At 45.6% G+C, this 60,948-nt stretch overlaps 1 protein-coding gene across 6 annotated transcripts; it reads left to right on the forward strand.

The window, feature by feature from the left end:
• Positions 1 to 14,239: 14,239 nt before the first annotated feature.
• TNFAIP2 (TNF alpha induced protein 2) lies at positions 14,240 to 60,547 on the forward strand. 6 transcript variants are annotated; one of them, XM_037901004.2, is made up of 13 exons: positions 28,229 to 28,560; positions 29,438 to 29,572; positions 39,344 to 39,740; positions 41,653 to 42,292; positions 46,752 to 46,866; positions 48,305 to 48,427; positions 49,705 to 49,805; positions 49,909 to 50,007; positions 51,723 to 51,849; positions 53,147 to 53,269; positions 55,007 to 55,162; positions 56,314 to 56,435; positions 57,513 to 60,547. In XM_037901004.2, exons 3-13 carry the CDS (start codon positions 39,356 to 39,358, stop codon positions 57,652 to 57,654), a joined length of 2,133 nt encoding a protein of 710 aa, XP_037756932.1. In that variant the 5' UTR covers positions 28,229 to 28,560; positions 29,438 to 29,572; positions 39,344 to 39,355; the 3' UTR covers positions 57,655 to 60,547. The 6 variants fall into 6 exon arrangements, with proteins under 6 accessions (XP_043404825.1, XP_027681126.1, XP_037756931.1 ...); XM_037901005.2 differs by having other exon boundaries at positions 28,343 to 28,560; positions 39,385 to 39,740; XM_043548890.1 differs by lacking the exons at positions 28,229 to 28,560; positions 29,438 to 29,572 and adding an exon at positions 14,240 to 14,415 and having other exon boundaries at positions 39,385 to 39,740.
• The last annotated feature ends 401 nt before the right edge of the window (positions 60,548 to 60,948 follow it).

The raw sequence follows: 60,948 nt of genomic DNA on the forward strand, positions 1-60,948 counted from the left end.
TTTGACAAAGTACAGACTGAGCCCTAAGAGGCTATTAACTGCCAATAGATGCATGCTTTGATTATGGAAAAGGACAAACTAAACTCCTGGAATTAGACGAAGGGTAGAGATAAAGTTTAGCAATCTAGTCAAATCAAGCCGCTCCCTGTTTCTATTCATGTTCCACAGCAAGACTAGATCATTCTCTGTGTTTTTCAGATGTTTAGTTTGGCAGCACTGATGTTTCAAGTAATGAGCTTGATTCTCACCAACAGACTGTCAATTATGCCCCAAGGACATGACTGGAATGACATTCATTTATCAAGACAGATGAAATGGTCTTGTTACAATGGTGCACAAAATCAGGGAAATGCAGTGAAAAGATTATGGCCTGCAGGCCCTTTGAGAGAAAGTTAGGGACCCCATACATCATGTTTGCTGGGGGTCCCATACCTTCCCCTTTCACTTTATTTACACTGATATTAGAAGATTTGGGGGACCGCTGAGCTCACCTCTCCCCTCCCCCACCCCCTCATCAGCACTGGTGACCGGTTTCTGTATTCTAGATTGTAGTCTGGCTTTACTAAAATTCCATACTAAGTTATTTAGAATAATAGCAGCAGCAGCCATTCTTTATACTTTATCATGCAGAGCCTTTCCTTGAAGAAGCATCCCAAATCACTGCAAATATTAAGCTTCCCAACTCCATTTGTGAGGTAGGTAAACAACATATTATACCCATTTTACAGATGGGAATGGATATAAAGAAAAAGCTAGTGATTTGTACAATACCACACAGCAAGCAGGTAGCTGTGCAAGCAGGTAGAGTTGGGATTAAACAATCTAATAACTGCATATTATGGAGGTGGATACACAGCTGAGTTTTAAATTTATACAGAGGTGCTATATGCTGGGATTTAGGGGATATATAGTCCATACATGCTGCTGACATCATGACCACACCACATTCTAGGGTAAGCACTTTAATATTAATCAGAACCCCATGGTGTTAATATATTTTTTATTTGATGGGTCAGATGATTTAAAGAAAAAATAAAGTCATGTTAAAAAAAACCAAAACAAACAGTATAGCAAATCATTTTTTTTTTTTTAAATGCTCTCTAGCCTGCATTAACTGAAAAGCAGAATCTTGAAGTCACATATGTTGGCCAGGTTTCAGAGTAGCAGCCGTGTTAGTCTGTATTCACAAAAAGAAAAGGAGTATTTGTGGCACCTTGGAGACTAACATATTTATTTGAGCATAAGCTTTCGTGAGCTACAGCTCACTTCATCGGATGCATTCAGTGGAAAATACAGTGGGGAGATTTATATACACAGAGAACATGAAACCATGGGTGTTACCATACACACTGCAACGAGAGTGATCCTGTATTCAGTTTCATGGAGTAAATAAAATGTATACACACAATTCTTCTATGTCCATCTTTTTGCCAGTTCTGTAATGTTTTACATAATAGAAACAATAACCACCAATAGTTAACACTTGTATTGGTCACCCTTTAACTTTGCCTCAGAAAAGTAAGATTATTACCTCAGCATTTACTAGATTTGAAGTATTTCCCCTAATAACTATAAGGAAGTACAGGGAATATAGCAAATGCTGAGGTAATCTTACTTGTCTAAAACAAAGTTAAGAAGTTTTGAAAGGGTGACCACCGGAAGGGCTAAGTATTATTACACTATACAAGGTTATAGGACTATGGGGGGAAAGGGACACTTACTGTGCTTTCCATCTACCAGAGACTATATAAATATTAACCAACCCCCAGCATACCTGTGTGAGTCAAGTAATTCCTTCTTAACAGATGAGGAAATAGGTAAATTAAGTGGCTTGTTTGTGGGGGATGTAGAGGAAGCCAATGAATGAACCAAAATCATTTACAAGTTCCTGCCCTCACCCAATTCCAGTTAATATTTGAAACAAGTACACCAGGGCTAGACACAGAAGTGTTTCTGGCACCATTACTAACTCATTAGACCCTGATTGTACAACTGGATCTGTGCAGGTGGGCTGCCACTGACTGCATTAGAGGTCCATTGTCTCAGGTTGAAGGGGACAATTAGATCATATAGTCTGACATATAGTCCCCCCCACCCCCCACTGTTCCTCAGATGTTCTTGTCAACTGCTGGAAATGGCCCACCTTGATTATCACTACAAAAGGTTTCCCCCGCGCGCACCCCCCCCAACCCCCCGCTTAATAGCTCACCTTAAGTGATCACTCTCGTTACAGTGTGTATGGTAACACCCATTGTTTCATGTTCTCTGTGTATATAAATCTCCCCACTGTATTTTCCACTGAATGCATCCGATGAAGTGAGCTGTAGCTCAGGAAAGCTTATGCTCAAATAAATTTGTTAATCTCTAAGGTGCCACAAGTCCTCCTTTTCTTTTTGCGAATACAGACTAACACGGCTGCTACTCTGAAATCTGACAGGCATATTACAAGTCATTAAATGTCACCCAAACATCCCTATTGCAAACCCAATGACCTCAGTTAAACTGAAGTATTTTTAATCTTCACCCTAAGCTGTTGTGTGCCATAGGCAGCAAACAGTGGGACTGAGGTGCCACCAATGTGGAGGCCCTGCAATGACGGGGAATTGATTAGGGGAGATGAGTCCAGATCCTTACAGGTGATCTGTGCCGCTTGTTGTTGTCGAGGACTCAAACCCCAGACGGCACGGTTCGTTGTCTGACCGGAGAGAGACAGGCAACACCAGCAAGGTCCAAACACAAGCTCTTTATTGAAGAGTGCACACAACAATGGAGAGCAGCCCGTCTCCAAAGAGAACCAGCAGCCTCTAAGTAAAACTAATAGGTTTTTATAGACAATCCCGTCGCGTCACAGATTTATTCATGAAGCAGCCCCCCCTCCATGTTAGTTAAAATCCTCTTTCTCTATTATGCACGCACTTCTACCCCCTTATTGTAGATAACTTTTAGCAAATCGTAATGCTTCCCTAACTTTCTTATCAGTATGGGTGTCAACCAGGAGATGAGGAGTTAAAAACAGACATAACACAAGAACAGGGAGTGGAAAACAGTACCTCCTATCTCAACAAACTGTTCCCAGCACATTTGGTACAAAAAGGCAGGCCTCCCCTTTTTTCTTACTCTTTGCAACTTAAACAAGTATTCTGTTATTCTATTTATCTCGTTCAGGGACTTTCCCAGCAACCTTTTTTGGCCTGACTTTGGCTCGGTTGGCATAACTGTTTCATATTTAATTTTTCTCACCTAACATTGTGGAGTGTGAGGTGGTGTATCAATGCAACAGCACCCCCATTAGCCAGTGAGTTCCTCTTGCCTGGGGTTTTCCCCTTGTGCTAGGCAGGATCAGCTGGTCTTGGGGCTCTGAAAATCCCCTCACTTCTTAAGTCTCTCAAGGGACTGAGAGGGAAACCCAGACCCACTGGGCTCCAGATCAGGGCCCTTAAGCAAGACAGGCAGATTTGGGCCTCATCAGCTCCTGCTGTGCCCTGAGCTCCTTCCTACCTCCCCTGGTTGCTGTAGGCTTTTCTAGCTGGTAGGTCCAATAAGTCCCTTCTCAGGGTGTTGTCCCTGCAAGGCTTCTCAGCAGCTTGCTGGCCAGAAGTTTCCTTCTCTAGTCAGCTTGCTCCTCTGGCAGACACCATACCCCTCTGTATCCCAGCTCTTTTATTCTCCCAGCTCCTGTGAGGCTGCCACTCAGCACTGGCCAGCACTACCTGCTTTAACCCCTTGGTTGCTGGGCCAGCATGGGGTATATACACCCCATGACACAGAGGAAGGTGGGGGAGGGGGAAACAAATCAAGGTTCCTACCCATATGATCTGGAGGAAAATTCCCAGCCCCAAGTTTGGTGATCAGTTTGACCCTGTACATGTGAGCAAGACACACCAGCCAAGCATCTAAAACAGAGGATTTTCTGTATCACCATAGAGCATCTGTGCGCCCCAGCTGGTATCCTATTTCTAGCTGTAACCAATCTCTCATGCTCCAGAGCAGGGGTGGCCAACCGGTGGTTCCAGAGCCACATGCGGCTCCTCAGAAGTGAATATGTGGCTCCTTGCATAGGCACCAACTCCAGGGCTGGAGCTACAGGTGCCAACTTTCCAATGTGCTCAACCCCTGGCTCTGCCACAGGCCCTGCCCCCACTCCACCCCTTCCCGCCCCCTCCCCTGAGCCTGCCGTGCCCTCGCTCCTTCCCCCTCTCCTCTGGAGCCTCCTGCACGCCACAAAACAGCTGATCCAGAGGTGTGGGGAGGGCTGCTGGTGGGTGGGGGTGGGGGGAGAGCTGATGTGGGGCTGCTGATGTATTACTGTGGCTCTTGGATTTAAAAAATAGATATCTCGAGCAACTGAACATGACATTCGGTATGGCTGATTGGGTGTATTAAGAGAGTCTTACATCTTGGAATCTCTTTGCCTTTCAATGTGAGGAGGCTGTGCTATAAGCATAACATTATGCCATTTGTTGGGCATTCAGTGGATAATGTGTGATTATGGGATTATCCTTCAGGGGTTCATTAGGATTTGGAAGGCCAAAAATGTCAGTGGATAAGTGCCTTTGCCACAAAGAATGTGGAACTTTCACACATGAATATCCCAGCAATCTGCTCATTTTAGAACACATGGATTGCTCCGCAACAATGCAATACACAGGCTTTCCTCATGAGACTCCCTATAACTGAATGGATCCTAAGAATTTTTTTACCTGTTGGCATCTCAAGTCTATCTCCAGATTGTGTTTTCTCACTGAACACCTGGTTAGTAGTTCCGACATAAAGCCACTCCAGAGGACCGACACATGTAATGTATTAACAGAGTTGCATGAACAGGAATGAATATTTCAGAAAGAATGTGCTGGATTTATAAACAATCTAGAGTTACTCCTCTCCATGACTTCCCATAGGAGTCATTATTTGCAAAGTTATCACTTTGTGACTCATGTAACCCAGCAGAAAGATGTTGAGAAACACCAAATTGATGAGGGTGATTTTTCTTTGACCTTTGATGACTGTGAAGTGAGCAGAATGGTTGTGCACTGTGGGGTGAGGTGCAGAGAGCATTGCAGGTGGAAGGGGAGGCATTCAGGGCTGCTATTTGTGTTGCTTAATCCATGCTCCTCCGATTACTGATGTAGCCAATGGCCCAACCCTTCACTTGCCTCTGCCCACACTGAGGCCTGGTCTACACTATGAAATTAGGTCGAATTTATAGAAGTCGGTTTTGTAGAAAGCGTTTTTATACAGTGAATTGTGTGTCTCCCCACACAAATGCTCTAAGTGCATGTAGTCAACCGTCGATTTCCGGAGTGTTGCACTGTGGGTGGCTATCCCACAGTTCCCGCAGTCTCCGCCGCCCATTTGAATTCTGGGTAGAAATCTCAGTACCTGATGGGGCTAAAACATTGTCGCGGGTGGTTCTGGGTACATATCGTCAGGCCCCCGTTCCCTCCCTCTCTCTGTGAAAGCAAGGGCAGACAATTGTTTTGCGCCTTTTTTCTTGAGTTACCTGTGCAGACAGACGCCATACCACGGCGAGCATGGAGCCCGGTCAGCTAACTGTCACCGTCTGTCTCCTGGGTGCTGGCAGACGCAGTACTGCATTGCTACACAGGGGGCGGCTTTGTGAGAAACAGAATGGCCCCCTCAAGGATAGAACCCAAAACCTCTGTACTCTGCTATTGTGTCTCTCCGCACAGCTCTGTCAGTGCCGGACGACTGCATGAGTTCAGAGAACATTTCATCGCGCGTGCGTTTTTTTCGCTGCCTTATCTGAGATAGCCTCTAGGACAGAGGAGGGAGGCTTGAAACATTTGCAGCTGCTGGAGCGAAAAAAGGGAGTGAAGTATTTAAAAAGATACATTTTACAGAACAATGGCTATACTCTTTCATGGTGAACAACACTCTTCACATTACATAGCACATGTGATTTTGGTACAAGGTCGCATTTTGCATCTTATATTGAGTGTCTGCGGCTTTGGTGTTAGAGATCACACCCGCAGGGCTGGGCAACAGAATTCGGCTTGCAGGCGGCCAGGGTAAGCCATACTCTTTCGGCTTCTGCAACCTTCATAACAGCAGCCCCCTCCTTTCCCATACCAAGCAAAGCCCGTTGAGTTGGCCATTTACTGCTGGAGTTTTCCTGTTAATGTGCAGCAGCAGAAACCAAACTAACCCCCCTACCCCCATCCAGTTCTCTGGGATGATCGCTTTTCCCCTCCCCCCACTGCCTGGCTGGTATCAGGGAAGATCCCTGCTAGCCAAATGCAAACAGCTCAGTGCCAATGGCCCCCACTCCCACCGCATGGCTAACTGCAGGGAGGATTTCTTTTCAGCCACAGGCAAAGAGCCCAGTAGGAACTGCTACCTCTGAATGTCCCCTTAATCAAATTCCCCTATTTCAACCAGGTTACCATGAACGATATTACTCTCCTGAGGATAAAACAGAGAGATAAAGAACAGATGTTGCTTGAATGCCAGCAAACACCGGGACCATACGCTGCCAGGCTTTGTCATGCAATGATACCAGATTACTTGCTACTAACATGGTGTGGTAAAGTGTCCCACCATGGAGGACGGAATAAGGCTGCTCTCCCCAGAAATCTTCTGCAAAGGCTTTTAGAGTACCTCCAGGAGAGCTTCATGGAGATGTTCCTGGAGGATTTCAGCTCCATCCCCAGACACGTTAACAGACTTTTCCAGTAGCAGTACTGGCCACGAATGCATCCCAAGTCCTCAGGGCTACTTAATCATTAAAAAACGCTTGCTTTTATAACATATATTATATTTAAAAAGGTACACTCACCAGAGGTCCCTTCTCCGGCTTCGTTGGGTTAGGAGGGTATTTCAGTCAGGGTGATAAAAAGATCCTGGCTGTCGGGAGAACGGTGTGCTGTGTGCTCTCCCCAAGCTTGTCCTCCTCCTCCTCATCTTCCCCATCGGCAAAATTCTCAGTCATGGCAGAGAGTATCCCATCCTCGGAGTCCAAGGACAGGAGTGGGGTAGTGGTGGCGGCCCCCCCCTAGAATTGCATGCAGCTCAGTGTAGAAGCGGCATGTCTGCGGCACTGTCCCAGAGCGTCCATTTGATTCTTTGGTTTTCTGGTACGCTTGTCTGAGCTCATTAAGTTTCACGTGGCACTATGTTGCGTCCCTGATGTAGCCTCTGTCCTTCATGGCCTCGGAGATTTTTTTGAAATGTTTTGGCATTTCGTCTTTTGGAACGTAGTTCTGATAGCATGGATTCCTCTCCCCATACAGCGATCAGATCCAGTACCTCACGTTCGGTCCACGCTGGAGCTCTTTTTCGATTCTGGGACTGCATGGTCACCTGTGCTGATGAGCTCGCCTGGCCAAACAGGAAATGAGATTCAAAAGTTCCCGGGGCTTTTCCTGTACACCTGGCCAGTGCATCCGAGTTCAGAGTGCTGTCCAGAGCGGTCACAATGGATCACTGTGGGATAGCTCCCGGCGGCCAATACCTTCGAATTGCGTCCACACTAACCCTAATTCAAAACGGTGATGTCGATTTCAGTGCTAATCCCCTTGTTGGGGAGGAGATCAGAAATCGGTTTTAAGAGCCCTTTATGTCGAAAAAATGGCTTCGTTGTGTGGACTGGTGCAGGGTTAATTCGGATTTAACGCTGCTAAATCCGACATAAACTCTAGTGTAGACCAGGCCTGAGAAACCCCATGCAGAGCAATGTCATTCTGAACACTAGTTCTAGGAACCTAGGATTTCAGTAGATCCCCTGAATCTTGTGCCTGGCACCGCTTGAATTTTCAGCCTTTGCAGCATTGTGCATGAAGCTTTTTTCCATGAAGTGCATGGTTTCAAGTGCCATTATTCCTTTGGTTACTTTCAGATGAATTCATTCTTCTGTTCTGCACAGCAAGATCCGTGGAGCCAACTTCAGCCCTGGAAGAAGCAGGCACAATTCCATTGACTTTAGTGTAAGTGCACTGCTTACACACAGGCTGGTTGGGCCCAAAGAGCCTCAATCGCTTTAAAGCTTGTCAAAAGGCAAATTGCTCTTTAAACACAACTGGATTCTCAACTATTAGTCTGTATCTCTGCTCTACTGAGACAGCCCCCCAGGCCCTCAGCTGGAGCACTGTTTGATGGTGCCAGAGGCGATGTGTAATTGTCGATAGTGTGGGGGCACAATTTAAAGGTTCTGGGGGCATGTGACTGCCCCATGCTTCGCCTCTGGATCTACTACAGGGTTTTCAAACAGTGGGATGTGTCCCCTTGTGGGGGATGGAGAGGAAAGTTTGGGGAGGAGGGTGAGCAGTGGCACCAGGCGGCTTGGGGAGGGAGTGCCACCTCCACCCCTGATTCGCCTCAGCAGGCCACTCAGCCTGTCTGGGATGTGTGTGTGTGTGGGGGGGGGGGGGGTGGGGTGGAGGCGCAACCAAAAATTATAACTCAAAGCGTGTGCAGGGGGATCAGCTCAAAAGTTGGAAAACCACCCTTTTGGTTGCACCCCCCCCCCCCAATCCAGTCAGGTTGGGTGCCCCCTTCCTGAACTCTGCCACGCAGGGCTGGCCTGAGCTGCCTGGCACTGCTGTTTCCCCCCACCCAAAAGTTCCTCCATGCCCCCGTAGGGAGGTGCGACCTACAGTTTGAAAACCTCTTATAAAGCTGTTGCTAAATGGAAGGCAGAAATCTGGGGTGGGCGAGGGGACACATGATGAGAGATGAGCAACCAGCGAGGAGAGTCTAAGTCAGAGACTGCTACCTAGACCCCTGTGCAATTTGAATCTGTGATCCCTGCAGTCCAAGACCACTTTTCTAACCCCCTGAGCAACAGAGCTGGGCCCCAGGTCTGTAACAGAGGAAGCCTGACCACTACACTGAGACCCGGTAAATAATGGCAGTTTAATCATGTCTGGAGCAGTCTCATTTGAAGTTATGCAATACACCAAAGTCACCCCCACATGTCGCCTCTGGATGGTGCAGATAACAGATCGCACCAGTCAGATGTGGTAGATGTAGGGATCCCACTCTGCTATTGACTGGATCATAACAGCACACAGCATATGATGTTTTGAATCCATGGTGCAGAGCTCTGTCCCCCAGGACGCAGAGATGAGCTGGCAGTTCGTCTGTTGCCTGCTTCCCCATTCAGAGCAGAAATGGAGCATTTCCATTGCACTTGGACCCGGCCATGCATTCAGCCTGAGCAGTATTTACTATGTCCTCTGACAGTCTCTCTTGTCAACCGTTTCCTATTTAAACAAGCCCAGAGTTGCACATTTCTTTTACTGGATTACCATTAAGAAGCCCCTTCTGCTTGTAGGAGTACTGCCTAGGTAAATTTTGAGCAGGTTTTGCTTGATTAAGCAACCACCACTGAGACAACTCCGCAGCTAACGAAACAGCTGGCTGCTGGCTATGAGCAAAACCAGCTGTAGCATGTTACAATTTCATAGAGTTATTCCCATGCAGCTACAAACGACAACTACTATTTTTTGCCCTTCCTGTTTCAGAAGTTAATCGCAGTGCTTGGTAGGTAGGTTTATATTCATTGTTGCAGTTTGTAAATTCCTCCCCTAGCCTCATAGCCCCCAGCTAGGCTCATTTATTTAATGCAAGTTTGTGAATGGGAATTGCAGGAGCCAAACATAGCCTGGGAGTTTCCCAACACGCTTCCCAGCTGCAGGACTAAAGGAAATTGAGTAAGTGTTTTGAGAGACGTTAGTGCTACAAGCCTTACAAACAAAGCCTATTCCAGCAAGCCCTTCCTTACACAAGTAGTTACGAATGTATGCAAGTCCAGTGGTCACCTTCACAACTGTTCGCATTTTGCCTGTGATGACTAGTTAATGCTACAATATTGGCACTGTATTGCCCATGCTTATGATAGGGAAGGCTACCAATACTGTGGTAATCCTATTGCAGGCAGAGATGATTTAAGAATGCTCTCTGTACTCCTTTGGAGTTACTGGAACAATTTGCATGAGTGCTGGCATGGGTCCATGTATGTGAATCACCTCACCCATCACTGCAATTTGACTGCCTCTGGGATGGAACGTAGCAACACTACACAAGAGGGCAGGGCAGGAAAGGAAGAAAATTTTAACAAACTGACTGATCAGTGAGAGTTTTAGGGAGGTCATCTAGTCCAACCCCCTGCTCAAAGCAGGGCCAATCCCCAACTAAATCATCCCAGCCAGGGCTTTGTCAAGCCGGACCTTAAAACCTCAAATGAAGGAGATTCCACCACCTCCCTAGGTAACCCATTCCAGTGCTTCACCATCCTCCTAGTGAAAAGTTTTTCCTAATATCCAACCTAAACCTCCCCCACTGCAACTTGACACCATTACTCCTTGTTCTGTCATCTGGTACGATTGAGAACAGTCTGGCTCCATCCTCTTTGGAACCCCCTTTCAGGTAGTTGAAAGCAGCTATCAAATCCCCCCCCCCCCCCATTCTTCTCTTCTGCAGACTAAACAATCCCAGGTCCCTCAGCCTCTCCTCATACGTCATGTGTTCCAGCCCCCTAATCATTTTTGTTGCCCTCAGCTGGACTGTTTCCAATTTTTCCACATCCTTCTTATAGTGTGGGGCCCAAAACTGGACACAGTACTCCAGATGAGGCCTCACCAATGCCGAATAGAGGGGAATGATCATGTCCCTCGATCTGCTGGCAATGCCCCTACTTATACAATTCATTCAATTTTTATAACCTCGAAATCTCAACAACCTAATTTAACTGACACAAACAAACTGGATTTATTTCCTCTATAAGTGTATTCATGTAATGGACATCACAGCTTTGTGCTGGTGCTTGCACATCCACCTGCCATTACTGCCGCCCTCTCTCAGTGCACATTGAGACAACTGTACTTCTTAAAGCCAGCAATCCATTTCAGAAGATTCCTGGATTGCAGGGGGTAGTGTGAGGGGCATCGTCCCCTTACACATTCAATGAAGAGAAGTTATTAATCTTGCAGCAGAACTCTTGCTAAGAGCTCAGAGAAGGTCCCTGATTCTGTCACCAATCAGATACGTCACAACAGTGGTGAAATGCAGCATGGAAAGCACCACCAGCCATGGCAGGAGGATTCAAGTGAAAAGCTACTCTGATCACTCATAGTAGGTCTAAATATTACATTGTAGGTTATCACTGTATCCACATACTTAAGTCTCACAGTTGCTTCATTTCCAGAAGGTAGGCAGGACACAGGACTGAAAGTAACCTCCTGGATCATCACGTCCAGTCCCCTGCTATTACAGGCAACCCCGTCATATAATCCCAGGATTATTCAAATTAGCTGTTGACAACACCCGGCTCAGTTTTTCTCTTGGGGATTCCACATACCACATAAGATATTACAGAGCACACCAAGAATTCACAGTACACTTAACTAGTGACACTGATTCAGCCTCATGAGTAGTTATTCCCTGAGCTACTGCCTTCTTGTTGTTTGGAATATCTCTTTCATTATGAGTGGAGTGTTTGCAATTATTTGTATTGAAACGTATTGTAAGCGTCCAGCTCCAAAAGATTGTCTTTTGCCGCTTACTAAAGTAACAATAATGTAGAGTAATCATCCCAGAGTGCCTCCTCATGGCAAGACCCAGCATTGCAGCCCCTCTGTCTGACCCTCCTCCTGCGGACTTTGGTGGTCTGTCCAGTGACTTAGCCCTCCAGTCACATCTCTCTATATGTAAGTCTAAATTGGTGTGCATGCCCCTGACGAGGATTGTGTCCATGCGGTCACAAGCCAGGCAAACCCACCCCAAGAGTCCACATTTGCTGTGCTGGTCATGCATAGAACCCTGTGTCCTGCATCCACACTGCTGCTCCAAATATGCAGTTTTGAGGCTATGGTTTCAGGGGGAATATCCCAGAGTTCTTTGTGTCAGATGGAACCTCCCTAGGAACTGGTCTGTGGTGTGTTGTTGGTAGCACATTCCTGTCCTTTCTGGACCCCTGTGCAGAAGAGAGACTTCCCCCACCTTCACGTTGGCCAGTGACTCTTCCAGATCAGGTCTCCCCTCACTTCTGTCTGTTCAAAACTGGGTCACAGCCATGGATCCATTGAATGAGCTGATCCTGCTCTTTCTTGCAGGTGAAATGTTTGTGTAGTGGAGTATGAGCGTGGCAAGATGCTGGATTGTATTTCAGGAGCATTTTCTGAGATATTGAAGGCAGCAGGACCTGGGGGATGAGGACCATTAATTCATGGAAGACTGGACAGACACGATGAATACTGCTGTTGCCATGGGATACCCTTGGGTTTACTATCACTGCTGGTGCGGGTGAACTAGCACAGTGTGGTGGGATCACATTGTTCTGCAGACTTAGGATGATCAGTAGGGGCTCCAGAACTTCTGCATGAGGAAACAGACCTTCATGGATCTTCATGAGGAGCTTGCCCCAAGCCTCGGCTGCTAGAAAACTCAACTGAGGAATGCATTAGCGGTACAGAAGCAGGTTTCTATTTCCCTCTGGGGGTTGGCTACTCCAGACAGCTACAGGCTCATAGCTGACAGGGACCATGGTGCTTGAACCCTGCTCTAGAGGACTCTTTAGAGCTAGTAAGTTCCAACCTGCCACCCAATGACCTGCTAACAGTTGTCAGAATAGTTCTGAACTCTGACAGAGGACCCCAGTCCTGGTAGTTGATTGGCAGAACACTGGCAGTCCTGATTGGTTCACAGCTTCTATTTAAATCAAGCACAAAAACAGGAAATTGTCCTGTTCTCCCTGCTTAGGATTGCTTTCCCTGCAATAGCTGCTCTTACTGCCGATCTTCTGGAAACCTGACCCTGCCTGACACACAGCTCTCCGATTTCTCCCTGGCCTGCTGCAAACTCTGACCTCCTGTTATCTAACCTGGCCTGAGTCCCGAGCCCTGCTCTGACCACTAGATCAGACCACTCATGTCCCGGTCATGACAGTAGCACACCACTTTGGTGCTGGCAAGTCCACTGTTGGGGTCATGGTAGTGAAGGTTTGTGAGGCAATTAACCCTGTGATTTACACACAGATGGTTGACATAAGAAATGTGCCTGAAATATTCCCTGGCTTTCAAAGGATGGGGTTCCCAAACTGCACTGCGGTCATAGTTTGCCAGTCAGAATGGGCACGTGAGTTTGTGAACCACAATGGATATCATCACATCATTCTTCAGGGCATGGCTGACCACAGAGGCAGGTTCCTAAACACAGAAATGGAAAGCACAGGAAAAGTTCATGATGCAAAGGTTCTGAGGAGATTTGCCATGTACCTGAAGTGGGAAGCGGGGACTTTATTTCCCAACAAATGATCTTCTGCTGAAGATCTGCTACCATCTTCTCTGAGACAGGAGGAGCAGTGCCTCCAGTTCTGAAAGATGCACGTGAACCCCATTCAGCTGAATTTCCTGGGTGCAAAGAGGTAAAAATATGGTAAATCTTAAGGTGGTCTGAGTTACTGCCACAGGACAGCTGTACAAGGGAGGTTTCCTAACTGGGACAGAGACAGTCTCTGCTTGTTTGCTTTAAAAGAAAGTGAATGTACCATATGGGCAGCAATACTCCTTCCCTTTACGGATTAAGGTCCCATTGGGATTATGGCATGGTTAGAATTAAGCACATGCTTAAGTGCTGTGTTGACTCAGAGCCCAGGATGGATAGTTTATAATGTTTGACATTGTGTGTAGTCCTTGTGAGGCTCCCTGGAGCCTTCCTCCCATTGCTAAGAACACTCCAATCTCTGCCCAGCATCTCTCGCTACTTTTAGAAACCCTCCCTTCCCCCCTGCCCCTTTGCAAAAGATTTTGGGATCACAGTTAACAGGACATACTCCCATATATGCCAGGAACCTGCTACCATCAGACAGGCCTCCCCTATTGTAAACTGTAGCCCAGACAGGGTTTGGTAAGGTCGGATGACTTTTTGAATCAGCACTTCATTCCTTCTGATCTAAAATTAGGCTCCTTATCTACAATATAGAAGCTACACTATGATACTTACATAATGACCTGCGTTTGAGAGACTGTTTCAGGGAGGTCAAAGACAAATATGAACGAAAGGAATCTGAAAGAAATCCCCAGATATACTGATTTTTAAGGATATAAACATTTCTACCTACATAGAGGAGATTAGCTATATAAATGGACCCATTTCCACTGAGAAACTGACAGTTCCAAAACTGTTTTCATGAATGGATGTCAAAGGGTTTCAGGTAACAGCTGTTCTGCCTGCTGGTAGCCAGTGTGAGGCAGGGTAAACTTGTTTTGTCAGAAAGCTGTTGAAAACTACTTGACTTGCAAGCTGCCAGAAGCCATTTTAAATGTCCATTCTCGGAAACTGTTTCAGAAGGTGAGCACTTGAGTCGAAGCACTCGCCTACCTGCACTCGCATTAGGGCACTAACCAGCAGGTACCTGGAGTCGAAAGAGGAAAGATACGTCTGAAATACTGAGAAATGGTGAGTAACAAGCAGTTTTGCTGAGCAATATTTGGAAACCTGGGATTCTCTGGATAGCACCAGTAGCTTAAGTATTTGAGGAAAATATTCAGCTTGCACATCCCCACCTCATTTGGTGTTGTACAGGATTAACTGCTGCATGTTTATGTTAATACCACAACAGGTGTGTGCCTTCAGAAGTTGTTAACAATGGCAAATTTATATGAACAAGGAGCATGAAAGGCAGACGATAGCGTCATAAGACAAATATAGTACGGTGTTTTCATATAGCTTTCTATTCCAGAATCTCAAAGTACTTAATGCATAATTATGCCTCACAGCCTTCCTGTGATATAGGTAATTATGGCTGCCAACACCCCAGTACAGATAGGGAAAATGAAGCACAGATGTTAAGTAAATTGCTCAAGATCACACAGCCAGTGGAACGGCCAAGGATAGAATTCAACTCTCCTGACTGTCTTCTGCTCTAATCACTAATCAATGCTCCCTCCCTATTGAAAAGGCAGCACTGAGAATAGAAAGTGCTAGAACACATTTACATTTTAATTCAGGTGTGCCACAGCTTGATTAACCCCATTTCCGCTCCCTGAAAGCCTGTCAGCACCAGCAAAGAGGAGAAAACTAACCTTTCTCTTGGCAAATCTCCAGGCGCAGATTTCTCAAGCCCAAAGCAGTTCCTGGCAAAAGATGTCTAAGCCAAAGACCTTGTTTAGATGGGAAGTGAGAATATTTCCTGTGCTGACTAACACCATTCACATCATTGTCTCCATTGACTCTGCCACAATGATAGCCATAAGAAGTGTAGAAATAAACAAGAATACCTCTATTGTTGGACTTTTTGCCCAAAGGGTCACCATAGAATCAGAGTGTTCTCAGACATTATTCCTTAATATTCCCTGTTAGAGGGCTTATTCCTTCACCCACTTACTTCCCTGGTCCTTCTCGCATGAACAGAGAGCAACAATACCAGAAGTCCAAAGGTGCAAACAATTCGATGTTTATTGGGGTGAACTTCCAGCAAGCATGATTCCAGTTTCCTTCCTTAGTGTCCCCCTTTCCAGCTCTGACACCACAGAGCCTTACCTGTGTCCCTGTTCCCATTCCACCCCCCTTAGCAAAACATGATTCCAATTTCCCCACCCCCATTCCCTGTTCCCATTTCCTCCCCTTACTTCCTGATTGATGGCAGACTATATAGTGACAGGTTTCAGAGTAGCAGCCGTGTTAGTCTGTATTCGCAAAAAGAAAAGGAGTACTTGTGGCACCTTAGAGACTAACCAATTTATTTAAGCATAAGCTTTCATGAGCTACAGATGCAACACTTCATTGTGTTGCATCCGAAGAAGTGAGCTGTACCTCACGAAAGCTTATGCTCAAATAAATTGGTTAGACTATATAGTAAAACTTGCTATACGTTAACCCATCATTTTCCTGAAATTTAACTAACCAATCCTAACATATTGTAACATGATTAGCCAACCAATTATATCCCACCACCTTAATTAGTTTACACCCAGCAAAATTAATTATACAGCAGACAGAAACAATCACAGAACCAGACAGAGACCATGCAAATAAACAATAGCAAAGTGGGAACTATAATGACAAAACAATACAGAAGTGAGGATTTCACAACTACATCTATAAAGACATAAGGTTTCAGAGTAACAGCCGTGTTAGTCTGTATTCGCAAAAAGAAAAGGAGGACTTGTGGCACCTTAGAGACTAATCAATTTATTTGAGCATAAGCTTTCGTGAGCTGTAGCTGTAGCTCACGAAAGCTTATGCTCAAATAAATTGGAAAGACATAAGGGTTTCCCAGCTGTGTCTATTGATAAGTGAGTTCTTACCGAACAGAAAACTATCAAACTAAACTTCCTTTTATGTCCTCTAGGCTCTTCCCTTTCTCTGGAGGCGATAGGCATTATCAGGACAGGATTGTACTCCTACCAGCCCAATAGCACCTTATTTCAGTGTGACTTGTTTGGAATGTGAGGATGTGACCGTTCACTTCCCAGCTTATGGCTGCCTCTGCTGCTTAGCCAAAGGCCTTGGCCTAAGAAGAGGGCCTCAGGCTGTCACAGTAAGAGAAGGCCCTTACACTAGCAGACAGTGATTTTGCGTCTTTCTTTTATACCTCTATAACTAGCTAAGTGATAAGAATACACCTAAATTAGATTATAGGCCTTTACAGACAGGCCTAAATATCTATATCCTAACATTCACCATTAAATATATCTAACAATAATGTTTCTGAGACCGCACACAGCACTTGACAAAAGTAAAGTATCACAATCCCCATTCTATAGACGGGAAACTGAGGCAGAAAGTGCCTTTGCCTAAGGTCAAAAAGCAGTTCAGTGGCAGACCCAGGACTGGCACACAAGTCCCCTGACTGCTGGGCAGTGTCCTAGCCTCTAGACCATACTGCCAACATTACTAGCTCCTGTACATTTAAAACATACCAGTGACAGCTGGGTCCAAACCAAAACCTCAAATATGGACTTTCCTCCAACAAGTCCGGGTGAGGATGTCAGACCAGCCACAAAAATGAACCCCTCCTCCAACCTACATTTCAGAGTGCTGCTGTCAGATTTGAATTCCTGGTCCCAAACCCACCTATTGGTTGTGATTTTGGGTTGGGTCAAAACCAGATGGGCCCTTCATTGACACTTCAGTAGGAATGTGGCTCAAGATGGCACAAATATCTTGAACAGCTGATTGTGAGAGATTTATATCATTTGAAGCCAAGATCTCAAAGGAACTGCTCAAGATCTTGGAACCATCAAGCCACCATCCTGGCTCAGGTTAGTCCTCTAACCCAAACCTAAAGTTTGGCAGCTGGTGCTCACAAGGCACTCTTTACAGCACATCTACACTATAAACTTAAGTTGATCTATGTTAGGTCGACTTACAGGCACCGCAGCAATTACTGCGGTGGTTCATGTCCACGCTGTCCTCCCTTCTGTTGGTGGTGTGCGTCCTCACCAGGGGTGCTTCCATTGACTTAAAAGGGGCAGTGGGGGACTGAGAGCCAGGGCTCTCAGCTCCATGCACAGATCCCCACCGGGAGCTGAGCTACCCCCCACCCTCAGCTCCCCACTGGGAACAGGGCATCCACACTGGGCTTCTCGGCTCCCCTCTGGGAACGGGGCAGCCAAATGGACACCAGGCGCAGATTTCCCTGCTGGAAGCCTGGTTCTGCCTGCCCCAGCTCTCAGCTCCTTGCTTCCCGCCGGGAGCATGGCAGCCAACTGGAATCTGGGCGCAGAGCTACCTGATGGACTCAGCCATGCTCCTAGTGGGGAGCAGGGATCCGAGAGCCTGGGGAGGTAGCCGGGCTCCCGGTGGGGAGATCCATGCAGAGTGTCTGGTCAGCTGCCCTGTTCATGGAGGGGAGCAGGAAGCTGAGAAGCCTGGTGCGGCTGTCCCATTCCTGGTGGGGACCAGGGAGCAGAGAGCTCAAGGGGGCAGCTGGGCTCTTCATGGGAAAATCCTCACCCAGAGTCCAGTCAGCTGCCATGCTCCCAGCGGGTAGTGGGGAGCCAAGGGCCTGGGTGGCAGCCCGGCTGGGAGTGGGGAGCCAGGACTCCAGGGGGGCATCAGGGCTCCTCTCGGGGAGTGGGGAGTCTCGGCAGCAGCCTGAGTCGGGAGCCTGGGTTGCAGCTTGGCTTGGAGTGGAGACTGGGCAGCAGCCCAGCTGGGGAGCCGGGAGCCGGCTTTCTTGTCAATTTCTCCAGCAGAATTACAAGAATGACAGCCAATAGATGTAAGTAGCGCAGTATCTATCGGGACACTGTGTTGCCCTAACTACACCGACATAAGCCCTATGCCTCTTGTGGAGGTGGAGTTATAATGTCAGTGAAGTAGGGCACTTACTCTTGCCGGTAGCAAGGCTGTAGTGTAGACGCTGACATAATTAGGTTGACATAAGTTGCTTGTGCAGTGATGGGAGGCGGGGCACAGACACATTCCATTACTGAGGGTGCGGAGTGTGGGCTGACTGAAAAAGTATGATGAGCACTACTGGGTTAGAGGGAAAGAAACCCTGACTGCAGGTCAATATTTAGGTACTGCGTTGCCGAAGGAATATTGATAGCTCTGTGCGCTGACTCATTTTGGATAAAATGCAAAGCAGTTTCAAGAACTGGTTCCATCGCCTACTCCTCTTAAAGCGAGAGATCACATTCCCTCATTCACCCATCTCACAAAGATCCCTTTGAGCTACCAGCTGCTTTCTTTCAGACTCTTGACACTGCCACTTCCTTTTGGCTCGAACTTCCCAGTCTCATCCTGCAGGCACTACCACTCCCTCCTGAACAAAGTACTCCCTTTTCACGCAGGTGCTACTGGCTGATTGGCTGTTTCTCCTCACAGTCTGGGTTCCATCAATCAGACTTACTGAAACTGAAAAACCATCAGATAGCATGGCATTATCAGGACAATACCCCATACACACCTATACTTCTGGCCCAAAGACACAAATATATGACCACAGGGTCTCTTGGCACACCTACCTCAATAAATTCACCAGGGCCCTCCATATTCTGTTGCCCTTGTCTGCTCCCACTCCACCCTAGCCAATATGCTCCATTTCTCTTAGGATCTCTGAAGCAATGACCAGTTCAGCATCTGTGAACAATGCAGGGCACACTACATATTGGCCAAGCGTCCCACGTCAATGTATCCAGCTCAGGCATTCCCATTAACAGATTTTTTTGGGAGGTGGGGGAAATGGAGGTGTTTGGAAGGGGATACAACAATTGACCTCTCCTGTTGCATATGGTTGGCTGTAGGATTCCATTGTTAAATCTGATTTTATGGTGTCCAGGAAGTTGATGCTGGTGGAGGAGTGTTCCAGAGAGAGTTTAATGGATGGGTGATGGTTGTTGAAGTTGTGGTAGGAATCTATGAAGGAGTTTAAGCCATCTGTCCAGAGAATAAAAATATCATGGATGTATCTCAGGTATATCATTGGTTTTGTGATGCATTTGTCCAGAAACTCTTCTTCAAGGCAGCTGTGGGGGGGCTCCCTGGACCCCGCACATCCAGTCCCACTGTCTGTTGTTTACCCTCTCTTCTCCCCAGGTTGGCAGTGCTTGAGGGAGCTTTGTCAGGGAAGCCATCCATGGGCAGAGGGTAGCTCCTCCTCATCTCTTCCCCTTGCAAGAGGGGAGGATCTGGCCGGCACAAAGACCAGTCTCCCAGGCAGCCCCTAGAGATTCAACTCTAAGGGCTCAGTCTCTCAGAGTCCATTGCCCTTAGCTGGGTTTACCTTCTACCCCTCTTCCTGGGACATATTGCTTTGTTGTCAGTAAGGACGGCTTCAGGAGTGGTGTATCTAGCAGCTGTCTCCTCCTCAGCTGGACGACCTCTGTTACCAGCAGTCTCTGGGTGGAGCAGCCTTCTTCCTGTTCACCACTCTTTCCCTCTTTTAAGCTCCTCCCTCTCCAGGCTGAACAAATCTTGCAAGTGCATCTCATTAGCATGGAGCAGGCCCAAAGGAGCCCATGGAAGAGACCCAGAGGAGCCCTTCACAATGGCCCATGAAGAGGATGGCATATTGGGGAGCCATCCTAGTACCCAGGGCTGTTCCCATTGGTTTGGACAAAGAGTTTGTTGTTGAACGTAAAAGTGTTATGGGAGGATGAAACGGATGAGTTTGGTGATGTGTTTGGGGTGAATAGCAGAGGGTTGTCCATTGTCTTGTAAGTATTTGAGGCAGGCAGTGATGCTGTCATTGTGATGGATGTTGGTGGATAGGGAGGTGACATCCATGGTGACAAGAATGGTGTTCTGAGGGAGGTTGTTGATAATGTTGCGGGGTTTGTGGAGGAAGTCAGTTGTGTCCTAAAGGAAGCTGGCCCTTTGTGTGGTGAGTGGTTTGAGAGTGGTTTCTATCAGTCCCGATGTTCCTTCAGTGCCATGGCCAGCAGGGCCGGCTCTACCCTTTTTGCCACCCCAAGCAGTGGGCCCAATTGCCGCCACTGCGAGTGGCTGAAGAAATAGAAGCTGCCGCCGAATTGCCGCGAGCGGCTGAAGAGATAGAAGCTGCTGCCGAGGATTGCCGCCGCTGCAAGAGGCTCAGGATAGAAGCTGCAGCCGAGGGCGGCTGAAGAGAGAGGCTGCTGCAGAATTGACGCCGCCGCGGAAACGCCCTAACGGCACACGGACCGCCGCTCCCCTTGCAGACTGCCGCCCCGAGCACCTGCTTGGAACGCTGGTGCCTGGAGCCGGCCCTGGTGGCCAGCTATGATGGGTCTGCCTGGGTTCCCTTGTTTGTGTATCTTGGGAAGCATGTGGAAGGTCCCTGGGGTGGGTCCGGGAAGTTTGTAGAATTTATCTTGGAGTTGTTAGGGGAAGGAATTGATGATATCCTTAAGTTCCTGGGTAAATTGTGGTGAAGGGTCTTCTTTGAGTTCTTTATAGTTGGTGGCGTCAGAGGGTTGGCGGTTAGCCTTGGTAATGGAGTCGTCACAGTGGAGGACTACAATGGTGCCCCCTTCGTCTGCTGCTTTGATCTCTATCTGGTAGTTAGATTTCAGGAACTGTATGGCTATCCTCTCGGCAGTGGAGAGATTATGGTGGATGTGAGTGGACATTCAAAATCTTGTAAGGAAATGGGTGTCTTGCTGAGTTTCTGTGAACCCACCAAGTGACCGAGTTACCCTCTTCTGAACAGAATAGAGCAACTGTTCGATGGGTTTGGTCATGTGGGCAAATTCCCCTGTGGACTAAATTGATTCCAGACTTTTTTCTGTTTGTGACATATGATAAGATCAATCCATGTATCCAGAGGAAAAAGGCTAGTGCATTAACTCAGCTCCCTATACCCTCTATGGAAAAGCTGGTTTAGTGTACAGTAGTTTTTCCAGTTCGACCTGCTTTTGGAACTATTCCATAGATTCAACTACAGGGCTGCACTTATGTTGTTTTTATGCAGTTAAACCCCTCCAGTTATTTAAGACTCAGAAAGCGAGTGTGTTTCCAAATCAGATTCTAAGATCTGTGAAACAGGGACCACGGCTAGCTATGTGTTAGCATGTGACTCTAGTCTGCAATCAAAAAACAACCTGACTGTACATGTATTGGCATCCTAGAATTTGTTCATGGGCAGCTGGATTCATACAGGACTTAAATTAGCTCAGCTCTTGGAAAACCCCAGTGGGGAAATAAAATGATCTATCACTGGTAATCCAGCTAATTAAACATGCTTAACCAGAAATCTTAGACACATCCCAATGAATAAGTGTATTGAAATAAGAGAGCATTTATTCTTTTATAATTAGCTTATTGACTCTGGAATGTCATAAGAGGAACTTCATAACAAACCTGATCATAGTCACACAGCAATGGTACCAGTTTCTTGCCTACACCATAATGGGTATAAAAAAATATGTTTGGTTATACAGATACAGATGGTTGGTTATCTTGCATCTCCCATATTTTTGAAGGGGAAGTGATTCATTCTCTTGCAGAAAATGCAAAAATCAGTCAATCATGCTTGCATTCACTACAAGACATATCACATTTGTAGGATCTTGGCCATTAGAATGTAGATATCAGGACTGGCTCTGTGTGTGTAGAAGTGATCAGTGAACCTCAAAGTTTGCCGTTCAGATTTGGGTAAGGATCCAAAAGCTTATCCAAAGCTTATAAGATGGTTTATCCTCTGAACCCACTTGAGCTTGCAAAATGAGGCAGGAAATCTCATCGGAAGAAGCTCTCTTTCAGATTTCCAGAATCTCTCTCTCAGACAAATCCACAGCTGGTGTAAATAGGTGCCACTCCACTGAAATCAATTGAACTACATTGATTTTACAGACTAACAAACAGATCCCATAAGCTAAGATAATTTAGATCCTTTCATTCATTTGCTCATGAAACAGTGAAGGGTACCACTGAATGTACGCCTATGCCTATTTGCACCAACTGAGGATCAGGCCCTCCCTCTCTTCAGTTCTTCTGCAGCATCTATCATTTTAGCATCTAGAACCTTTGCTTTTGGCCAGGAACAGAAAAACTGCGGCAGTTGCTGCCCTGTCTCCTGGTCCTGTGATGCTGGTGGAGGAGATGAGAACTGTCTCTGAATACAACAAAGCTTTACAAAAGGTTCAGTGCAAGTTTGGGTCTGGAATGACTCGAGAGGCTACTTCACATTCCTGAGCCAGTGCTTTCAACCCATTATCTGCATTAGTCCCACGTGGAGATCCACCTCTAAACTTGTGTGTATGCCCCTGTATACTGCATGGAAAGCATTATCCAGGAGGTAGGCACTTGGCACTGGAAAGTTGCAGGTGGCAAACTGGCAGAAATGGCATATTTGAGTGCTCACTCCACATCCAAGTTCATCAATTGTAAGTAGCGGCCTCTCTGCAATTTAACTCGCAGAACTGGACCTTTAATGTCTACACTGCAACACCCATGGCTGGCCCTGGTCAGCTGACATGGGCTTGTGGGACTCAGCCTGCAAAGCTATAAATTGCAATGGAGATGTTCAGTCTCAGAGCCCAGACTCTGAGACCTTGTGAGGCCGGAGAGTCCAGGCTCCAGCCTAGGTTGGAATATCTTGTATGGCCCACAGCCCAAGCTCTTGAGCCCAAGTCAGCTGACCTGAACCAGCCACAGCTGTGCCGTGAGTCTTTTACTGCAGTGTAGACATACCCAAAATTGCATACAGGTGCAGCTGCCTAATGACACTCAAATGAGTGCAGCAGCTGGGCAGAGAACAGTGAACAGGACACAGATTGGTAGAAGAAGGGGAAAACACCCAGGCTTTTCTTCACTTCTTCCACAAACCCTGTGTATCAGAGTTAGACTAAGCTTTTGGGGGCTGGGAAACAGTCATCTGCAAAGTTACACATTCGGCAAAGCTCCAGGTGCTATATGAATAATAAATGTGCTAAAATCTGACTTGAACTGAATCTTAAATGAATCCACATGTTTCAAAGAATCTCTATGGATAGTAATTCCATGCTCTAACAAGAATATAACAGGAGGGATCTATTATCGACCAACTGACCAGGACAGTGATAGTGACGATGAAATGCTAAGGGAGATTAGCTATCAAAATAAAGGCTATCAAAATAAAGAACTCAATAATAGTGGGGGATTTCAATTATCCCCATATTGACAGGGTACATGTCACCTCAGGAAGAAATGCAGAGACAAAATTTCTTGATACTTTAACTGACTGCTTCTTGGAGCAGCTGGTACAGGAACCCACAAGGGGAGAAGCAATTCTTAATCTAGTCCTGAGTGGAGCACAGGATCTGGTCCAAGAGGTAACTATAACAGGACTGCTTGGAAATAGTGACCATAATATATCAACATTTAACATTCCTGTGGTGGGAAGAACATCTCAACGGTCCAACACCGTGGCATTTAATTTCAGAAAGGGGAACTATGCAAAAATGAGGAGGTCAGTTAAACAGAAATTAAAAGGTACAGTGACTAGAGTGAAATCCCTGCAAGCTGCATGGACATTTTTCAAAGACACCATAATAGAGGCCCAACTTAAATCTTTACCCCAAATTAAAAAACACAGTAAAAGAACTAAAAAAGAGCCACTGTGGCTTAACAACCATGTAAAAGAAGCAGTGAGAGATAAAAAAGCATCTTCTAAAAAGTAGAAGTCAAATCCTAGTGAGGTAAATAGAAAGGAGCATAAACACTGCCAAATTAAGTGTAAAAATGTAATAAGAAAAGCCAAAAAGGAGTTTGAAGAACAGCTAGCCAAAAACTCCAAAGGTAATAACAAAATGTTTTTTAAGTACATCAGAAGCAGGAAGCCTGCTAAACAACCAGTGGGGCCCCTGAACGATCGAGATACAAAAGGAGCACTTAAAGACGATAAAGTCATTGCAGAGAAACTAAATGAATTCTTTGCTTCAGTCTTCATGGCTGAGGGTGTTAGGGAAATTCCCAAACCTGAGCCGGCTTTTGTAGGTGACAAATCTGAGGAATTGTCACAGATTGAAGTGTCACTAGAGGAGGTTTTGGAATTAATTGAGAAACTTAACAGTAACAAGTCACCCAAGAGTTCTGAAAGAACTCAAATGTGAAATTGCGGAACTATTAACTATGGTTTGTAATCTGTTCTTTAAATCAGTTTCTGTACCTAATGACTGGAGGATAGCTAATGTAACGCCAATATTTAAAAAGGGCTCTAGAGGTGATCCCGGCAATTACAGACCGGAAAGTCTAACGTCAGTACCGGGCAAATTAGTTGAAACAATAGTAAAGAATAAAATTGTCAGACACATAGAAGAACATAAATTGTTGGGCAAAAGTCGACATGGCTTCTGTAAAGGGAAATCATGTCTTACTAATCTTTTAGAGTTCTTTGAAGGGGTCAACAAACAGGTGGACAAGGGGGATCCAGTGAATATAGTATACTTAGATTTTCAGAAAGCCTTTGACAAGGTCCCTCACAAAAGGCTCTTGTGTAAATTAAGTTGTCATGGGATAAGAGGGAAGTTACTTTCATAGATTGAGAACTGGTTAAAAAACAGGGAACAAATGGTAAATTTTCAGAATGGAGAGGGGTAACTAGTGGTGTTCCCAAGGGTCAGTCCTAGGACCAATCCTATTCAACTTATTCATAAATGATCTGGAGAAAGGGGTAAACATTGAGGTGGCAAAGTTTGCAGATGATACTAAACTGCTCAAGATAGTTAAGACCAAAGCAGACTGTGAAGAACTTCAAAAAGATCTCACAAAACTAAGTGATTGGGCAGCAAAATGGCAAATGAAATTTAACGTGGATAAATGTAAAGTAATGCACATTGGAAAAAATATCCCCAACTATACATACAAGGGATAGAGAATAAGATGGAGAATATCTTATTGCCTTTATATAAATCCATGGTACGCCCACATCTTGAATACTGCATACAGATGTGGTCCCCTCAGCTCAAAAAAGATATACTGGTATTAGAAAAGGTTCAGAAAAGGCAACTTTAAAATGATTAGGGGTTTGGAACGGGTCCCAAGAGATTAAAGAGGCTAGGACTTTTCAGATTGGAAAAGAGGAGACTAAGGGGGGATATGATAGAGGTATACAAAATCATGAGTGGTGTGGAGAAAGTGAATAAGGAAAAGTTATTTACTTGTTTCCATGATATAAGAACTAGGCGCCACCAAATGAAATTAATGGGTAGCAGGTTTAAAACAAATAAAAGGAAGTTCTTCTTCACACAGTGCACAATCAATCTGTGGAACTCCTTGCCTGAGGAGGTTGGGAAGGCTAGGACTATAACAGGTTTTAAAAGAGAACTGGATAAATTCATGGAGGTTAAGTCCATTAATGGCTATTAGCCAGGATGGATAAGGAATGGTGATCCTAGCCTCTGTTTGTCAGAGGGTGGAGATGGATGGCAGGAGAGAGATCACTTGATCATTACCTCAAGTATCAGAGGGGTAGCTGTGTTAGTCTGGATCTGTAAAAGTGGCAAAGAATCCTGTTGCACTTTATAGACTAACAGATGTATTGGAGCATAAGCTTTCATGGGTGAATACCCACTTTGTCAGATGATCATTACCTGTTAGGTTCACTCCCTCTGGGGCACCTGGCATTGGCCACTGTTGGTAGACATGATACTGGGCTGGATGGACCTTTGGTCTGACCCAGTGTGGCCATTCTTATCATAGAATCATAGAATATCAGGGTTGGAAGGGACCTCAGGAGGTCATCTAGTCCAACCCCCTGCTCAAAGCAGGACCAATCCCCAATTTTTGCCCCAGATCCCTAAATGGCCCCCTCAAGGATTGAAATCACAACCCTGGGTTTCGCAGGCCAATGCTCAAACCACTGAGCTATATCCCCCCCAAGCACATTAGTCCTTTCTGGTGGCCTGCCATGGTACTCAGACCAAAAGCATTGTTGTCTGCTCCCAGCCCCTCACGGCTCCCTCTAAGCAAAGTGGGATGAAGGGAGGGGGCACAAAACTGGCAACAATAACTGTCATAGCCCATTCCTCCTCCATGCATTTCCTACTGCTTGCATGTAGAACAGGACAGACAGAGGTGTGAAACAGCAGGAGACCCCATCTGGCAGGGCCAGAGTATCAAGTCAGGCCAAAGGACAGAGCATGGGGACTCCAGGTCTTCCCCACTTCAAGAAGTCCCCAATTGGGTTGGTGCTTAGGAAAGCGGAAAAGCAACAAATGGATGTTATTAATCCCCTTGAGCACCCATCTGCCTTTCCCCCCTTGTTGCTCCTATGGGGCTTAATATACCTTCAGCCACCTCTCAGCTGTACCTCCTTTAGTCCTAAAGTTACCTACATTCCACACAAGGATCGCGTCTACCTACATTTGGAGGATAGATCCATGAATGACTATTAGCCAAGGTGGTCAGGGATGCAACTCCGTGCTCTGGGTGTCCCTAGCCTCTGATTGCCAGAAACTGGGACTAGACAATAGGGGATGGATCTCTCGATAACTGCCCTGTTTGGTTCCCTCTGGAGCATCTGGCATTGGTCACTTTTGGGTGACAGGATAGTGGGCTAGATGGACCATTGGTCTGACTCTTTCTTATCTTCTTCTGTACAAATTTGGTGCCACCTATTTAAGTTTATTTATCCCAACAATGTAGAATCCTGAGGCTGAGGTGGAGAGTGGAGAGTCATTTACACTGGGGATGGGGTGGGGATGACCCCAAATCGTAAGTTTCCTCCATAGATGGTATTGTTACATGTAAGGGGTTACCAGCTCGATATGAAGTTCTCCTGGAATTATCTTCTCTATCAGCTGAGTGCCTTTGGCGCTCGCTGGGCCCTTCTCTGCTCCGGGGCCCTGAAGACCCGCACAACACTGTGAGAAAGTTGGGGGCCTGTTTTCCCAGCATGGGGCCCTGGACTGAGGAGGGGAGAAACTAACCAAACTATCTTTCCAGTCTGGACTCCCGCTCGCTGGGGAACGGCGTGTGATGGGGCCCCATCGCCGCCCAAAGGTGCAGGGGGCGTGCGGGGCCAGCCACCCCCTGGGGAGCGGCAGAGGGGCCCCGCGGGGCGGCTGCCCCCTGTTCTCTGCGGACAGGGTTATTTTTAGACTAGTGCAGCACTGGGATTTTCATCCCAAGGAAGATTTCTTATTTCTGAAACCTTTAATGTGATATTTTACATGGAACAGGATGAACAAAAAAATGCCATTGAATGTTTTGAAAATTGTCCACTGGCTACCTTGGTAGCAATAAGAAAAGGAGGACTTGTGGCACCTTAGAGACTAACCAATTTATTTGAGCATAAGCTTTCTGTGAGCTACAGCTCACTTCATCGGATGCATACTGTGGAAACTGCAGAAGACATTATATACACAGAGACCAACCAATGGCAGGCAGGTGGGGGCACCGGGAAACCACTTACCCAGCAACTGTGAACGCTGGTGGTTGAGCGGAATCAGCATGTCCCAAGAGAAAGCACAGAAGGGCATGAAACCTGTGGACCATGTATTTCCTCTTGCGGGAGAGGGGGTTCGTTTGTTTTTGTTTTAAGTTACTATGTAACTCTTTGGGGAGGGAGCCATGGAGAAAGGGAGGCCGATGCTGGAAGGAGACGGACATCGTTCCACAGGGATATCGCCGATACAGGACCCTAGCACGGCAGGGAGGAAGGCGCTTTGGCTGTGTCTTGAGTGGGGATTTACACCGAGCGATGACAGCCTTGCGGCTATGATATCACAATCCACTGCCCAGCGGATCAATCAGAATTCCGCTTTGGACAATCCGCGGCTATGACCTCACGGGGATTATTGACCAATCAGTTTTGCCAGGTCCCCCCCCCCCGTGTGGTACGCTCGGGTGCCCCCAAGTGAGGATGAGAGTTTCGGGCAGCCGCCGGAGCCCAGCCCTGCTCCTGTCATGGGGGCAGCTGCTGTGCCGGAGCCCCACCTCCTGGCCCCTGCCCCGCGAGCCCCCCCGCTCCCCAGCGCGCGGAAATTCCGGGCTCCCCCTTCCCGCACCCTTCTTCTCTGGCCCAACCGCGGGCGGAGTTCCCCAGCCAGTGGCCCGGTCCGCCCCCGCCCCCCATGCGCTGCTCGCTATATAGCCGCAGCACCGAGCTCCTTCAGCAGCGGTGGAGCAGAGTCACCCGCGGCAGGAGCGAGCGCCAGAGCCCGGCGAGCCAGACTGGGACTGCAGGACAGAGTAAGTCACCCCAGCGCGCCTTGTGCCTTCCAGCTGATCTAGCCCCCACTAGTGGGGTCGGGGTCTTCTCCGGGGTGCCCGGGCTCCAGCAATATTCAGGGCCCGGGGCCCGGCTCCACCAATGTTTGGGGCTGGGTCTCTCCGCCTGCCGCCGCTCCCCCGGATGTCCCCTGGCCCCCCACTTGCTGCCCCCGCTCACCTCCCCTGGCCCCGGCGCCTGCAGCTCACGCTGACTCTGCTCTGCCGGCTCCCCGCATCAACTGCTACCGTAGGGTCCTAGTGCCGCCCTTCACTAATGGCAGGGCAGGCTGCCCTTCAGCTGCCCTTCTGCCCTAGCCCTGAGCCTCTCCAACGCCCCAAACCCCTCATCCCCAGCCAGAGCCCTCATCCCCCCACACCCTAATCCTCTGTCGCAGCCCTGAGCCCCTCCCAAACCCCTCATCCCCAGCCCCACAGCCCTCACCCCTGCACCTCCTCCTGCCCCCAAACTCTCTCCCAGAGTCTGCACCCCTCACCCCCTCCTGCACCCCTACCCCAGCACAGAGCCTGCACCCAAACTCCCGCCCAGAGCCTGCACCCTGCACCCCTCCTGCACCCTAATCCCCAGGGATCCAACATGGGGCTCCAGCTGGATTTTAGCAGTTTTGGTCCCAACTCTCAAATCATGCTAGGGAGAAAACAGTTCCTTCTACTTCACTGCAAAAATCCAGACTGGTCCTGCCCTGCCGCATCGCAGCCCAATAACACTGGAAAGACATCCAGTGCCTGGATTCTGCCAGTTTTTATCCACAAGGGCCAGTTACGGTATTGCTGTATACTTCTGGACATACGCCAACACCTTGAACCTACCCCCTGATGTTTTAACCCCCTTTTGAAGGTGCAAAGGTAACTCCCATCCTGGAATTGCTCTACTTGGAGAGCCCATCTCACCCCAGAACATCTCCTATCTTGTGGAATCCCACCATATACCTAGGAAGTGATCCCTTCATCCCCTGCAATGGCTATCGGAGCAGTTAAGTGGATGATGTTTTCAACTCCAGAGTTAACTATCTTCTTAATGTTTGTAGAGAGGGCGTCTCCTTGATGCTGTTTAATGATCCTTTGATTAAAGCATATGACTGAAAGTCACATCTGGTTCTGTTTCATCGTGCCCATGGAGAAATGGGGCACACATTTTATGGTCCGATGTTAAGAAATACTCATCACCCAGCAGCTCCTCTGGGATTCTCAATTAAGAACTCAGCTCTTTTGAAAGTCTGGTCCCTTCATGTAAGGGTATGTCTTCACTACCCACTGGATCGGCGGGCAGCGATTGATCCAGCGGGGATAGATTTATCGCGTCTAGTCTAGATCGATTCCCCCCCCCCCCCCCCAAGTGTAGACCAGGGCTAACTGACCAACTGGGAGTAGAGCTCTTTTGAAAATCTGTCCCTTAGCCCTGGTCTACACTGGGGGGATCGATCTAAGTTACGCAGCTTCAGCTACGCGATCTGGCGGGTAGTAAAGACATACCCTTAATTTCTGTGCTTCACTTTCCTTGTCGGTAAAACAGAGATAATAGCTGCTTCCAAGAGCTAAATTTTTTTGCAACAGGGTGAGCAATCCAGGCAAGGAAGATGCTGTGTAAGAACAAAGTATTGTTAGAACTCCATGTCTACATTAGAAGTTACCTGTATCCTTCTCCCATTCTCTTTGTTTATTTCTTTTAATAAAAAGAAAAGGAGTACTTGTGGCACCTTAGAGACTAACAAATTTATTTGAGCATAAGCTTTGAGCTACAGCTCAGAATAAGTTTAGACAATGTTTCTAACTACATACTGAAGGAATGTCATGCAGATACACTAAGGAAGCTGTGTAGAAAAATAAAATGAATAATAATTTACCTTCTGCACACAAACTGGTATTATTTATATATAGTACTGAGTTTTGGCAGGAGCCCAAAGTAAATCCATTACAGAAACCAGTTTTTAAACAGCTAGCCAGTTGGCTAATATCCTGGGTCCAGATTGTGCTCACCGATATACATGTGCCTCTCCCATTAATGTCCATGGATTTGTGTTCAGCTCTGAGAGCACAATAATAGACTAGACACAATAAATCGATCCCCACCTGCCGAGCCAGACAGAAATCAATCCCCGCTGGATCGATCGCTGCCCGCTGATCCAGGCAGAAAGGGAGGTAGAAGAAATTTCAGCTACTACACTTTCCTGAGTCCCCTGGTACGTTTTATGATTTTTTTAAAAAAATTTTCTCCCCAATGCTTTCTGAAAACTCCTCATTAACAAGAGAAAGTGATTTAGATGCCTTAGTCACATAGGGAAACAATTTCAAAAGCACTTAAGTTCTATTTTCAGAGGTGATTTAGGAGCCCAAATCATTGGGACTTGCTCTCCTAAGTGCCTATGTTGCTTTTGAAAATAGGACTTAAACACTTTGAGAACTTTACCCACAAGCTCCAATTCTGCAGTGAGATGTGGGTATGTGACACCTGCCATTTTGGTCGACATCGAGAAATGATCTGGGGATTTCCAGAGCTCAAGATGCCTAACTGGAACTGAGCAGATAAGTGATTTTTGGCTCGGTTGTGGAACCAAAAAATCCTGGGGGAAAAAAAATTAGGTTCATTTCATATCAAAACCAGATGTTTCAGTTTTTCTGTTTCTGAGCAGATGGTCATTCCCAAATGTCACTTCAGTGAGAAAGTGTTGAAATGAACCATTTCAACTTTTCTTCTCCCCGCCAACTGAGTTTTTAATTTTGTTGAAACTATTTGCTGAGTTTGATCTGAATTTGCAAATAGTTTGGGTTGCCTCAAAACTGCATTTTTTTCAGTAAATATATTAATTACTGGAAAAGAATGTCACCCAGTTGTACTCACATCCTCTGTGGATCAGCGGATTTGGGGACGTGTAACACACACTCTCCCGGGGGTTGCACAGAGGTAGACAGACCCCTGTCCCTCTATGGAGCCCCATTGGAAGTTGACAGGAATACTTGCATGCTAAAACTTACATGTGTAAGTGTTTGTGAGATCGGGATCTGTCTACACTGCAGCAGTCAGCGAGCCTCCCAGCACAGGTAGACAGATGCACGCTAGCAGGACTTAAGCTAGCATGCTAAAAATAGTTGTATGGCTATTGCGGTTTAGGCAGCAGCACGGGCTTTCAAGCCCACCCGAGCCCCTGGCTCTGAGTGTGGGTGGCTAGCGTGAGTCTGTGCCAGAACCACAACATGTACACTTCTGTTTTGAGTGTGCTAGTGTAACCCACACACCTTCTGGGTGTGGTGTTGTGTCCCATCTAGTGGCACTGAGACCACTGAGAGAGAGAGTTAAATGAGTCTGCTCTACAGCCTTAGATAAGGGCCAGCTGGCTTTTAGCTCATACACTAAGTTCCAGATGTCTCCGGTTCAATACTGCCTGCCGCCAACTGGGATCTGTTGGTGTTACACTAGCTCAAACCACACTAGTGCCCATCTGTCTACTGGGGCTGGGAGGCTCACTCCCAGCTGCAGTGTAGGTAATGAGCTAAGTGGTTATATTATAGGGGGGAAAGTGAAACTGACTATACACAAAGTGCTGTTATATGCACAAAGGAAGCGGACAAATTGGATGGGATTTTCAAAAATGCTCAGCATTACTTTGACTCTGCTCCCACTAGAATTCATGGTAAAACTGATTTTGAGTTCAGTGGAAGCAGAGTCAGGCCAATGTTGAGTCTTTTTTTTTTTTTTTTTTAATCCAACCTTCCTTGCAATGGAACAGAAAGTTGGTAGACAGCTTTTCAAAAGAGCTCAGCACCCAGCATGCTGAATTCTTCTGACAGTGACATGTGGCACTTGTATGTAAAACATGTCAGAGGTGTCTGCAGTGTTGTTGGTCCCAGGATATGAGAGACAACGTAAGTGAGGTAATAAATCTTGTTGGTCCAATGAAAGATATTACCTTACCTACCTTATCTCAGGCACATTTCAGACAGAAGGATACTAAGGCTGATGATGTCTCCTTTAAAGCCCAGAGTGTAGCAATATGGATTTGATAAATATGGTAGAGGTTAGAGGCACTGGGAAATTAATGCCCAGGCCAGCTCACAAGAGAGAGGTCTTCAAACAAAAGCCTAACAAGATCCAATGGCTGGAAGATGTAGCTAGACAATTTCAGACTGGAAATAAGGAGCTAAGTTTTCACAGTGAGGGTAATTAACCATTGGAACAACTTACCCAGGATTGTGGTGGATTCTCCATCACTGAAAATTTCTTAATGAAGATTGGTGGGTATTTTTCTAAAAGATGCTTTAGTTCAAGCAAGAATTAATTCAAGGAAGTTCTATGGCCTATGCTATGCAGGAGGTCAGACTAGATCAGTGGTTCTCAACCAGAAGTACGCATACCCCTGGGGATACGCAGAGATCTTCCAGAGGGTACATCACTCATCTAGATATTTGCTTAGTTTTACAACAGGCTACTTAAAAAGTATGAGCAAAGTCCGTAAAAACTAAAATTTCATACAGACAATGACTTGTTTATGCTGCTCTATATCCTATACACTGAAATGTAAGTATGATATTTAATATTTGATTTAATGAGAAAGTAAGCTGTTTTTCAGTATTAGTGTACTCTGACACTTTTGTATTTTTATGTCTGATTTTGTAAGCAAGTAATTTTTAAATGAAGTCAAACTTGGGAGTACACAAGACAAATCAGACTCCTGGAAAGGTTGAGAGTCACTGGACTAGATGGTCACAATGGTCCCTTCTGGCCTTAGACTCTATGAATCATTGGTGGTGGCTTCTAACGAAGCCGTGAAATCAGGTCTGAAGCTGTAGAGCTGGTCAACACTCAGGTTTGGCACCAATTTAACTAAAATCAATAGAAAAAGCAGTTCAGATGAAGGCTCGTTTACATGAGACTGGTTTCAGAGTAACAGCCGTGTTAGTCGGTATTCGCAAAAAGAAAAGGAGTACTTGTGGCATCTTAGAGACTAACCAATTTATTTGAGCATAAGCTTTCGTGAGCTACAGCTCACTTCATAGGATGCATACTGTGGAAAGTGTAGAAGATCTTTTTATATACACAAAGCATGAAAAAATGGGTGTTTACCACTACAAAAGGTTTTCTCTCCCCCCACCCCACTCTCCTGCTGGTAATAGCTTATCTAAAATGATCACTCTCCTTACAATGTGTATGATAATCAAGGTGGGCCATTTCCTGCACAAATCCAGGGTTTAACAAGAACGTCTGGGGGGGGAGGGGGTAGGAAAAAACAAGGGGAAATAGGTTACCTTGCATAATGACTTAGCCACTCCCAGTCTCTATTCAAGCCTAAGTTAATTGTATCCAATTTGCAAATGAATTCCAATTCAACAGTCTCTCGCTGGAGTCTGGTTTTGAAGTTTTTTTGTTGTAATATCGCAACTTTCATGTCTGTAATCGCGTGACCGAGGTCACGCGATTACAGACATGAAAGTTGCGATATTACAACAAAAAAACTTCAAAACCAGACTCCAGCGAGAGACTGTTGAATTGGAATTCATTTGCAAATTGGATACAATTAACTTAGCCACTCCCAGTCTCTATTCAAGCCTAAGTCATTATGCAAGGTAACCTATTTCCCCTTGTTTTTTCCTACTGATTTAGTTACATTGGTCAATATTCAGTTTTTGCACCAGCCCTTGACATGAATTCCTTAAAGTCAGGACTGTAAAGGAAAATGTAGATAGTCAGCAGAGTTTACTGTTGTAACTTATCTTGGGTTTCTGAACTCCTGTAGAATAGAGGTAAATGGATTTCTTTAAACAACAGAGATGCCATAAATCTCATCAAGCCTGTATCATCAATAGTTTACTGGAAGTAAACATGAAAATAAGACAAATTTGTGACAATACTTGCAGGCACCAATGAGGGAGGGGGGAAATAAGAAGGGGAGAGAGCCAACAAAGAATCTTATAAGAAAACAAATCTAGCAGGCCTATTTTCCTGCTTACTAAGCCCTTTCTCTGGTTTGCCAGGGCTCATCCTAAATAAATGTGCTATAATATCCATATGGCAGGAGTCAGATTACCAGTTTTCTGAAGGTTCTGTGTTTGTTTGGGTTGTTTTTTGGCAAGATAAAAGTGGTAAGAGCCCTTTCCATGTGGTGTCCAGATCTTCAGACTTTGTCCTCCGAGATCTATTTCAAGCATTTCCCCTGCCCTCCACTCACAACACACCACACCTCTTCCACTCCCCAAAACCTCAGTGTTGCTACTTTTCAGGAGCTGAGAAGTCTGAGGAACACAAAGCTATTTGCACAATCCAGAGAATCCAAACACTTTGTGTGATGATCATTTGACTGTGTTCCTCAGCCACTGACACCAGTCAATAGCAATATTGATCCTAACCTTATTGTTACTTAATATGGAACGGCAGAGGGTTCCATTTATGCTCCCGACTGTGATTCTGGCTATGATGGACCAAGTCAGAAATAATTATGCCCATGGATGTTTCCACGCATCACTGGGGCACCTTTTGAAATGGTGCCACTTGGAGATCTCTGTTACTAATGAAGTGGAGTCTATCTAGATTGCATGCTTCTAAGGGAAGTGGCATCAATTGCTGATTCCTGGGGTGGGAGAGGAGTTTGCTCCATTTCAGGGAAATGATTCAGTATTTCAGAACTTCTGTAGGTCGCTGGCTTTAGCCAGGAGGAGCTTTAATACCACCAAATGCCACCTCGCTGTTATACAATGCTTTTCAGCAGTGGACCTCTAACTGCTTTGCTAAAGAGGGAAACTGAGACACAGAGAGGAGAACTGACTTGCCCCAAGTTACCCCCAAACCAGTGGCAGAGCCAGGAACAGAACCCAAGTCTCCTAATGCCTAGTCTAGTGATATAGCCATTAATTTACACAGCTTCCCTTTGGGAAAGTGCAGTCAGGTGAAGTGTAACTGTGGTGCTGTATTTACTGAGCAGGGAAAACCAAACTACAGCGGAGAAGCAGGTGACCGTGTTCAGAGGCTCTTGGCTTGTCTGTTTAGCCTGGAGTAGGGGAGAGTGGAGTGGCCTGCATTCCAAGTTTGCACAGGTGGCTGAGATGCCTTGGGGATTCCGGCAGCATAAATGAATGCAAAATCACTAAGAGCTACGCATTTTGATAATGACTGGGACTAGCAAAAGAGTCAAACATAACTGACTGTGCCCCCTAGCACTAAGCAGTATTTACAGGTTTAGGGTAAACCTAGTTCTTGATATTTAATTACTTTTGTAATAATCATTTAGCTTTTTACAATCTTGAAAATCCCTGTATTTATATGGTTTATTTTGTATCACCCACTGCGGAAATGCAGCCCTCTGGGATAGAAGGCTGGAGCCGTAGGACTTTCCATTGGTTTGGTTTTTAACTTGGGCTTCTGCCCTTTTATGTTTGTTTATTATTTGTTGATCAGGTTTTTAAATTTTGCTTTTTTTTAACCTTAGAAATATCAGGAACATCAAGTCTGGTTCTCTCTGGAGGACTTGTTTATTGTCAGAACATTCTGCATGTTAGACCAAGCCCTTTAATTGAAGGACTGGAGAACTGCTAAATGTTTTCACAAGCCCATCCTTTATCCAAAATGCTGATTTGTCATTGAAGTTAAATATGTTATACAAACAAAGCTTTAGTCATTCTGACTACAAACTGTTCTCACATTTCCCTCTCTAGCCTTGTAGTGTCATTTTGCTAGTTCTCCAGCCCTCCGAGACAAAAGCAAGGTTTATTGTTGTCAAAACAAGTAAAATTCTCTTCAAAACCTACCTTTCAAGTCTTCATCAAAACAATAAAAGCATAAGTCCCATTTTTTAATTTGCATGTCACCTTTGAGGGCAGCAAATGGAGAAATGTCTTTATCCATTTAGAACAAGAGGACAGCTTGCTTGGAATGCCAGATGGGAGTGAAGTTACTCCTAACTAATTCTGCAGTTGACCAAACAGAAAAATACATGTGTGTGTGTACACCATATTTGTTCCTGATCTCATAGGAGGTATTAATTTGGCCCAGCAGATCTAGATACAAAGAAGTCTTTGTTCTGGAAAACAGAGAATAGGATAATAGCCTTCTGATAATATAACCACTGGGCATCTGTCTAGATTCTCTATTACAATGGCATCCTTTGAAATAAATGACAAATGAAAGGGGAAGATGTCTTACACCATAAGAACCATAAAATTGGAGTTGATGCACCTTATTGAGTCTAGCTATAGTGAATTGCAATGGTTATTTACCAAAAAATAAAAATTAAAAAAAATCCCCATGTTACTTTTGATTCCAGAAGAGGAAATTGTATCCATTGTTTAAAGTCATAATTAGTATTATGTTAGCGATAATGACAACATCCTTAAGAGCCTGAGCATCAGACTTCCCATTTTCTCTTCCTGTGTGAGTGATGCCACAACTGTCATGAAGACTGATTTGAAAGAACTCCTGTTCCAGCCCTCTGTTTCTGGCCATTGTGATGACATTCCTGCTGGCAGAAGAATCAGCACATCTGCCCCTAGGATTTCCTAGAGTCATTCACTTATTCCTATTCATTTGGAATGCTACTCACCCGGCTTTAACTTTTAGCAAACCTTTGTGGTCACTTGCAAATGAATGAACCTGTTAAACAAGGTGTGCCTGGTAATCTTCATAAGCCAATTATCTTGGGTTGATTTCTGCATGTGTAGACTGGCAGTGGCACTGAATGTAGCCAACGGGTTTTTTCATTAATAAAATTATCATGTTTCTCGCATTCTCTAAAAGCAACCTGCATTATTTCTTCCAAATCCTGAATCTCGCCCCAGAGGTCAAAGCAGAGAAGGAATACTCCTCCGTAAAACCGAATGCTGTAAAGCTGCCCTTTCCCAAGTGCCTGTGAGTCATAAGCTTGTGTCATACAGTCACAGCAATCAATTTGACGTTCTAGAGTAGTTATTTTTGGATGATGACAATGTCAGTTATCAGAATCAAAACAAAGCCATATTCTTCCAACTGACGTCCCTACACGTCAGTGCTTGTATCAATAGAAGCTGCATGTAGGGGGGTGATTACGCATATATCCAAGTACGTGGCCCTAAATCTTACAGCATAAACTGAAGAAGAGCATTGGGAGGGCTTGATATTATACGTTCATTTGTTAAGGGTGTGGTCACAGGCAAATTCTTCCCCCACTTCTAACCATGCAGCTGCCCATTGTTCTGATGCTACAGTTTCACAGCATCACAGATGAAAAGTGGCCAGTCTGCCTATAGCAATGCATTAGCCATGACCTGCGTGAGAGCCAAAGAGTGGTGTTGGTGGCAAGGGCTAGAAACTTAGCATTGGTTTGGGTTGCTGGTTTTTTTAACTAATTATTTGTATTGCAGTAGGGTCTAGGAGCCCCAGTCAGAGACAAGGACCTTATTGTGCTAGGTGCTGTACAAAAAGCTGATGGCTTTGGTCCCTCATTCACCAGAGAATGCTTCCTACTCACTGGTGGGGAGTGGATTTTTCAAATACTGGATATTTTACAGTACCAGACATTGCAGTGCTGATTCCAGTACCACTGGAAATTCCTATATGGTTAGGGGCCTGCCTATCTCAAGAAACTCCCCCTTTTCCCTGCCATAGGAGGATGCTCTCACTGTAGAAAATCCGAGTTGAATTTGCTTCCCATGCTATTTCAAGCTAGTGCCTGGAGGTCAGCATTTGTGCTGTGTAAGGCCCATCTCTTCTGAGGGGGTGGGAGCTAGAGATTTGGTTTATTTGTGTGGGAATTTGACAACAGCCAAGCTGTATCTTTTTAGAGATTGTCGCTGCACCAAGAGGCTTGCTGGAATGGAGGTCTTTTACATTCCAGAATACACTGAAAAGGGACCAAAATAGTCTATAGTGCATCAGTCATTGCAGGGATGGATCCTGCTCTGTTTGGACAGCATAGAGTATGAAGGGACCCTGACTCTGAGCGGGGTCTTTGGTGTTTAAGGGAGACTAGTAATAAATATTATCCTAATGCAGGAGAATTCATGCCCTGCATGCAGACATTAATATTACTTGATAAGATTTTTTTCCCAGTACGTGCCTGAGTCTCCTATACATTATAAATGGGATTTTCAAAAAGCTCTCAACATTGGCTGAAGTCGGAGAGTTTTACTATTGACTTAACTGGGAGCAAAGTTGAACCTATCCCCGACTTCCCCCAACAAATGCATTTGCACGCCTAGCTTGTCTGATTTTTATGATTGTGCTTACAAATCAGGTAACTGCATGTGCAAGCTGCCAGTGGCAACTGGTGTGTACCATCAAGGACTGATGTGCATGCATTTCTTTCTTCATAGAGATTAGAAGCAGGCCCAGATTAGGTGCAGGACTGGGCCCCAGGTGTCCCTATATTACAGACTGTGTGTACTAACCTCGCTGAGTTCCTTGTTTCCACCACACTCTGGTGGAAAGACATGTACTTATGTATTTATACAGACTCCTGAAGATTTCCAATAAAGACAGCTCTGAATCATTGCTTTCAGGTTCCACAGAAGTAAATCCACCCACTTCGGTGTTGTTAATGTCAACAAAGGTGTTGTCTTGGGCCCTATCTAATGTTCTGCAGATTGCCTGCTTCAACGCTCCCCCGACTGGCGCTCTCTTGGGCCACGTACTCTAACTCTCTCAGTGCAGCCCACACATGTTTAACAGCAGATTACAGTAGCAATTTTCATTTAGGGGAAAAGGCCTTAACTTTGTGTCACTGACGTGTGTTTTTTTTTTTTATGCAAGCATTTGGGCCTGACAACTCCTTACTCTAATTTACAGGCTTAAAAAAAGATGATAAAAATGATGCACTTTTTCAACAGCAGTCCTTTTGGGATGGATAAGATTTCTAAGGACTGCGTCACTGGAGTAAAGCTGCCTGGAAAACCTTCCACATCATCAGAATCCGAACCACATATTGTGTCTATTGAATCAGCTGTGGAAGAGACCCAGCCAAAAGATCAGATGAAAACTGAAAGCCAAGGACAAGATTCTGTTCTCGGAGACTCACATGAACCTTCCACTGAAGCCAATGAGAGCTGTCCTCATTCATCTGAGTGCAGAGATAGTCCCAAAAAGAAAAAGAAGGGAATAAAGGGAAAACTAAAAGATGCCTTTTCCAATTTTTGGGGTGGTCAGAAGATAGAGAATCTAATAGAAAACGATGGAGCATTGACAGGTACAGTATGCCAGTTCTATCTACATATATGGCCACCCCACAATCATTAGTGTATTTTATCCACACAGTGCCCCTCAGGGGTGGGGAAGTATTATCCCCTTTTTACAGGTGAGGAATGGAGGCATAGGTCAGATTAAGTGACTTCCACTAGATTTCCTGTGAAGTCTGTGACTGAGGCAGGAATTGGACCAAGGTCTCCCAAATCCACTAGACTATCCCTTCCTCCTTTTAAGCAATTAGTGTTGTGTAGTCTATGTCCAATGTAAATGCCCAACCCTGGTACAGATAACAAACAGGCTTGGCAAAATGTGTGTGCGTCTGACCACCAGGATATATGTCTGGAGGCCAAACAGGTAGGCTGGCCATTCTAGCATCCATACAGCCTCGAGGCTAGCTGGAAACCACCTGTTGTCAGCTGTTACTGGAAGCCACACCATCCCCAAAGCCAGGCTTCTGTAATGGATGTTGTAGCACTGGACAATGATGATTGACCTTTACTGGGAGGGGTATTCTAACATAGCGGCCTCTCCGGTCCAGAGTATAGTGCCTGAAGGAGGATTGGACACTTTGATGCTTACCTACTAGCACCAAGTATTTATATTCTCAGGGTTTGTCTATATGAACACTTAGTTTGTGGTGAGCTGGGGTGTAAATCTACCCCACACTAGCCTGCCATGTATGAAGTGTCTGTCTGTGTGGACCTTGCTAGTGTGCACTGTAAATTCCTTAATGCACATGCATTTTGACTTACCCCGCTTTGAAACGAGCGTCGATTCAAGCACATCCTGGAATTTTTAGTGCGCAGCAGCAGGGTCCACATGGACACTTAGTGCGCAGCAGCAGGAGAGATTTATACCTCAGCTTGCTGCATGCTCAGTGTTCTTGCAGACAAGCCTCAGGCATGGCATGGGATGAAAAATCAGTTTTCCCTGCGGTTTTTTGTTCTCGTGTCCAGCTCTTGGTACAACAGCGAGTACTAACAGCTGGACACTAGATTCTGTGTACTTGCCAACTGTTTCTATCATTCTGATCCACAATACTAGTGGAAATCTAAGTTCAGGAGCAACAACAGTTTGAATTTTTCTCTAATATTGGGACTTCATGTGCCAGGTTTTTTAGTTACTGTTGTATTCTGTTTGCTTATGCTCGTTCTTCAAATGTCTTAGTATGCCCGTGATCCATGTGTCGAATTCCCAGTGACATCACTGGGTGTGACATGACTGGAATGAGCAGATTGCCTTCACTGTTGGTCAGGGGTACTATTAATGGCCTTTGAATGATTTGTAGTCTTTCTGGTGACTAAGGTTTTGACATTTGTTCCCTCCAAAGTGATCTTTGAGGAGCAAGCGGACACGGGTGAGACCTGAGGATGTATTGTCTCTTTTCCACTCCTCCCCATCCCTTACACACACACACTTTACAATAAAGAGCCTAACTGGCTGAGCTTTTGGTGTGTCTGCATACACTTTCCCGTAATCGTCAGTGTTCCTGCTTTTAAGATGCAGGTACTGCTCAGTTTAGTAGCCTGGATCTTTTCTACTGCTAGATGGATGGCAGAGGGTTAAAAAAAAAACTTCAAAACTCAACTGGGAGATCTATATCTCCCAATCTATAAGCCCTTAGTAGAACCTCTAGTATTTTAGCATAAAACAGTTGGCAGCACATCCAACCCCTGGATTTGTAATACGTTGGCACAGCCTGAGTCACAGTCATGTCTAGCGAGAGAGATGGCAGGAATATTCAGAGATCTCTAAAAGTCACCTGAATGACGCTTTGCAGTGAAGTCTAAGAATCTGCATTAAAAGGGCTGTATAACTGAATGCACTGTAGTATTGTGGGGCCATTTTTGTAAAGAAGATGGGAGCCTCTGTCATAAAGCATTTGGGTACAAAAATTGCTCTTCTTTTGACAGCTGAACAAATCAGAGAGCACCTTGAAAGTGACCATTTCTTCGATGCCACTAAACAGCTGATTGCTCTGGAGTGGGCCCTCTACAGCAACTTAAGTGGCAAGAGTGAAGAGGAATTGTCAAGGGAGCAAAGCGAAGTGGAATCACTTTATGAACTACTGAGGTGTAAAGTCTTCAGCATCATAAAGAATTCGATAATCCTAGCACCAGCTAATCCAAAGTTACTACGGCATGCCGTGTACGCAATAGAAGAGCAGGAGGTGGAGGATGAGAAATACAAGTCAGAGAAGCTACCTGACCAGATCGTGAGTTACAGACCCAGAAAATGGAGGGAGGTTTGGATGGACACAGTGAAGCAGTCTGTAGCTGATCGTATGAAAGACATCCAGCGCACTAGCTGTGCTAAGAACCTGTCTACAACTGCTCATTGCCTCCTGCACATGGGAAGGACAATGAAAGAGGATATGACAACAGTGGTGGAATGCATTAAACAACATTACCATGCACAGTTTAACGTGTGCAGCACATATGCAGAATGTTACCACAGCTATTTCTCTTCTCAGCTGCAGCAGATTGCTGACTTTGAACTGGGAGATAAGGACACATATCTCCTCCTCACTTGGGTGCAGAACCTTTATCCAAAGTAAGTGGTGATTATATCTGTATGTTTCTCACTAGAGTTGACTGATCTGCATTCATGTATTCCCAGACCATACATGGATGGGGCCTATCATCACTTAGTCCATTATCTTTGGTGGTTTTGCCAATACCAGATTTTGGATAGTAGATTCCAGAACCAGTCAGTAAAGGTGATTTCTCTCTCTAGACGTTTAGAGATGGTGTCTGAGCAAAGTGCATCCTAATAAGAGAACACTTAGGCTTGGCTTAAACTTAAAAGTTATGTCAACACAGCTGAATCCGACAGGGGTGTGAAAAAACCACACTCACCAACATAGCTATGCTGACAAAACCCCTATGTAGATTGAGCTATGTTGACAGAAGATGGCTTCTGTCGAGGCAGCGAACATTGTGCGGGGAGGTGGTATTCCTATACCAACCGAAAAAGTCCTTTAATCCGTGTAGGCTGGGTGTACATGAGAGGGCTTTGCTGACACAGGCTGCGTGGTGTAGACATAGCCATAGAATAGGGGATATTTATGGCAAAATCCTTCGCTTGCTGTAAGCAGGCACACTGGGAAGTGGGTATGTCTTAGGAATCCATCTGAAGGTGTATGAGCCATCCTGCCAGCGCAGGATGGGCAACGGCAGCTGGGAGACACTCTACAGCATAATTTACTGCTGGTCCCAGAAAGGAGCAGGGTTCACCCACCTCTAGAGCAGGCTCCATGTTGCAGCATGTGTACAAGACACCTAGGGGTTACATCACACCCCATGCTAGCAGACCATTCCGCTCTGCAGGCTGGTGAGAACTGGCCGGTGGGCCCTCTCCTAGTGCCTTGTGGCAAGTGCCGCCATATGGATGTGTGCACCCTCACGTGCCCCCATCAGTCACACCCGCATGGCCCAGGGCAGGAGTTTGCCTGCAGTGATTAGCAATGTACAGCATCAAGTACAATTTTTACAGTATCCAATTCAGAGAGTAATTTTGAAACTCAAACACCTCTTGGGTGACTTGACAGCGGTGCCAGGTTATACACTGTAACTTAACGGCCTGCAGGTCGCAGAAGATGCCTCTGTCTATGCTCTGTAGTGGATCATTTGCCACCATGTACAGTTACACTTTAACACCATGCTCCTGTGCACTGAGTCATGCCAATTACACTCCATTGCTCTTCAGCCGATTCAGCGGGCATCTAAGTAGTCAAGGAGTCCCCTCACTTGTCCCTGTGGCTTAAATACATAGGATGGTATTTCCCAGGTCTTGTATTGTGTGGTCCGTGGGCCTGACGCTCCACTGATGTAAATCAGCATAGCTCTATTGGCTCCAAAGATGCCCACATATTTATGTGTAAGTTGGCTTCGCTCCACTGATGTCAAGTACATGGTTGATTTTTGGAATCAATGGTGCTATGCTGATTTACCCCAGCTGAGGACCTGGCCTGAAATCAACACCTGCTGTTTATTCTAATCCCGTGGGGAGGATTTTTCACTTCCCCTCAGAGTGCCACAACAGCAAGCTTTCAGCCCAGTGGGGCTGGAAGGGGGTCAAGTCCATTGCTGCCACTCTTTAATCAAATAGCTCACTGCATCCAAAGGCCTGGGAAGGCTCCCTGTCCTGATCACCCCTCCCGCTGTGTGACTGAACTCTTCCAGATTCTCCTTCTCCAGCCCAGTCACCTCCTCCTGGGGCAGTGAAGGACCTTTTTTCCTTGTGGTCCCTCATTCAACTGCAGGCCTGTGCTCCTGAGAAACACGATGTGAAGTCATCTGGGAGGGTGGAGCATGTTGCTTAGGCATTACCTACAATCCCTGTGTACTGCAGAGGGTATGTCTACACCGCAGCTGGGAGGTGTAATGCCCAGCTCGGGTAGACATACATGGGCTAGCTCTGCTCGAACGAGCACCTAAAAGTAGCAGTGTGGCCGCAGCAGTGTGGGCAGTGGCTCAGATTAGCCACCTGAGTACAAGCCCACCCGACCCCGGGGGTACAGCTCAGGCAGCTAGCCCATGCCACCGTTTGTGCCACCCTGGCCCCCGTGCTATTTTTAGCATACTAGCTTGAACAGCTTGTGCATGTGTGTCTAGCCACACTGGGAGTCGCATCACCCAGCTAGTTTGTAGACACTCCCTGAGTTAGGAGGGCAAGGACTGGAACCCAAGTCCAGCAGAGCATTAGCCAAAGGACTGTTATCAGGCCAAACCACCCCATGTTTTGTAAAACTGAACTCCTCTATAGCACTAGACAAACCAGTTGCTCTGCTGTTAGATATGTTTTGTGAAGAAGTCTTGTTTCTCATCACAAACTGTAAATACAAAAGCTGTGTTACTTTATTTTAAAACCCAAAAGTCTTTTCCTCCTAAGTGCTGCTTTGCTGTAAGATGATTGAATTGAGGTTGATTTTAGAATTTTTCCAAAAGCACTGCTGCACTCGGGCTCAAAACGGTGATAGGCTAGCCGCGTTTTAACTACTTTCATAAGATGCAATGTGTGATTAAATTGGTATTGCTAAATATGGATGAGAGACTTTGCAGACACCTTCCCTAAGACTGCAGAGACGGTCAGTGTTTCACGTCCAGCCTAACCTACTTCCCATGTTAAACACGCCAGCCGTGCAGTGGGGGAGGGTACACTGCGCAAGGCGCTCACCTGCCACTGGTAAATGAGGATATGTGATGTCCCTGGGCATTTCATAGAACACCACAGGATATGTACACCAGGGATGAATTTACCCCAGTGGGTTGAAATTCTAAAAGCAAGTCTGTTTTTCCATACACAAAACCCTCACCGTGTCCTATCACTCTGAGTGACTTTATTTGAATATATGGAGATGTAAACCAGATGACTGTAGATTTCCTCTGTGAAAGATTCTCCTCAAACCATGCCTCTCACCTAACAGCCTGAGTGAAACGTAGTGGTCACCTTTAGCAGAGGGCAGGCTTCTGGGCCCAGAGCCTGAGCTGATTCTAAGGAGTGCTCCGTGCAGCTGAGGAGAAGGGAAGATGTAGACAGTTGGCCTTAAAGTCATCATTGTGCCTCCCCTCCCACCCAAGATTCTGGACACTGTTGCTCCCCTCACAAAACAGGTTTAAGTTAGTTGCCTATGGCCCCAAGGGGCCATTTCACCTGTCAGGGAAAAAGCAGAGTGGAGAGAATCCTTGGCCAAGCCTCCTGCAGCAGGCAACAGGAGATGCAGCAGCAGGGGAACCACAACAGTGATTCATGTTGCCTCGGTTTCCCCTGGCACTGCGTGAACCCTCCTGCAGCTGGCTACACAAGTTTTAGGGCAACTTTGCAACAGGGAAGCAGCACAGCTCTGATCCCTAGACGTCTAAAGGTGCAGCACACGGGAGGGAAAAAAACAAACCATGCAAGCCTCCCTCAGCATATTGCATTCAGAAAAGTTCTGGCATAAGCCAAAATACGTGGCTTTGTTTTGAAAACCGATTGGGGGTTTCAGGAGTAATTTGCGGCGGGGAGAATCAGACAATGTTGTTTCAGTGCTCCAGACCACTGGATTAGGGTAGTTATCTAGAACACCGGCTGTTTTCTTATACAAATGCCCCATGAAGGATAAACCGTAGAACAGAGTGAACGTTTTTGACTGAACTTTTTTCAACAAAAAATGCAGATTCTGCACCTTGGCCATCTTTCCCACTCAGCTGTGCCTGACACAGCACTACTGCTGCTAAAGATCTGGCAACAAGTTTCTGAAGTTGTAGAAAAGCAGCCCATGGATTGTTGCAAGTAGTACAATGTGGTATTTGTGAAGTGATGGTTCATCTATAAATGTGGACATTGGGTAAATCACTAACATTACTCACTGCAGTTCAAAAGGGTAAGGCCAAATTTGCAAAACCTGCCCTCAGTGTAAGTCTCCTTTGAGGCTGATGGAGTCATTCCACATTGACACCAGGGTAGCAGCCTATTTCTGCCTCCATGTCAAGCCATCAGTCCTCCCTTCAGTAGGCATTTCACAGAAAGAATAATAGCAGGATATGAGACACCAAAAGCAGCCTTTTAGAGACTGAAATTTTAAAAACAACTGCTTGTCCAACATTACTTAATCACTAAAACCCAGTGTCCCATCAGATAATTCAGCTATTGAAGGAGGAAGGGTTGCTTTTATTTTCACTGCTTTGAATTCTCCCTTTCCCACCAGACCTCAACTGCTGGCACAAAACTCAACTCCTGGTTCCATTTAGGCTAGAACACTTCTGCACTGTTTGAATTCCCACAGTAAGCTGTGCCAGTGTCCGTTATTGTTTAGTGGCACGAACGAACTATAACTGGAGACTTGGGCTACAAAGCCTGGGCGCTGCCTCCTTTCCTCCAAGGCCTGCCTGCGTTTAACGGCAACACATTTTTACATCTGGTCTTCACTGATTTCTTTAGCAATGTTAGATTTATGTAAACCAACTGTCTTTAATTACACTGACTCTACGAAATGTGGTTGTTTGTTTGTTTGGCTTTTTCATTCCAGTGACATAAGAAAAAATTCCATTTTAGTGAAAGAGTTGGATGAAGCCAAACTGGGGAGCCTTTTGCCACCCAAAATGATCAAACAGCTTGAAGCTACATACCTGTATAATGAAGCGGTGAGAGTCTGTTCCTTCCTTTCTTACCTTTATTTCTGTGACACACCTTAGTGAAGCTTTATTTTTTCCAGGGCACAGTTACTGTGCATTGCTCTGCTCTCTGCGTCATTTTACATACCTTTCAAGATCAGACATGTTAGCTCAGCCTCGCTAAGCGGGTGGGAAATGAATCATGTTCTCTCTTGCACAAAGACCTACATAACAAAATGCTGTTGTCTTCATGCTCAGCCCAGCCTACGAGCCTTGGGGGCTGCATGGCTATTTACACAGTAAAACAATTATCCTAGCTCTGGAAGCCTTACCATAAGAGGGAATAAACAGTCAAAGATTTTTTTGGACCCAATTTTAAGTAAAGCATGGAGAGAGGGCTCAGTTCTCCTCTCCTAGCCAGGTATGTCCAGTGTAGCTCTAGTGGCATTACTCCTGACCTATGTGCTGTTGTCAGAGGAGACTCGTACCCACAGCATTTGTGAAAGCAGGTTGGGTGCATGCAAAGGTGTGCAACTGTGCAGACCTGCTTTTTGAAAACCTAGCCCTTAACTGTACTGAAGAATCTTTGCAGAAATGGCAGAGAGGCTGTTATTCTTGGGTTGCCACCCCGCCCTCCCAAAAGACCTCAAGTGGTGACCATTCTAGTAATCACAGTGCTTAGAACCTTTTGATCAGTCAAAAACATCAGGCTAGAATTCCTGGAGACTTGTAAGTAGAGAGGAAGTTCAGTCTGGAGTTCCAGTCTATAATCCCTTCCAGATGTGAGCTGGGACAGGCAAGTTGTTGAGCAAACAGAATGCAGCAGTAGCCTCTCGGTGTTAATTACTGTATGCACTGTGCGGCTCTGCAGTTATCCATGTCAGGAGCAGGAAGGGTCAGCGCTGAGAAGCAGCCACTATATGCAGCATGCTTCTCCTCCCAAACTGGCAGCTAGTCAGGTGCAGATTTGCCCAGAAGACTGTGCTGCTTTTTGTAGCATTAACTTCTGCACTCTGGGTGGTAGAGGAGCCATGAGGGAGACTGAGCAGGACCCACAGCACTGGAGCTTCCATTTCCCATTCCCCCGGGAATTGGGGGCAATATCCTGTACACCCTCCAAGCCTCTCCCTGACGAAACATTAATTGGAAACACTGCAATGAGCCTCACGTTCCAGAGTTCTTGGATGCCCTCCCCTGAGCTAAGCACAGGAGGGTACAATATAGTCTTGAATAAAGACGGCAGGATTGGGCCTTACGGGTATAGGGTTTTTACATGGTACCGTCTGAGAGACTCGTGTAACTGGCAGAGAGTAGAGTTTCAAGTTCCTAGCAGGATTTGATGTAAAATTCCGTTAGGCCAGACAAATTACATGACTGACCTGTAAAATGTAGCCCACGAACTGTGAGCACTAAAAACCATGTACATGGGCTGTGGTAAATGTTGTTTCTTTTCCTTCATTCTGTCAAGGCTTCTGTCAAGAACTGGCTGGCCAAGAGTTTAGAAATGGAAGTAAAGAGGTGGACAGAAGAGAAAGAACCGGAAAAACTGGATGGACGTTTTCATAGTGAATTAGCCATAGATGTCATCCAGGTAACAAAAATGCACTGAAGTGCATTGTTTTACTTGATCCAGGATATATTTAAAATTAAATAACTGTCATGAAGGTATTAGGATTTGAAACTAAGTACAATCCAGTCAAGAAGCTCTAGATATCCAAATAAAGGGAAGACCATGTAATCCTATGGAAAAATCTCTCTAGGTATTTATGACATCACTATAGTATCTCTGCACGTCCTAACTATCAATAGATTTTTATCCTCAATACCCCTGTGAGGTAGGGAAGTGCTGTTATCCCCATTTGACAGATGGGGACTGGAGGTACAGGGAGACTAAGTGAGTTGCCCAAGGTCACACAGGGAGGCTATACCAGAGCAGGGAATTGAACCCACAGCCCCACAGCCCAGACCAATGTCCTATCCACTAGGCTTGCCTCAGTAAGAGGCTGTGGGTTGATTGCATGGGTGGTTATCCATTAGGGACTAGTGGGTCCCTCTGCTCTGCAGTCCTGGGAAACTCCTCTTCCCCACACCTCAAACATGTTGAGGGGGAAAATCCTGCCGTTGTTTGACATGACAAAAGGGAATGCATGTGTGTAACCAAAACTGAACCAGTAGGACCTCTTGTACACAAATGAGCAAAATAGAAGTTATTTGTTGAGGAACTTGGCTGAGTTTCAGGTTGTGTTAGACAAATCAACTCTTGTCCTTCATCTTTTCTTGGGTAGGACTCTCTCTCCCGCCCCACCCCCCACCCCGGAGATGATTAGAAGATATTTTTCAAAAAGTGTGTGTGTGTATTATTTTTATATATATATATAAAAATATCATTTGACACTCTGTTCACACTTTTTCTTCCTCTGAATTGCTATTTAGTGTCTCCTTCCTCTTCATCCATGTTTTTGATTGAAATCAGAGGATGCAAATATTGCATTATTGTCCAAAATAAGTACAGTTCCATTGCTTATTCCTAGGACTGACAGTGTGGTCCAGCAGCTAGGACCCTGTGCTAGGACTCAGGAGAGAGCAGCATTCTGTTCCAAGCTCTGTTGTGTGACTTTGGACAAGTCACGGCACCTCTCCCACTTCTCCACCATCTTTAGTTATAGGCAGCTAAAGCAGGCAGCTGCCACTGGCTCTTGCTTTGTGTTTGCGCAGTGCCTATCGCATTGAGCACTAATCTCTTCTAACACCAATGACTAATAAGAAATCCGCATCAGCCACCTTAGCAACTCTCCTGTGGGTTGTTTTTGGCGGGAGAGGGTTGTTGTAGAAGTTTGAAGTTGACCATTGTTCAATTTTATGTCTTAGACTATTCATGGAGGACAAAAGCGAGCTGCAGAAATTACACCTGAACTGGGCAACCAACTGTCTATCGTACTGTTGGTGGAGCTGTCAACATTTTTGAAAAGGTACAATAACAAGCTGTTGCAGGAAGCAGCTTTCTAAGCGCAGGAGTGACCTCCAGTTGCAAAGTTACTGATCATGATTTCTTCTTTCAATCTCTCCCTTTAGCTACAAGAAAGCCTTAGAAGAATTTAAAGAGAAAAACAAGCAGCATGGCTATTTCAAGGCTATGATAATTGCAAATATTAACAACTGCATGAATTTTAGGTAAGAGTCACAATGAAAATGCTTAACTTGTTGCTTTGTAATCAATCTGGGTGACTGTATCTTTTGGAGGTAAAGAGCATTACAGCAGCAAACACACTGAAACCTTTAATTGTATTTGATATTTATATACAGATTTAGAGAGAGAGAAGCTACAGTGCAACTTCCAGTAGCTAATATCCAAAATGCTTAATCAAATATTTACATTATATACTTGTCACCCTAATTATTTAACTAGTGTAAATTAGCATTGCTCCAGGGAACTCATTCATGTGTCATTTTGGAGCAGCTGAGAACCCCACCCAAAGATTTTCGGCTCATAAAATAGTCCTATTATTCCAGATTTCAAATGTTCCTATTGAGTGCAAATTCTGACAACATAGGGGTCATGGAATCAGAATACCAGGATTTCATTCTTTGTTCTTACACTGATTGATCATGCACAAGTCATGAGTCTCCAAGTACCCATCTGTAGAACAGATATGCACTTGGGTTAAAAGAAAAGTGCCATTTGATTATTTAGGAATAAACAGTTTCATGCTATTAGGACAGTTTCCACAACTGCATTTTCCTTTATCCAAGCTGTGCATCATTAAATATTTTGCTACAAAACTAAGATACCCTCTGGCTCTCCTAACAGAGTGGAGATATTATCTATTATTTTCATGAAATAACTGAAAACAATAGACTGAATCCTGCGTGAGAGGTCAGAGCCTGAGTCAAACTGTTCAAAAGGCATAAGGACATAGGTGCCGAGTTTCTATTCTGCTGGGGGATGCTGCCCCTGGCTCCGCCCAGGCCCTGCCCCCACTCCACTCCTTCCACCAATGCCCCACCCCTGCCCTGCCTCTTCCCGCCCAGTTCTGCCCTCTCCCCAAGCACACTGCACCCTGGCTCCTCTCCCCTCCCCGCCAGTATCTCCCGACGCCACAAAAGAGCTGATCTGTGGGAGATGCTGATCTGTGGAGCTGCAGGTGGATGAGAGGTGCTGGGGGAGCGAGAGGTGTCGATGGGGGGGCTGCCAGTGCGTGCTAAGCCCTCACCATTTTTTCCCCCATGGGTGTTCCAGCCCCAGAGCATCCATGGAATCGGCACCTATGCACAAGGCTGAGGAACTGAATCCTACGGCCCAGCCTGTAGTAGCCAGTGTCCACCAGGGCCACAGGAAGGAGCATCAGATATTGCCTGTTGCCACTCATTTCATGAGGGTTTGAGTCCATGTATCTGCACTGTGTGCCCCGTGAACCTGCTACAGCTCAGCTCACCCACAACTTCATTCCTGCACTCCTGTGCCAAGAACTGCCATCAAGCTGGCAAGGAGGTATGGAGTTCCTGCAGTGGCCGAGTCCCATGTAGCAGGGGATGTCATTTCCACTGCAGTTTGGCCTTTACGGGGGGCAATGGCAGGGCTTGTTGAATCTGCCCTTTTGCCATCCACATATGCAGTGATAATTTACATGCACATCCAATAATAGAACAATTGCCAGACAGACAAATTAAAAAGTCATCGTCATGTAATCAGTATCCCTCCCACTAACACTGACCATCACTTCTACTCTAAAACATAGAAGCCACTCAGAATTCTAGTTTACTTTTTGGGTAATGACAAAAACTTGATGTCCTGGTGCTAAGTTGCATTTACGGACCTATTAACATCTGCTTCTCCCACTAGCGTTCCTCCTTTTGTGTAATGAATCTCTTCCTGCATCTTGTTTCAGAGACCACACGGAGAAAACCACGACATCAGCACAAGACAGCACCAGATTGAAAATACTTGCTACGCTTCGTGAAATAGAGAACAGTGGCTATGATGAACTGCTTCAAGATTTGTTTCTGGAGTTAAAGGTAACCTGTGTGAAGTACATGAATAAATACCAAGCATCTAGGGATGTAATTGTCTCCTATGAAATAGTCCTGTAGAGGAAAAGTCTAATATGGTACTGATTTGATTTGGGACAAAAAAGTAGGGTCAACATAATTTTCCCAGAATTCTTTTTCCGGGGGGGGGAGGGGAGGGAGGGAGGGAGGGCTGTGAAACACACAGCAACCCAGTATTCCAGGGTTTGTACTGCACATCAGAGTATCTGAGCACATTACTTCGCTGAGGTCGTCGTCATCATCATGCTGTCTTTATCAAAGCAATGAATACACACTTCAGGTTGGTTGATTTAACTGAATGGGAAGTTTACAGTCTAAAGAAAAATCTGAGCTTTTCTCAGCTATTAGAGAGGGTCCACAACCGATCACACCCAAACTTGGGAAGAGATCAGAGCCAGATCTGAACTTCAAGTCTCAGCCCCCACCTTCATTATTTAAAACTCAGTTGGTTCCCAGTGTTTTAGTTCTCAATCCCGAAAACAAATGTAACTTAACGAGCCTGAGTACTGTAGTCCCATTGAACTAACGGGGACTCCTCGCATGTGCAACATTACTTACATACTTGTCTGCAGCAGCAGGGCCTTTGCCTGTAAATTCCTGGGGATAGGACACATATCTAAAGATGATCTGTGAAGCATTTAAAATTGGACTTATTCACTTTTTGGCTTCTGGGCTTTTCCTTTCTTTGAAATAAAAGGCTTTTCTCCACTTCTTGTTTCTAATTAAAGAAACATCAGGATTGTCAAATCTCATCTTCCCTGCTTTTCCTCGAGGACCTCTTGGGAGGTCTCAGGGATGTTCATTGTGAACTCTAACCTTAACTGAGAGGACCACGGGGGGTGGACTCTTAAGGAAGACAACCTCTGTCCAGTGTCATTATTAAGTTTTTTTTGGTAAATATCTATTTAACTTCCAACAAAATACAATTTCTGATTAAAATCTCTTCCCTCAACTTTCATTCCCTTGGAACTCAATGCCATCAGTCCTTGTCAGTCACCATAGAGTAGACGATGCAAAATTCTAATTTAAGAAATGGAAACAGAAAGATTGTTTTTAATTTAAGCCCTTCAGGGCCTCTATCCTGTTCATCAGAAGGAAGCAAAGAAGGGCACAAGCCCCATTCACCTCTTCTCCTTTAGCAGGCCATCTTTAATTTCTCTGTACAGCACCATGCACACCTGTTGTATAAGATGTTAAATCTCTATGTACATATTTGCATTCAGACTTTGCTTTGCAGAAGCTGAACAGCATGTTCTTTCCTCAGCCTATTTTTAGAAAGTTCACACAAAGTAAATGGCTTTCGTGCAGTGAAACGATGGATGAAATCATTCAGGCCACCAGCAACCACCTTTCAGAATTCAAGACTCTCCTCGACCCCTTTTACCAGGTAAGGTCAAAGGGAGACATTGCAAGAATTCTAGGGAATCCAAGCTTGGCTTGTCAACTAGGGACCATTGTGACGCTCAGCTATATGGACTCACCTCGGTTTGGCAAGGGGACTGGGTGGGCATGTTGGCAAGTGCCAGCTTAGCCCCATTTAAACTGGAGAGTTTTCACAATTGCGAATCCCACCCCCAAGGAGGGATTTCCATTACTGTGCAAATTACCTAAATCATGCCAACTCCTATCCATCAAAGCCAGATTCACGTAGCTCCTTCTTACCCTGGTTTCTTCAGCATGATGGCCAAACACATTAGAGAGGCTTCAGTGTTCAGGCAGCTCTTCAGAATAAGGCCTTGTCTACACCAAGGATCTTGGCTGTTGGTCCTCCAGCCCCAGCATGGCTGCACATGTGCAAATTAGTTTATAGTGGCTTTGATAATCCTAAGTATTTGCAGGGGTGATTGCAACAGGAGCCAATCTCAAGAACAGGCCAGGTCTAGATGTTGTGATTTGCAGTGCAAGCTTCTATCCTCAGCCACATCCAAGGTAATTTTAAGTGTCCAAGTCCATATTTCTTGTGGTTATACAGCAAGCCTCAAATAGGACTATGTACAGTCCCCATGTAAGAATTCTGTTTCCTGCTTTTGTCTCACTAATATCTGAACAAATTCAGTAATATATGTAATCAAATAGGGGACCAGGAGAAGTTGAGGCAGATTCCTGTTTCCCTATGATATTTCTACCTCTCATGCTTCATTTTTCAAGCATCACTCATTCCCAATAGGAAGTCCCCATTCTGGGAAAGAGCCAATTCCCAGACATCATTGGCTTTGCTTACGAGGGGCTGGGCGGGTTTGTGCACTGGGAAGAACAGGACTCCAGACCAGCCAGTAATCGGGAGATGAGCGAGTACTTCGGAACTAATGAGAATCCAGCAGGCTGTCCAGGTGTAACTGAGGGTGGGGAATTTGGCACACCATGTTTTAGCATCGGGACCATATTGTCCTCGATCCACATTGTACAAACAGGGGCTTAACGCTGTTCAAAGGTGTCCCAAACAAAAATTCGAAACAGACCCCACCCTTTCCCTGAGTTCACTTATGCTAGCCCAGGCCATCCTCTCGTCCCGTGGTGAATGTCACCTCCATTCCCTTTCTTTCCTCCCCTAACTCATCCAGTTCCAAGACTGCTCTTGACTGTTCCTTGATGGCTGGCCTTAGAAAGAGGCTGCACATTTGCAAGTCCTCTGGGTGAGTGGGCAGGAGCTGTTACCTTCTCTAGGTGTTCGCCTCCTGCATCAGCTCCACCAGGGACAACTGTAGAACTTGGGACTGGGAGCAACTGAAAAGAAATTCCCCAAGATTGTCCTCTCCGTGACAGCAGTGGGAGCAAGTCTGTTAGAGGTGAGGGAGGACTGTCCCTCTGTTGCTACTCTTTGGAACCATCTGAGTCTCTATTCCCTGCCCATTCCTCCTGTCAAGTCAAAGGCGAGTGCTTGGTGCTTCATTGTAACTCCACTTCTTCCCCAGTTGCAGGGCTCAGCCCCTGTGTCCCCACCCCTCACCACCACTGGACTTGGATACACAATAGGAGGAGGCTATGGGGCCCTGTATGTAAGTGCCATTGAGATAAGGGGCAACTCTATGCCAGACGTCAGACATCTGGCATAATCTGTAGCCCTTGCAGTGGGTTCCATGCATATGATCCTATTGAATTAATTCCCATTTCCCCTTCCCAACAGGGCATTATGGAGAAGATTCATGGTCACTTGGTGAGAGAATACATTGTGAGGCTAATGAAGAAGAAAGTCAGCTTGAAAACCCCAGAACTACAGCAAAACTTGTCAAAACTCATTTCAGCTCATGCCTCCCACTTGCAGAGCTTCTGCAAAGAGAAGGTTAGCGTTGGCTCATCATGTCCACTTTAGAACTTAGTCCTGTGAACTTCTGAAAGGAGTTTTCTTCAGCCTCTAGGATTAATTCTTCAAATGCTATTTACTTTTTGCAAGTGGATGTTAGACGGAAGGGGAGTTTTCCGAGACTAGGGGTGGGTCAAGTTGGAATATATGCCTGGGGACTGAAGGTTACACAGTTTACAAGGAGCAGCAAAAGGGCTGCCAAGTACAATGCTGATTTCCCACTTTCTCCTGATTTCATGCAATTGGTTCCTTTCCTGTTATGCTCAGTTTACACAGATTTAAGTTTCTTTATCTAATAGTTCTCTATTGTAATACCAAGGTGCTTCAGTTCTGTGGCATAAATACATACACTGGGTATGTTTTGCATGCAACTTTCCCCTTTATTTCCCTGGACTCTGCTGCTTTTAGTCTAGGCTGGGTCTGGAAATGCCAGTATTTGTTTTCAGAACAGTGTATTGGGTAAGGGAATTAATGATCAACTCACACTTGTTTAATCTCAATCCTATCCCTCCTTTCATGGCTCTGCAGTGAACCCAGGTGGCAGGGGGGATGGTGACTATGAAAAGCAGGTGGTGTGGGAGGGAGGTCCACACTCTTCATAGGTAGGGTTTCCAGCAACTGGAAAGCAGGTCTGCTTCGGGCTTTTTTTTCAGGGGAATAAGGGAAGGCGTTTAGCAGATAGTAGAGAAGTCAAAGATCTGGCACACATCCACGGATGCAACATGCATCTGCCACGTAGGTTAGGTCACTGCATATCTCCAAGGGTAACCAGCAGATTAAGTAGCTGAGAAGAAAATCATACTGGGGAGTAGCAGGTAGGCCAGCAGCTAGGGAAGAGTGATCCGAGTACAGCTTAGAGAACAAAAATCTAGCTAAATAAGTTTTTCAAAGTCTGGCCACGGCTAAATCCAGTTTAGAACAGTGTCTCTGAAAACTATAGGGCATCATTTCTAATTACTGCTTAGTTCCTTCCTTGATAGCCAACCCAACTGTGTTAGAAACTGGTTTAGCTGGTTTAGCATATTTAAACAGCGTTTCTTGATTATGTCCCCATCCCATGCAGATGGGGTTTTGTATTCCCAATGGACCTGTATTACAGACTGTTTACTCTAGTTACTTTTTTCTAATAGGGGTCTAAGGCCACATGGTTGGATTCTGCACTCCCAAAACTGGCTGAAATAATCATACTTCAGGATTCAAGTGCCATTAAAATAGAAGTTGCTATACTTGCTAATACATACCCAGATATCAGGTAAGAGGTACTGGAGAATATTTGTGAACATTAATAGGAACGTCCACAGTAGTTCCATGAAGATACTTGAGTATTAGATGAAAAGCAGCTAGTTTGTGAGCACCAGCTTTTCTAGATCAGGTTCAAGCACTTCAAGGCCTGCTACAAAGAGAGCAGAGTTCATCATCCATGCTGAGTGCCTAGGAACACCGCTGTACATTGGGTAACAACTCCCCTTTTAGCAAGGTACAGTTCAGAGATCTTGATAGGAGGTATTTTTTTCCCCCTAAATGTTCCTGATCTCTTTTCCAAAAGACAGATCCAAGTTCCATAATTCAGCTGTGCCACCACTGATTTTATAGCTCCGATTAGGTGTCCTCCACTCCACCCTTCAACATGTAATTTTTTGTGACTGTTTGTTTGGCTGGTGACGCATCAGCTGAAATAAGCTGTGTTAAGCAAGACACCATCTAGAATCTACACATTCTGAGCCAGGTATCCGGGGGGTAGCCATGTTAGTCTGTATCCACAAAAAACAACAAGGAGTCCTCTGCCACTTTAAAGACTAACAGATTTATTTGGGCATATCTGAAGAAGTGAGTTTTTTACCCACAAAAGCTTATGCCCAAATAAATCTGTTAGTCTTTAAGGTGCCACCGGACTCCTTGCTGATTCTGAGCCAGGTTTCTCCTCTTCGTGTCAACTGAGGGTGGGGGATGGTGCAGTGGTCAGGGTGCTAGCCTGGGACTTGGGAGACCAGGATTATATTCCCTGCTCTGCCACAGACTTCCTGTGTAACCTTGGGCAAGTCACTTAGCTTCTCCATGTCTCAGTTATGATCTACAGAATTGAGATTGAATTATTTGTATTACCGTAGTACTTAGAAGTCTCACTCATGGAGCAGAACCGCATTTTGCTAGGTGCTGTATAAACACAGAACAAAAAGACAGGCCAGCACTTCCCCTACCACACAGAGGTATTGTGAGGATAAGGACAAAGGACATTAAAGACCTTTAGGTGCTCAGATGATGGGGCCACATAAAAACCTAAGATAGTGCCACTCTATGTATCTAACACTGGATCTTTTCTGTTCCCTAGCAAAAAGCACCTTGCTGCCATCTTGTACATCAAGGGAAACTTGCCGAACAGTGAAGTAAGAAGCATCCTGAGCATCCTGGATATCAGCACAAAGTCCACCACTTCCTGTGACCCACTGTTCTCAGCTATAAGGATTTCCTAGGCTTGATCCCAGCACTCATACTCTATGGGACTATTTGCTAAGCTAGTAAAAGTCACAGCATGGGGCCAGATTCAGCAGGCCTCATGCATGGGCCATGCAGCTAACCAGTGCATCAGCATTTCTCTGCTGAAGTCCTTTTTTGTCATTGTAAGATTGACTCCCCTGTGGGAAGAGATTTGCTCTGTGCTTAGCTACGAAGGGATGGAATCTGATAGAGGGGTTGTGGCCTAGTAGTTTGTAGTTCTCTGAACAGCAAACAGAGCTCTCAAATCAGACACTGACTCCCTCTGAGGTCTCAGGCATATCCCACTATGCCTCAGTTTCCCCCTGGGTACAGTAGTACTCCACTTACTTCCCAGGAGCATTGCAAGTATTACCTAGCTAACTAATTATTTAGATAAGATCTATAAAGCATGGCTTGTCCTCTGTGGAGGAAGAGGCTATTTACATTTCATTTTTTTCTTCCAAAAGCTTAGCAAAGTGATTGGGGAAAAAAATAATTTCAGAGGATGCTCAGTAGACATCTGCTAGGTTTTCTTTTTAATCAGAGGCTATGAAGCTGCATTTTCTATTAGATCAGTAAGATGTGGTGAAGGGGTCAGGAAGGAACAAAGTCTGTCCTCAGGCTAGCTTGCAGGAACAGTTTGGATAAGGAAAGTTTTAAAGGGTCTCATTGAAAATTGTGACTGCATGTGTTTCAAAAAGTGAAATTGCCTTATCATGGACAAGAGAAAAGTCACAGCACAGAAAGCTGCCAATCTTGGGACTTTAGGAGCTTTCTGCATTTTGTAAAATCCAAATTTTAATTTTTTTAAAAATCTAGGTTTCTGCACCTTCCTTTTGTGAGGCTACAGTCAGCACAGTGTAAACTGATGGGCTGCTTCCCAGCTAAGCAAGCCTAGCAGAAAGCATTCCCTAGCTACACCATAGCAGCCAGCCAAAGGTGGGACTTTACCACTCCTATACCCCATTCACCTCCATGAGGTGTGAATTTCTAAGCCTGCTTGGCAAATTAGCATCCAGTCCTGCAAGTGCTTTGCACGCAGAGCTCCTATCCGAGTTCTGTGTAGGACTGGGATTTTAAGTGCTCACATTTCTGACTTTCTCCTGTTTATATTCAGTAGTTTCCAGTGCTATAGATTAAGGGTTTCTATAGCTAATTATACATTGTAATAGTTGTTGTAGCCTAAGGCCCCAATTCAGCAAAGCATTTACCTTGCTTACATCCACAACATTCAGCAAAGCGTGCATTTCAGTTCTGTTGCTTTCAATGGGATTTGCACATGTGCTTTAAGTGTTCAGGGGCCTAACTGCATAAATGCAACACACATTTTGTGTTGTTTTGTATAAAATCTCTCTCTCTCTCTCTCAGTTGCCCTCTATCCTGCTGTTGTTGGTCTAGACTAGAGCTGGAAATACTAATCTTGGGTATGTTTTGAAAGCAAGTTTGTTTTCAAGACAATCTTTTAGCCAGAGAATTACCTAAATATCCAAGTTGTTGAATCCAAGACCTTTACCCTCTGTATCAAACTGTAGAAAGCTCATCTGCTAGGAGGATGAATGACTATGGAAACTGTGAAATGGCAGTTGCAGACAAAGCATACTGGCATCAACGTCCCTATAAAACCACCTTTAAATGTGACCACAATTTGTGTATGCTGCATGTAAGCTTCTGCTTTCTAACCCTGAGGTTGTATTTCCACAGGTGCTTGTAGGTCACTGGTGTATTTTAGAATCCAATTTTATTTTCTCTAATTAGTTATCTTTGTATGTAATATTTATATTTAAACAATTTTAAAATTATGCTGGAAATGTAGCTGACTTACCTCTGGTTGTGTGTATGTACCATACGCATGGGTAACCCTATGGTATTCCTTCAGAGATGATTCCCCTACTACTTGCACCCTGATGAATGTTAGGTTAGGGTTGCCAACTTTCTAATTGCAGGAAATCCCACCCCTTCTCAGAGGCCCCGCCCCACACTTACTTAATCCCTGCTTCCTCTGTCACTCGCTCTCCCCCACCATCACTTGCTCGCTCATTTTCACCAGGCTGGGGCAAGGGTGTGGGAGGGGGTAAGAGTTCTGGCTGGAGGTGCAGGCTCTGAGGTGGGGCCAGGGAAGAGGGATTCAGAGTGCAGGAGGAGGATCAGGGCTGGGGTAAGGGTGCAGGAGGGGATGTGGGGTGCAGGTTCTGGGCCACACTGACCTCAGTTGGCCCCAGCATTTCCCAGGGATGGAGGAAGTACACGTGGCTCCTGGTAAGCAGTGGCATGTCTCTCCAGCTCCTAGGCAGATGGGCAGCCAGGGGGCTCTACACCGCCCCCACCCCCACAGGCACTGCCCCAAGTGCCGGCTCTACAGCTCCCATTGGCCATGGTGTTCCTGGCCAATGGCAGCTGTGGAGCTGAAGGTCGGGGCAGCGCACAGAGCCCCCTTCACCGCCCCTCCACCTAGGAGCCAGAGGCACAAGCTGGCCACTTCCTGGGAGCCACGCAGAGCCAGGCACGGAGCCTGCCTGCTCAGGGTACCCAACCAGACGTTTAGCGGCCCTGTCAGCTGTGCTGACTGGAGTTGCCAGCATTCCTTTTCGACCGGGCATTCCGGTCAAAAACCGGATGCCTGGCAACCCTATGTTGGAGTCAAGTGCCTAGTACATTGAGGGTACTACTGGAATACAAATAAAAGAAGCTGGTATTGCAGGGCCACATGCTATGTGTGTGTATTGTTACTGCATACTCTGCCTTATTCATTTCATACCGTAGCCTGGCTTCCTATGGTCTTGAGAGTAGGGACTGTCGTCTCCTGTATGTTTGTGTAACACCTAGCACAGTGGTGTCCAGCCTAGGTGTAACTGAACTATAAGCGTTGAATAATAAAGACAGATCAGTATATTTTCTGAGGATACATTTGTGACAGGTTGGACCCTCTTAAGATGCCACCTGATATGCTGAGATAGCACTGAGCCTGCCTCTTATGCCAGCTTGGGCACCCTTTTTACCTGTCTTGCTGAGCTAGGTTATTAAGCCTCCTCCAGCAAACACACAGGCAGGGCCACACCCAACTGCAGAACGAAACAGACAAACAGTTCTGGGAAGGATCATCTTAAGGGACTTGCCTCAGCACACAGGTGTCCACCTCCCTGGGAATGCAGACCCAAAGATATATTATGAAATCCGCCTCCTCCCTCAGTGTGGAGGAAGGTATGCACAACTTCTCGTGTCCCCCCTCGTTAGACATCACACAAACTGGGTTTAATAATAAACAAAAACAATTTTAAGTGGTTAAAGAGATA

Source organism: Chelonia mydas, chromosome 6 (assembly GCF_015237465.2).
Source record: "Chelonia mydas isolate rCheMyd1 chromosome 6, rCheMyd1.pri.v2, whole genome shotgun sequence".
NCBI lineage: Eukaryota > Metazoa > Chordata > Testudines > Cheloniidae > Chelonia > Chelonia mydas.

Excerpts from the sequence above, each read along its gene's own strand:
- TNFAIP2 (XM_027825325.3), top strand. The coding sequence starts at position 39,356 with ATGATAAAAATGATGCACTTTTTCAACAGCAGTCCTTTTGGGATGGAT. Across the intron at positions 46,867-48,304 it reads CATACCTGTATAATGAAGCG|GCTTCTGTCAAGAACTGGCT; the intron begins GTGAGAGTCTGT and ends CATTCTGTCAAG. Across the intron at positions 51,850-53,146 it reads ATTTGTTTCTGGAGTTAAAG|CCTATTTTTAGAAAGTTCAC; the intron begins GTAACCTGTGTG and ends TTCTTTCCTCAG.